The sequence below is a fragment of the Helianthus annuus genome, chromosome 15, assembly GCF_002127325.2.
Source record: "Helianthus annuus cultivar XRQ/B chromosome 15, HanXRQr2.0-SUNRISE, whole genome shotgun sequence".
Classification (NCBI taxonomy): Eukaryota; Viridiplantae; Streptophyta; class Magnoliopsida; order Asterales; family Asteraceae; genus Helianthus; species Helianthus annuus.
Genome location: NC_035447.2, coordinates 17477030 through 17540607, shown reverse-complemented (window position 1 = coordinate 17540607; position 63578 = coordinate 17477030). Strand labels below are relative to the sequence as shown.

Sequence of the window (63578 nt, the reverse complement as noted above, 5' to 3'; positions counted from 1 at the left end):
TAGTGTAATGTCTTGGACAAGTATGAAAGTGAAGTATAGGGTTTTGTATGTTATAGACCTTTTAATGTATAAATACCCATAACGGGTCGAATAATTCATAAGTGAATAATAAGCCGATAGTGTAAGTTAAGAATTTCCTTAATCCGGATATGGGATTTTAAGTTCATATGATAGAACGTGAATTTACAAGCATGTAGGAAGAAACGGGAGGTTAAACGGGTAAACGGTTCAAAAGTTATGCGCGTTTTAGTGCGTACGGACGACGAAACGGAGCTGCAGAAAAATGCAAAATCTAGAGGGCGTCGCCGACGGGCATGGGGGCGTCGCCGACGGGCTCTAGAAAATCAGCTTTTGTGCTGACGGGTTAATTACCTGTCTACGGGTTTTTGGGCTACGGGTAAATGCAAGGCCCGTCGCCGACGGCCCTAGGGGCGTCGGTGACGGCCTTCCCAAGTCCCAAAAGCTGAAATCTTGTTATTTAAGTTAATTTATGTACCGTGGGCTTCGGTTTGATATCCGTGGACTACGGCGGACTTTCCAAACATGATTTTGAAGGTTCCTTGGATGTTTATGGGCTATAAAGCTAAGTCTAAGACCCACGTTAATAATGTATGATTATGTAAGAGGTACGCGTGATCTAGTACGTGTTCGTTAAAGTATGTACATATGTAGATAAGCAAGTTTGTGTGCTTGTATGTAATTGTATACGTATGTAGAAGTTATGTAAGCATGTATGTAGGTATACACGTATGTATGTTTATAACTCCAAGTGTACGTATGTAGTAGGATATGTAGTTATGCTTAATGATATGTATGAGTGTATGTACGTATGTCTAGTTGTAGGAAGGATATGTAAGTATGTAGTTGTGTATGTAGGTATGTATAAGGGTATGTATGAGTGTATGTACGCATGTAGATGTATATGTATGTGGGTATGTAAGTACATATATGTGTATGATTTTGACACATTGAGGATTAACGTTATTAATGGTGTACCTTGAGAATGATAAGTAATGCAGGTACATTCATGAAGCCTCGCCAGGAAATGGATACGCAGATGAAATGCTTGAAGTTTGATAAAGAACGAGATGTGAAGTGTATACGAATGATCTTGTTTATACATTGTGTGCTAATGTTTTTGAATGTATGTGGTGAATGCAGGTTGTGCGGGTCACGGAGGATCATCAAGGAATAAAGATCGAAGACCGAGTCACTTAAGGGATTGTACGGGGTTGTCTAAGGATGTAAATTTGTTGTACATAAGCTATGATTTATTCTATAATAGAGTCAGTTTGTTGTATTCGATATAAAAGAGTTATTTTAAAAGTGAACTTTCAAGTAAGACGTAAGGTTTATAGTGAAAGAATGTTTATGGCACGAACTTCCGCTGCGACTTTCGCTAATTACGTGTTAGGGTGTTACACTTTGGCTCCCCTGTTTGCTGATGCCCTCCCTTCCACCTATGTTCCTAAGTGGAAAATAACTCATTCTTCGGTGATAGGGACCCCTGAAATTGCCAGGGATTTTTTGAGTCATGTTGTTCCTCCCTCCCATAGGTTTATGAATTCCGCTTTGAGGGATGACCTTTTTGAGGATCAGAATAGCATGTCACTCTGTGAGAGCTTTTTCAGGGGCGCCGGCATGTTGCAGCGGGTTGATGATTTGAGGAAGGAGAATGAAGAACTCAAGGGTGAGCTCAAGACTTCCCAATCTGTTGCTGCTGAGCTTCGATCTCAAGTGGTTCAGGCTGAGCGAAAACCGCAAGAAGAGAAGATATATAGCCTTTCTCCCCCCTCCTTTTTTTTATTTTCCAGCTGCTTTTGCATTCTTTATGATGTCTTTTGCTCAGGGGGCTGGAGCTATGTTGGAGCGAAGGGAGCGAGCCTGGGAGAGGGAGATGGCGGTGTTGGTAGAGGAGAAAGAGGAGTTGGCTGTGGAGCTGAAACATCTGAAGGAGGTTGGTTCCATTTCTCAGGAGCAACTGAACACTATGTATGCCGATTATGGGATAACTTCTGATGACAACCAGCGACTGGCCAAGGAGAAGCATTGGTTGATTACTGAAGGCTTCGGGGCCTTTCTTACTGTTGTTTCCCAATCGGAAGAGTTCAAGAGTGGCCTTGAGGAGGTGTATAGGGCGTACTGGGACGTTGGGTACCAGACATGGCTGAAGGATGAGTATGCCTACTCTGCTCAGGGTCTGGGCAGGAAGGAAACTCCGCTTTATGGTTCCAAAGCTAAGAAGCAGTTGGCTAAATTGGACAAGGAGTTTGGGAGTAAGACCCCGACCCTCCTTGAGAAGATCCTGGAGCATCCCATGATATCCATCGATGAATTGAAAGCCCTGTTTGCCCCCGCCGGTCCCTCGTCTCCGAAATCTTTGTCTGGGGGTGACTCCCCGTAATTCCTGAACATTATCCCACTTCGATATGGTTGTAATTGTTATAAATATACTATTATTTATTATGGTTATCAACACCTAAAATAGATTAGTCTTATTCTCCAAGTTACATCTCCTATATATACCATTGTATATCTTGTACTATATACATCCAATCAATAATATCAATCTCTTTCTCTCTATTTGTCTCTCTTATTCTTTTGTTAATAGGCTAGTTTCACAACACGTTATCAGCACGATTTCGCTCGTTGTTTTCCTTATATCGTTTCTTTTTAGTCTACAAATCCCTCTTGGGTTTTGTTGCTTTATGACAACAGAAAACATTGGGACATTGGCCACCGACATCACAAACTAGTTGCATTAGCATTGCACTGCTTCCGTGACCTCACACGATTGTTTCAATCGGCAAAGATATCCTGACATCCCTGTTTCGATGCGCAAGCACGACTATCTTTCGAAATCAGGTACTATACGGAACCATTAATCTTTGTCTATACATGCATGTTTATGTTTTAAAAATATTGCGGAACTGTGTATAATCTTGTTATCATCCCCGGCGACTAGAGCTCGTAACCAAAATCTATAAATGAAGAAGATGATTTAAATAATTGTATTTTTATATTAATCTATTAAAACGTTAATTAACGAAACGTTCCGTACTTCAGTTAATGTGTGGGGGAGATGTAAACAAAAACTCTTTAATATTGGGTTGAAGAACAAAGGGTTGGACTTTATTTTAATTAAATTTTCCTATATACAGTGACGACTATTCTTTTTGTTATTATTTTGTTTTAGTCACAAACTGTATTCGCCTTGATGAAATATTGTTTGTATTTTTTTTTTTTTTGATAAAACAATATATTTAATAAAAAAATAATAAAGGATATTTAGATATTTGCGACCACAAGTTTCCGTATGAAAATAATTTATTTATAGGAAAGGATTCAATTTGTATTGAGGAAATCACTAGTATATGTTAATATATGTTCTCTGTAGAAAAGATATTATTTTGACTATCCTTTATGATTTATTTTGATTACAAATATTATTTATTAATTGACATAAGAGGATAAGGATGAACTTTCGTTCATATATAAAATATAAATGTTATAGTTTATTAAATTAAACCAAAGAGATTATTTTTAACTGATAACTACAATCGGTTTCAATTTGTGTTGTTTTGATATCTATTGTATTGATATGATATATTAAATGTGTGGTCAGGATTGTGATAATATTTGCATATACAAATAAACTATATTTGTTTAACGCATGTAAATTTATTGATTTCGTTTGATTTCTATGACTTCGTTATATTAAACAAATTAACAGTGATTTTTAATTTAGAAAGAGGGTTATAGACTGTTGAGTAGTTTTCTTATAAAGAATATAGAATTCAATATAGTTGTTTAACTTATGTTATTACACAAAAAGTTTATAATTTGCAAAGAAAATTGCATTCTAATATAGATGTATGCTTTTGATGTTTTTAGTTGTCTTTTTACTATTAACTAAGACATATAATTTCATGTAATCGTTTATTATATAAGTTTTATCCTTTATGAAACAACAAAAACAAAGTCACGTGCTTAATACACATACGATCCCATAAACCAGAAGTTTATGTATCATGATTATTTACTTAATTGGCATGACCGGTTTGATCACACCGAGTCAATGATGATGTGAAATTCTTGAAGAACAAGAAGATTCTTCTTGATAATTAAACATGTAATGTTTACTCTTAAGGGAAATTACATATTTGCCAAATAAAGTAGGGTGTGTTTCCCTAAATATTCTGGAAATTGTTAGAGGATATGAACATCCCAACATGATACCATTTACTGTTTTAAATCGATGCATCGTCTAAATCGTTATCAAATCCACAACCTTAAGTTTGTGTGATTGTGGCTTAGCTAATGTGATAGCAAGCATATTATCCAGATTGGTATATTTATTTTGGTAATAATAGTGAATTCAATTCCCAATTTATTAATGATTATTGGAATAAAAGGTGATATTCATATAGCTTATGTTTATACAAGAATTGCTTTGTTGAGACGGTCACTAAACATTCACAATTGATTGCAAAACAAATGGTCATAAGAGCAACAATTCATTTGGGTACATGTGATTTTACATGTACAACTTTAATTCACATCAAGCCAAAAAAAAATTATATACTTTCTCCCCAAATAGTTGGTTTATGGTCAGGAACCAAAGATGTCTCATCAAAGATTTTGGCTATGCAGTATATATTGAAATTATCCACCACTATGCACAAAGATGGGACCTTAAAAGGTGGTTGGGAATATATGATAAATTAAGTGATATCCATCTTAATGGATTAACATTCCCAACATCAGGGGGAGATAAAAAGCAGTTGGAAAATAAATGAGTTGGTATGAATTATCATTGATCCTCAAAAACTAAAAGTGTGAACCAGAAGTTCAAAGAATAACTCATGTACAAAGATTAGTGGATCTATTACCAGACACATTCACTACCTTTAAAAGGTGATTATGTCACATATACCAGCTGCTAATGCTCCAATTAAGATGAGTTCCTAGAAGGATAACCACATGTTTGTAATGAGTCTATTGCACGTCTGAAGCGTGGTAGACTAGTCGATTCCAATAATAAAATTCCTCGAAAGTTGGAGCAAAAGATGGTCAAGTCGGGGTTATATTTAAAAGGTCTCATGAAGAGATGGTAGACATGATGGTTCAAGAAGAACCTCAGGTACCTGAAACTAAAGAGATCTCGATAAGTTGTATCATATCTAAGATATGTATGGAATCAAAATAAAATCGACGTCGTTATATTTTTGTATATAATATAGTGCTTGTAATGATGAAATGATGAGGATCAAGATTTAAGATCTGCCTATGAACAAATACAAAGAAATAATTGGCCAAAACGAAAATACGCAAATGAGGCAGAGTTGAATTCTCTATTGAAATGGAAAGTTTCTAGGCCAGTAGTCCATACAACAAATGTTGTAAAACATATTAGAAAGAAACAAGTCTTTTATGCGAATCAATAAATGAAAAGTAAATGGTATAAGGAAAAATTGGTGGCACAAGGATTTCGCAAAGACCTGATTATGAGGAATCGGATTCTCCAGTGGTGGATACAATAGCTTTCCAATATTTAATTAGTCTGGTAATAATATTAAAGAGAGAATTGAAATGCGTCTTATGAAAAATATTTATCACTTGATACTGAAAGTTTACATGAAAGTCCCTGGAGGATTTAAGTTATCAAAATCATGTAAATAAAGTTCTCGAGAACAATATGATCGTTTTATACATATTCATATTTGAATACGACTGAACTCCTGATGAATTACCTAAAGGTGAATTGAAACATCTTAACGATGTAATTCTTGTGCACCAATAATGATACATAAAAAACTTGTACATGATGATTATGATATCTCAATAAATAGTGTACACGCATTGTACAATATCGATTTTGGAGATAAAAGCAACTAAGCAAGTGTTCATGACATTTTTGCATATAATATAGATATCTATGTGTTAAATGGGCAAATTTATGTAGCAAAACTTCTGAAGAGTGAAAGCACATGCATATTTGGATAAGATGGAATGAATTCCCTCATGGATTGATAATGCCAGAAGTATTGATGTCGAAACCTCAAGAACATACTAGATGAAGTTGACAAAATATGTATGGACTAAAATAGTCAGCTCGAGTGTTGTACAACTCGAGATATTCGCCTAAAGAGGGATATAAGTTTGATTAAATTAGCCATATTTTATCAACATTCTACTTTTAAAAGTTCACTATAATCGTAGTTTACAGTAATGACGTCTAGGCATCATCGAGAGGAACTGTCGAGCTTTTAGAGGGAGAATTTTTGAAAGACATTGGCATGGTCTAATTATTACTCGAACTACAGTTCGAGTATGTATGTAATTATATTTTATCAATCCCTCAAGTACATCTAGAAGATGATGTTGGGATATTTTTAGTATGGACATAGTTGAACCTTAAAGTATGTTAAAGGTTCTTAAGTCACTTGTTATAAGAAATGCCTATCATTATCACCTACCAAAGTAGAGATTCTCATTCTAGAAGTACCATCGTTAAATGCATATGTGCATTAATATGTTTTGCTAGCTATGTATGGTTATAATATCTTTCACTTGAGCTTGTTGTCATGATATAACATTTGTCAAGCGAAGAGACATTGGAACGAGTTCAAAGAAATATTTCAGGTATAAACGATATTTGATTATATTTTACTAACCCATCAAAACAAGCTTGGTTAGTCTTGTAGATGCAGGAATGTAACAAAAGACAATCGTGGACATATGATATTTCTTGAAAGGAGGCACCTAAAGTCTCGTTGGAAGATTATACAACATTGCTTAACATAAATGACTGCACATTAAGGGATCGAGCGACAAATCATTGACTACAAAATATTTGATTAACTTTCAAGGCAGATGGACACACATTACTTAAAGGAGACATGTTAAAATGAGGGGGAGACTTATTCAAGTTGCACTCTTTTTCCCTTACTAAGTTTTGTCCCATTTGAGTTTTCTTAGTAAGGTTTTTTAACGAGGCAATAAACCTGATCTAGATGTATCAGGGGGAGAAAATATGCATTTCAGGCTGCACTCTTTTTCCCTTAGCTATGGTTTTGTCCCACTGGGTTTTCCTGGCAAGGTTTTTAACGAGGCAGTATCTCCAAGCATAAAAAGTTGATAACCAAGGGGGAGTGTTATAAATATACTATTATTTATTATGGTTATCAACACCTAAAATAAATTAGTCTTATTCTCCAAGTTACATCTCCTATATATACCATTGTATATCTTGTACTATATACATCCAATCAATAATATCAATCTCTTTCTCTCTATTATTCTCTCTTATTCTTTTGTTAATAGGCTAGTTTCACAACAGTAATCTGAATAATTACTTACCCTAGGATATTTTGAACTTTTTGGTGTTTGGAAGGAGAACCTTTGTGTAGGGGTTCTCCAAGTACTTAATCATATAACCTATGACTGTATGTTGCTATCTTGTTTTTTGCTTGTCTTCTGTTGTGTTTTTTCATTTTGCAGGAGCTTTTGCCAGGGATCAGGTCGGCACTTTCCTGAAGACTTTTTGGCTGTTTGCAAGAAACCGTGCTTTAGTCTGTTTGTTATGCTTGCTGGCTTGTATGTTAGTTGTTTTTGTCAAAGACAATAGGGCTTCCTATTGTACATTTATTTTGTAATAACAACTTTTCTTTGTAGTTTGTATACAAGAGTGTGTTGTGTCTTCGGTTTGCTTTTATAAACCAGGATTGTCTGTTCGAGGACAATCGCTGGACAAATCTTATAATGTGAGATTATGTTTTTGGCTTGTTTGTCCGTTTTCTTTGGGTTAGCTAGACCCTATTTTGCCCCACAGCCGGGCGTTTGGTATGTTTGGTATACCTTGTACACATGTGTTTGTTTGTTTGTTAGGCTTATAGTTCTACTAGGCACGTTTGCCTTGATATAACACATGTTATTCTGCCAAAAGGGGGACAAGTGAGTTGCCCGTTTTTGTCATTCATTTCTTGGGGACCAAGTTTCCCAGTACAAATTGTTACAAAAGGTTTAATTTTGGGGGTAAGCCCCTGACTATCAGTTAATCATTACAAAAGTGGCTCCCTGGCCGTTTTCCTAAAAGATTGTCTTCCGATTCATATGTGGTACTTCCTGAGCTGCATGAGGTTCCATGTTCTTGGGACCTCTTTGCCCTGAAGTGTCTCTAGCTTGCAACTTCCTTTGCCGTTTGCCCACGTGACCCGGTAGGGTCCTTCCCAGTTTGGCCCTAGTTTCCTGGTGCTCTCCTGTAGGCTGGCTTCATTTGCTCTTAGGACCAGGTCCCCTGGGACGAGGTTAAACTTCTTCATCTTGGCATTGTAGTAACTTTCAAGCTGCTTTTTGTACTTAGCCTCCCTGACTGCTGCCACTTCTCTCCTCTCTTCAAGCAAATTCAGGTTCACCCGGAGATCTTCTTCGTTTTCTGCCTCCTTGAGCTTCATTCTGGCAGTTGGGGACCCTATCTCAGCAGGGATGACTGCTTTCGTCCCGTAAGTTAAGCTGAAAGGGGTTTCCCCGTTGCAGTCCTTAGGGGTGGTCCTGTATGCCCATAGCACAAATGGCAATTCCTACAGCCATCCTTTTTGTTTCCTTCCGAGTCTTCCTTTCATTCTCTTGATAACGCTTTGATTTGCTCTTTCCACTACTCTATTGCTTTGGGCGTGGGTGATCGAGGTAAACACTTGATGTATGTGCATCTGCTCGCACCATAGCGTGAAGGGTTTTCCAGCAAATTGGACACCATTGTCGCTCACCAGTTCCTTCGGGACCCCATATCTGCAGATGATGTTGTCCAGTACAAATCGTCTCATCTGCTCCCCAGTTATTTTTGCCAGTGGTCTTGCCTCTATCCACTTGGTAAAATAATCAATGGTGACCACCACGTACTTGACTCCTCCTGGGCCCTCTGGGAATGGCCCGATTATGTCGATGGCCCACTTCTGGAAGGGCCAGGACGTTGAGACGGGTATCATCGGGTGTTTGTGGCGGTGCATCATAGGTGCGTGAACATGACAATTGTCACATCTCTTGATCTCCTCTGATGCTGTATCATACATTCGAGGCCAATAGAATCCCACATTCATTGCCTTCGCCACTACTGTCCTTGGCCCCGAATGCATTCCACAAATCCCCTCATATATTTCCCTGATCACATATTTGGCCTTCATTGTCAACGCACTTCAGGGATGGACCCAGGTATGATCTTCGGTAAAGTTCTCCATCAATCAATTCATATTGTAAGGCTTTGACTCTTACCTTCCTGGCTGCCCAGTCTCCCTCGTGTAAGGTTCCGTCTCTGAGGAAACTTATAATTGGTGTCATCCATGTTTCTTGCGTGTTCTTGATTGTAGCTATCTCGGTTGTGTCAAGAGAGGGGGAAGTCAGGACTTCCACTTTGACTTCTCTTGCTAGGTGATCAAATGCCACAGAGGCCAGCTTGCCGAGGGCATCAGATTTTCTGTTTCTCCGGGGGGGGATGTATTCTAGCTTAAAGGTCTTGAACGCTTCGGCAGTTTCTTTCACCTTTGCCACATATTGAGCCATTGTGTTGTCTTTATCCTCATATTCCCCTTGATATTGTTTGACCACCAGCTGCGGGTCAGTACTAGCTTCTACACTTTTTGCTTTCATCTTTTTAGCTAGCCTCATCCCTGCTAAAAGGGCTTCGTATTCTGCAGTGTTGTTGGTATTCTCAAAGTCCAGCCTGATGCCATAGGTTAGCTCAACCCCCCAGCTCCGTTTCTATCGGTTTGAAGGCATTGAGTGTAAAAGAGTTAAAAGAAAGTTGGAAAACCATCTTTCAATCCTTTTCACCGTGAAATGTTCAGATCTATGGAAGATCTTTGCTTGTTTATGTGGAAATCGGCTAGATCCAAGTGATTCTTGGTGGATTGAAGCCAAAACATGAAGTTCTTCAAGAACACCATGATGACATCATCCTAGAACACTTGAATCTTGATGATTTCACGGTTAGAAATCAAGATTTGAAAGATAGAAAGGTGTAGGAGTGTGTATAGATCAAGAAAGTACAAGATTTAAGATGAAATCTTACCGGAATCGGAACGAATCTAAGAAAAGGAGGGGAGCACGAGTTGGTCGGTTAGAGCTTTCCAAAAGTGGTAAAGATGACAATGACAGGGGTATTTATAGGCTTCCAAAAGAGGAAAGGGCTGGCCGATCGGTCAGGCATCCCGATCGGACAGCATGTCCGATCGGCTGGGCCGTTCGATCAGCTGAGAGCCTGATCGTTCAGTTGTCTGATTCGAGCGTTCGGTGCGACGATTTTTGATATTTCGATTTCGATTACGACTGATGAGAATACGATAGAGTTTCCTATTCAAATTACTTTTAATCCAAACCACTATATCTAACATACAATCACCTATGTCTCGCGCTGTCTTTTCGCCACAAATTATCATAATTCGCTTTCGATTGAGTTCGACTGAGTTTCGAGTTTCGATTGATTACCACACATAACATAAAGTAAACATGCACAAGTAACACATAAGGCACACACACACACGTATAATAACACCAAAGTTGCATAATTCGAGTTTCGAGTTCGATGATGATTTGATTAGCTTGATTATTGATTAATTGACTTTATCGCATTGTTACTTCCTACTATTCACAGTCGTTTAGCGTTTCGCGTCGATGAACATTCGATTACTTTGATTAATAACACTTACTCCACATAATACACTAACGAAAACATAAAATGGACTAGCTACAGTCAAAGGAGTCAATCTTGACTTTGACTTTGACTTTCGGTAACATGGGGTGTTACATGCCTCTTCCTTGGGGTCTGTATAGGGAGTATGAGGGCCTCGTTCTATCATGCACCATTCTATCAAAAGCTGGCTTTCTTGAGTATGGTGTACCTTTTTCGGCAGGTTTTGCAGCTGGGTTGATTTTTCGGGGTGAGGTGTCCATCTCCTTAGCCTTGCGAACTGTGTCTTTGCCCCTAACAAAGGCTCTGACTCTGTCCATTAGATTGTCAAATGAGTGTGGGAACTCCTCCCACAGTTTCTCGCATAGTTGTGCATGCTTTAACCCGTTGATGAAGTTGCTGATCTTCATGACCTCCGGGACGTCCTTGATGTTCATGCTCTCCTTGACAAACCTCTCCATATATTGATCTATTCGCTCATTGTCCCTCTGTCTTATGTGCAAGATTTCGTTTGGGTTCTTGACCACTTTTCTTTGTTGACCAAAGTTCCTCAGAAACTTTTCACTTAGCTCTTCATAGCTGTCGATCCCCCCGGGGGGAAGGCTGTCAAACCAAAGCCTGGCTCCCTCCGTCAGGGTCTGCACAAACATGTGGCACCAAATCAGCATGGGCCACCGTCCCAACTGTCCTGCACCCCTGAAGGCATGGAGATGGTCCTCAGGGTCTCTTGTCCCGTCATAACGGTCAAAGTTTGGAGGTAGCTTCGTCTTAGGGGGCATGGGTGCCTCCGCAATCCTCCTGGTGAACTTTGAGATTTCGGCTAAGTCCCTTGGGAGGTAGGGTTGATCCAGACTATCATCTATTTGGTTTTCCTTTTCTTTTTCTTTTCCTTTTTGTTTCTTCCATGCAATCAGATCTTCTCTCTCTTCCGAGGTCATCTGTCTGAGGGCCGTCATGAAAGTTTCAAGTGGGTCATTTCCACTACCTTTGTTTTGTGGATCCACCCCTTCCTGGTTGGAAGGTGTGTAGAAGGACAGTCTAGGCCTGAGACTTTCAAGCTTGTCTTGTCTTTCTAAATCCTCGAGGCAGTTTTCTAGCTTATCCTTGTGTATGGCAACAAAATCTGGAGTAATGGCCTCCTCCCTTTCCAGAATTTCCACTTGGTTTTCGTTTTCTTCTTCATGAGTTACATCTTCCACTATGACCCTATCATGGTCGTTCTGTACCGTCTGGATGGTACGTGAACTGGGTGGAGTAGTCATGTTGCCGCTCGTGAAACGGGTTATCTTCAACGTCAGAGTTCAGTGTGGAAACACCAGTCAGACTGTTGTCCCACGGATGGCGCCAATGTCGAATACCCAAATCCCTGGTGACATTCAAAGGGGTCTTCGCTGACATCAAGATATCCCGGCTTTCGTCGCTACAAAAAAGTAAACCGTTAGCCTCGTCACGGAGTGCCCGGGGGGGGGGGGGATCCGTGACCAAGCTCCGGCGTGAGAATAAGTAAACTTGTCGGAGAGTTTGAGGAGCTTATTCCGATGAGTGTGATCACCAGAATGTTCCTCTAGGGTGTGAATCCAATAATGTATGTGTGTGTTTAATGTATAAGAATATTGGTCGGAATAAATGAGAGAGGAGTAAATGAGAGAGCTTTAAATGTGATACCTTGAATCTGCTTTGTGATCGTCCTCTTTCTCCCTTATATAACCCCGAGTCCTTATCTCCCATGTGAGATATTTTGTTAAGATGATCCAACGGATTCCGAGAGTCTTTGGGGGGCTCAGACACGTGTCTGACCCCCAACGGTTAGATGGCAACCTCATTTAATGCTTTCGGATGGGAAGTACAATTTCCAGCCAAAGATCCTTTTCTAATCGGGCATTAAATGTAGCTTGTGTCCTCTGATTCTAGTTTCCCGGCCATTTTGCAAAAGGAGAGCCTTAGTGGGCAAGGTAAGCCACTGTTGGGCTTATATCTTGTTGGGCCCACGCGATAGTAGCCCAAGATGGGTAAATGGGGCAACCCCTAGGCCCGTCGTCAATGTTGATTGATTCTGGTTCCACACACAATTTCATTGATGAGGAACTGGCAGATAAGCTTAGCTATCCTATGAAAGAAATTGAGGATATGAGGGTTTGTGTAGCAAATGGGAAGGCATTAGATTGTGTAAAGATGTGTCCTAATTTTCAGTGGGCTATGCAAGGGTTATGGTACAAGGTTGATGTTCTAGTATTGCCGTTACATAATTATGATATGGTGTTGGGAGTTCAATGGTTAGTAACATCCGGGGACATTTTTTGGAATTTTAAGGATCTTAGAATGAAGTATCAAGTAGATGGCTCTAGGCATGAGCTTAAAGGGTATGAAAGTAATGGTGTAAACCTGTGTCCAGCTGAGAAACTGCAGTCATTACCGGAACAAGATGGGAAAGTAGTTTCTACATAATTGTTGAGCTTGCAAGTGAGTAGAGGTCAAGAACCTTTTCAATACTCCACTAAAGTGTTGAATAATCAGGACAGTATGATCATTGAGGAACTGTTGCATCAGTATGATGATGTGTTTCAAACCCCTAAAGGTTTACCACCTCATAAGGATTGTGATCATAAAATTATACTTCAAAATGAAAATGTAGCGATCAATCAGAGACCCTATACATACCAAGCTATCCAAAGGGATGTCATAGAGCAAACTGTTAAGGAAATGATGGATGCGGGTGTCATAATGTCATACCCCAACCGATGGCGGAATCATCGGGGCGCGGCACGAAGCGAATCAGATTTTTCAAGAGAATCCATAACGACTAATTTAGTGACAATATTTAACAAGTTCAATATCCCATACTATTAAACAAATATTTCAACAAATAGTCAAAACAGATATCATGTCTCTCAAACAAAACCAATCTGACAACTTAGATTTTAAGACAAAACAGTTCAACCTGATTCACCTTGTTTTTCCCCGACCCTCGACCCACCAAAGTAGCCATCAAATTTTATGCAGAAACCTGTACACCGGATCAGTGATATCCGCAACTACTAAACTGGCCGAAAATGGAGCGATGGAAATAGTACTCCAAAACCTCGCTAATTTCCCTTTCAACAAACTGTACTGATGCTGTTTCACAAAAACACCCCGTAGACTAGTGAAAAATTCGGGTGACTGTACCTCCTCAAGGGTATATAACTATGTAGTAACTACGAACTGAGGTATGGTCATCTCATAAACCTTCCTACCCAAAGAAAATGATACCGCATCATGTTGCTGCCCATAGTTACCCTGGCTGTACTGAAAAGTGGCGTGAAACTTCAGAGTTAGCTCTTTATACGGACAAGCATCACAGTCTAATGCGACCCTGAACTTATTTCCCAATAAAAACTCTATATTGTCCCTTTGACCAATGTGATCCAACAACTCCCAATTTATCCTTCGGAACAGTAGCAGATCCACCTGAATCAAATCACTCAATCTCTGAGCCTCCCTCGCATCAAGCTCAAACTGCAACAATGGGTTATCCCTAAGCCTCGTGCTCCTACCATGAGGGATAACCTCGCCCGTATGATATCGAATTGTTTTCCAAAATCCGGCGTATACTGCTGTTCAGCCGGGTCCCCTTGCTGATGCGGAACAGGACCCCTTCTCTTTTTCCTAGCTCTACTTGACGATCCTGCACCTGACATACCTGCAAAACAATTCAATCCAGTAAAGCAAAGAGAGGAAAACCATTAGAAACTAATTTTTTTATTTTTAGGTTTTAAATTTTTTAGAGTTTTCGATTTTTTAGGGAAACGACCGTATAGCATTTCATTCGCGGTCGCTACCGAAAAAACAGAATTTACAAAACACATTTGGGTGACCGTTTGGAACAATACCAATTTTAAACCGAACCTCGCCCGAATGGAGATTGAGTACGGGCGAATGGTCTTTAATCCATTAAAGCATAACATTACCCACAGACAACCTATGACTTTAAACAAACAGAAAAAGATATGACCGACACAAAACTAGACACGAACTAGACCGACTCATAATGCTAGACTCAATGTACACTACCTCCTCCCGACACTTTAATTGTCCTCATCCAATACCCAAGTGCCTAAACTATCCAACATTGAGTCCCGAATCAATCAAACCTCAGAATTTTAATGTGTCAATATTTAGTTCGGATTGAAAAGTTTCCCCTTGGTTCAAAAGGTTTTACCGGGTTAAAATTATGTTCAAAGCTCATGTTTTTACCATCAACAACCAAACCGAACCCCAAACTCAATGTCTAAATACACCCTACCCGAGTCATCCGTAAAATATAACCATTACAACCCCAAACCAACCCATCCGCAACCTGCATTTAGCATTACTAACCAACGCATCCCAACCGCAACCTCCAAACATACCCAGAAACAACCTAACACTAGACCCAAATGAGAACCGACACCTAAACATGCAACCGGACTACTACAAACTAAGTTACGAAGACTCAATGTACAAAAATTACAGAAAAACATACCTTGGAGTCGATCTAAACAGTAGGAAACTAAGAATTTCGGTTGAAACTTCAAAACCCCGGGAAAGTGCTTGTTAGATGGCGAAAGATCAGAAATTTATGGTGGGTTTTGGTTGTGGGATGATATGGTAAGGTTAGGATGGTAGTAGGAGGTTAATGGTGGTGATTTCGGGTGGAGTTTGGTGGATTTTGTTGGTAGCCGCCGTGAGTAGAAGTGAAAAGCTAATATGCAGCTAATTTGGGGAAAGGAAACTGATATGCGCGTTTTTTTAACCCTCTCGCGGGCCGCAATAGAGTTAGCCAAGAGCGTCGCACCCCGCAACGCTATAATATTTGAACCGGGCCACCTATATGGGTCTGACGGGCCGCGAATGATTTCATAAAACCTCTCGCGGGTGGCGAGAGTCCCATATCAACAGAAAGTTTCGTTTTTTGTTGGCTTTTATGCCTTAGAAGAAATTTTAAACTTTCCCAAATCTCCCCAAATGCTTTCCAAACCACTTTAGAACATGGAAACTTACCTGAAACTCGAATTCTTCGTAAGTTTCTGCTCCGTGACGGTCATGAATTCCTGCAAAAGACGCAACGACACAAAAACACAAAACAAAAACTATGAAAAACAACCATTAGTGACCCGAAAAGTACGAAACGAAGACCAAAACTAAATATTCAAACTTCACACATGAATTTTCACTCAAGGCTCTATGTGGTGGTGCTAGGTGGGACTTCGAGAGGGGTTTCCTCCTTCTCAGTGGAATCAATCGGCCTTCCTAGATAATGTTTCAACCTATGGCCATTCACTTTCCAAGTACTTTGCCATGTCCACTTCGATTTCAACTTTCCGACAAATAACTTCAACCAAGAATTATACAGGAGAACCTTGTCTCCTACCCTAAACTCCTTCAAACTCTTCAACTTCCTATCATGGAACACTTTCGTTTTTTCCTTAATGCTCCAAGACCGTGCATACGCCGCATCCCTCAGTTCTTCCAACTCGTGAATTTGGAAGTATCGTTTCCTAGCCGCTTCGGTAAGATCTTAATTTACGGTTTTAAAAGCCCAAAGCGCATGATACTCTAATTCTACGGGAAATTGACAAGCTTTGCCATACACGATCATGAAAGGATTGGTTACTAAAGGTGTTTTGTAGGCGGTTCGAAACGCCCACAATGCATCATCAAGCTTATCTGACCAATCCTTCTTACTCTTCCCTACTGTTTTCTCCAAAATCCTCTTCACCCCTCGGTTTTCATTTTTTACTTGACCGATAGTTTGAGGGTGGTACGCGGTAGAAAAACGATGAGTGACCCGTAGCGTGCTAACGCCTTTTCCATTACGGCGTTGCAAAAGTGAGTGCCACAGTCACTTATGATAGCTCTCGCTGTACCAAAACGTGTGAACAATGTGACACTCTAGTTTTTCCTGAACAAATACCTTGTAATAGCCTTATGTGTATACGTTATTAAATGAAAAGTTGCGTGTTATCTTGATGATGCTATGTGATCTTTGTGCTAAGTGTGTTGTATGATAAATATATATTAGATATATGTGGGAGTTACAAGTGGGCCGAGACCCCACGGATCCGACTCGAGACCACTCTTGGTCTCGAGTAAACACTAGTTAGCGGGCCGGTTGGGCCAAGCAATCGAGAGACCCATTCGGGAGCCCTCAACCCACTCGAGCCGGGTATAAAACCCATGAGGGTGACCAACCTTTACCATTTTTGCAAACACTCTCCCTCACTCACCCTCTCTCCCTCACTAAAACCCTAAACCCTAGCAAACCAAGATCACCTCCTCACCTTCTCATCTCTCTCGGATCCAACCATAGCACCAAGACTCCCGGATTTATACTCGGAATCATAACTCGGAAGTTGAATCCTTGCTCCTTCATACCCACAACTTCAACCGGTTAGTGCATTTAAGTGTTTACTATGATTCTTGAGTATTAATGATAAGTGTTTGCCATGTGTTAGCTAGAAATGCCATTGGTGATGATGATGAACATGTTTTATCTAGTAAAAGTCGAACCATGTGATTGATTGCTATTGATAGTGTTTTGACCGAATGATATGCATGATTTCTTGATCTTATGGGTTCTTGTTTGTTAATGGAACATGTTAGACTTAGGAACCGAGAATGATGATATCAATTAGGTCCGATTATGTTAAGAGGTTTGGTGATAAATGTGTGTTCTTTTATCCTAGCATTTTATATGAGGAATTTTATGATTATGTGTTTTAAAATGGTATGAACATATGAAGAACAACATGAATGTCATGAAACTATTTGAATATACTTGTTTTGATCTGTTTTGATGATAATTTAGACAAGAAAACATGTTGGTGGAATATTACTGGATAGTACATGGCTGCATGATATTGCAATTCTATTGGATAGTACACATGACAGGTTCTAGAAGGATTCAGGTGCACGTAACAATGGTTGCGAGTCGGAACCCTTGGTTGCGACTCGAGACCACAGCATGATTTGTCGAGATCTCCCGGTTGCGACTCGCAAGCAGCTCATGATGAACCGAAACCAAGGTTGCGAGTCGGAATCCCTGGTTGCGACTCGGAACCAAAGCATGATGAGCCGAAACCGTGGTTGCGAGTCGGAATTCTTAGTTGCGACTCGTAACCATGCATTCTCGAGTCGAAACCGTCCTTATCTCGACTGGGCTGTTATTGGGCCAAAAGCTTGTTGGATTATCTGCTAACTGGACTACTTGTGCATCTGTTACTGTTTAGGCCCAATACCCCAACTGTTTGATTGTATGCATCCTAAGTATGGCTATACGTGTTCGCTATACGTAATTACTTGTACCCCAACTTGACCTATATTTGGTAACCATGCTAGGACGTGGTGACCAACGTGATTGACCGGGTATTTAATCTACCGAGCAACCCAAGGTGAGTTCACAACCTAAAGCATGCGTTCCCGGTGGTTTGGGAAACGGAACTACAAACAACACTATCCCCCTTATGAGGGACACAACTTACTTTTCTTCCCTTGTTATTGGGAACCTTTAGTTAATTACTGTTTATACGGATTGCAACTAACGGCACTAAACGAAACTCTATCACTCAAGTCCCTACTACATAATACCGATTAGTCGCCGGGGCCAGGCGAACGGGTTATTAGTTGATAGCGCTATTTAGGTTTTACCAACCTCACACCGTGCCATGGTATGGGATCGGTCGTGAACTAATGTACTCAGGCATCCGTCAATGATGATAGAACATTGACATCGGGGCATCCTGCGAAAACGCAAACGGTTACCTAGTGTTCGGTATTGGAAAAACAGTTTAGTCGCTAACTTTTGGGGTAGCTCCCCATGGCATGTATAAACGAGTAAATTAACTGGTGAAACAAGTTTTTTGGTAATTAAAACTGGACAACTAGTGAACTCACTCAGCATTATTGTTGACACCCTACTGCATGCTTTGCAGGTAACCAGTGACTGAGGAGCTGCTGCTTGGGAATGTGTAGTGTTCGTCAAAACCCGTGTGTTGGGTTTTAATTATCTTGAACCTTGAACCATCTTTTGGTTTATGCTTCCGCTGTTTTTGTTTAAACTATTTATCGAACTTAAACTACGATGTTGCTAACTACTTTGGATAGCAATTATCTTACTATTAACCAATGCTTAGTATAATTGGTGGCTGGATCCTGGTAAGTCACGCCCTCAAGCGGATGTTACTCCGTAGGTGGAATTTGGGGGGTGTGACAGATTGGTATCAGAGCCATTGGTTATAGTGAACTTGGTTTTAAAAAGGGGAAAATCTTTTTGAGAAAAACCAGACTATAACCCGTGACTCGTAACGACACTACACTCCAAGTGCAAGGCTCGACTTATCTGACCTCATAGCTCGGACCCATATTTACTTGCTTGTTTGTCTTATGCTTTCTGCTTTACTATACGTACTAGTTTGCCTGATTAGATAGATACGCCTCCCCTCTTCTATCTCATTCTCGCTATGTTACGACACCACACTCATACTATGTTTTCTGGTTATGAAGACAATGAGTGGACGCGGACGAGGAAACGTCAACATGACTCAGGCTCAGTTCACTAACCTGATCAACACGGTGGCTGCAGCTTTCGCAGCTCACCCAGGAGGTAAGCTCTTGTTTTAGGATGTTTAGATCCTACCGCCACATCGCCTTTTCACCTCTAAACCTATTCGTACCGCTCCCACACAGGTCAGCATGCGCCTGTGCAACCACGTGTCTGTACCTTCAAGACCTTCATGGATTGCAAGCCTCTTCCATTCAATGGTACTGAGGGTGCCATAGGTCTTCTGCACTGGATCGGGAAAGTCGAAGCTGTTTTTGCTGTCTGCGAGTGTCCCCCAGCTAATTGGGTAAAGTTTGCTACTGGTACCCTGGAGGGAAGCGCGCTTTCGTGGTGGAAGGCGCAAATTCAAATGCTTGGTTTGGAGACTGCTAACGCTACTGCATGGGAAGATTTCAAGGATATGATCAAGGAAGAGTATTGTCACAGGGATGACATCCACAAACTCGAGGACAAGTACTATGAACTCAAGATGGTTGGGTCAGAGATTGAGACCTACACCAAGCTGTCCAACGACTATGCTGCTCTTTGCCCAAACATGTCCCGACCCATGTACCGAAGGATCGAATTGTACATCAAAGGCTTAGTCCCAGAGATCAGGAGCCATGTAACCTCAGCCAACCTCACTACCATACAGCCTGTGGTTCGTCTTGCCCACAAACTCACCAACCAGGCTGTGGAGGAGGGCAGGTTGCCCAAAAGGATCAGTGCTGCGGAAGGAACTTCTAGTGATGGCAAACGAAAGTGGGATGGAAATCAGGGCAAAGATGCTAACTCTACTCAGGCCCCAGCTCAGCAGAGGAAAACTGACAACAACAAGGGCACTCAGCAACAGGGTGGCTACCGGGGAAGCTATCCTAAGTGCAACAAGTGTAACAGGCACCACAATGGGGCATGTAATAAGGGTCAATGTTAGCGATGCCACAAGATGGGGCACGAAGCCAAGGATTGTAGAAGTCAGTTCCCAGCAAGGCAGAATCAGCAACAACCCCAACAGCAACAGCAGCAGGGAAACAACCGAGCATGTTTTAAATGCGGGGCAACAGGGCACATGCGAAAGGATTGCCCTGAACTGAATCAGAATCGCAACAACAACCAGGGAGCTGGGAACAATGAGCAAAACAACAATGCTGGGAATGGTGCAAGGGGAAGAGCTTTTGTGATTGGAGCTGGAGAAGCAAGGAACGACCCCAACGTCGTGGCGGGTAAGTTCCTACTTGATGATCGTTATGTTTCTGTGTTATTTGATTCCGGTGCCGATGCCAGTTATGTATCCCTTCGCATTAGTAAGAAACTTAAGCACCCGCCTGCATTATTAAGTTCTAAGCACATCGTCGAGATAGCTAATGGTAAGAACATCGAGGCCACGCACGTGATCCACGACTGCACACTAGAATTGTCTAGTCACACGTTTAGTATCGATCTTTTCCCTGTCAAACTTGGAAGCTTCGACGTCGTCATCGGTATGGATTGGTTATCCAAACATCGCGCTGAGATCCTCTGTCAAGAGAAAGCGGTTCGCATTCCTCGTCGTTCTGGCCAACCCCTCATCGTGCAAGGCAGCAAAGGTGGAGAAGTCACAGGCATTATCTCGCTTTTAAAAGCCCAGAAGTGTTTACAAAAAGGGCACACCGCTATCCTAGCACTTGTCACCGACACTCACGAAAGAGAAAAGAGGATTGAAGATTTTCCTGTAGTACGTGACTATCCCGAGGTATTTCCTGAGGAACTACCTGGACTCCCTCCCCACCGTCAGGTCGAATTTCAAATCGAGCTAGCTCCCGGAGCAGCACCCATAGCTCGTGCGCCTTACCGTCTAGCCCCTGCAGAACTGAAGGAACTCTCTACGCAACTACAGGAACTATTGGATAAAGGATTTATCCGTCCCAGTTCATCACCCTGGGGAGCACCAGTACTCTTCGTTAAGAAGAAGGATGGCACGTTCCGAATGTGCATCGACTATCGTGAGTTGAACAAGGTTACCATCAAGAATCGTTACCCTCTCCCGCGCATCGACGACCTATTCGATCAGTTGCAAGGCTCGAGCTACTATTCTAAGATTGACCTGCGATCAGGCTATCATCAGCTGAGAGTTCGTAATGAAGACATCTCTAAGACTGCGTTCAGGACTCGTTATGGTCATTACGAGTTCCTCGTTATGCCTTTTGGAATGACAAACGCACCTGCGGTTTTCATGGATCTCATGAACCGAGTGTGCAAGCCTTACCTCGACAAATTCGTGATTGTGTTTATCGACGACATTCTGATCTACTCGAAAAGTCAAGAAGAGCATGAACGACACCTACGCCTTATCCTCGAACTCTTACGCAATGAGCAATTGTACGCCAAATTCTCGAAGTGTGACTTCTGGCTCCGAGAAGTCCATTTCCTTGGGCATGTGGTCAACAAGGACGGTATTCACGTCGACCCCGCTAAGATCGACTCGATAAAGAATTGGCCTACACCCAAGACTCCAACCGAAGTTCGCCAATTCTTGGGATTGGCAGGATACTACCGCAGATTCATCAAGGGATTCTCAAAGATTGCACAACCCCTCACGACTCTTACCCAGAAAGGCATTGTTTACAAGTGGAATGAAGCTCAGGAGTCGGCCTTTCAAAGGCTAAAGGATAACCTCTGTAGCGCTCCTATTCTCTCGTTGCCTGAAGGCACTGACGACTTTGTGGTCTACTGCGATGCGTCTATCCATGGGCTCGGTTGCGTGTTGATGCAACGCGAGAAAGTTATTGCCTACGCCTCTCGACAACTCAAGACGCATGAAAGAAACTACACTACGCATGATTTGGAACTGGGAGCAGTGATCTTTGCCCTTAAGATATGGAGACATTACCTGTACGGTACCAAGTGCACTATTTACACCGATCACAGGAGTCTCGAGCATATCTTTAGGCAAAAGGAATTGAATATGCGACAGCGTCGATGGGTCGAACTTTTAAATGACTACGAATGCGCAATCAAGTACCACCCGGGCAAGGCCAATGTCGTGGCAGACGCCCTCAGCCGAAAGGACACTATACCAAAGCGCGTGCGAGCATTGCAACTTACCATCCAGTCTAACCTCCCTACCCAGATCCACAATGCTCAAGTCGAAGCATTGAAACCGGAAAACATCAGGGCTGAGTCTCTGCGAGGATCGAGACAGCGATTAGAACAGAAGGAAGATGGCGCTTACTATGTAACAGGGCGCATTTGGGTTCCACTCTATGGAGACTTGCGTGAACTCGTGATGGACGAAGCCCACAAGTCCCGCTACTTAGTACATCCTGGTTCGGACAAGATGTACCACGACTTGAGGGCTACATATTGGTGGCCTGGCATGAAGGCCCACATAGCAACATATGTCAGCAAATGTTTGACTTGCGCAAGAGTCAAGACAGAGTACCAGAAGCCAGCAGGCCTACTTCAACAACCAGAAATCCCGAAATGGAAATGGGAGCAAATTTCCATGGATTTTGTTACAGGGCTACCTAGATCTCAACGCGGAAATGACACTATTTGGGTAATAGTAGATCGATTGACCAAGTCCGCGCACTTTCTGGCTATTAAAGAAACAGACAAGTTTTCTACCTTGGCGGAGATTTACTTAAAGGAAGTATTTTCGAGGCACGGGGTGCCAACCTCAATTATTTTCGTTCGAGACGCTCGTTTTACTTCGGAATTGTGGCAAGCTATGCACAAATCCTTTGGCTCACGTTTGGACATGAGCACCGCTTATCACCCGCAAACGGATGGACAGTCCGAACGCACCATCCAAACCCTAGAAGACATGCTTAGAGCATGTGTGATCGATTTTGGCAAGAATTGGGAGAAGCATCTACCGCTAGTAGAGTTCTCCTACAACAACAGCTACCACACTAGTATTCAGGCAGCACCTTTTGAGGCATTATACGGTCGTAAATGCCGGTCACCTCTCTGCTGGGCGGAAGTCGGTGATAATCAAATCACAGGCCCAGAGATGGTGGTAGATACAACAGAAAAGATTGCCCAGATCAGACAACGCATGGCGGTAGCTCGTGACCGTCAGAAGAGTTACGCTGATAAGCGTAGGAAACCATTGGAATTCCAGGTCGGTGACCGGGTTCTACTTAAAATCTCACCCTGGAAGGGTGTGGTTCGCTTTGGTAAACGGGGCAAGCTTAATCCGCGATATATCGGACCATTCGAAATTACCGAGAAAATCGGTAAGGTTGTTTATAGATTGAACCTGCCTGAAGAACTGAGTGCGGTACACAACGTTTTTCACATATCTAATCTGAAGAAGTGTCTATCAGATGAAACGCTCGTAATTCCTTTCAAGGAACTAACTATTGATGAACAGCTACACTTCACTGAGGAACCGATTGAGATCACGGATCGAGAAATCAAAATCCTCAAACGTAGCCAGATACCTCTTGTACGAGTCCGTTGGAACTCGCGACGTGGCCCAGAGTTTACCTGGGAGCGGGAAGACCAGATGAAGCACAAGTATCCCCAGTTGTTCCCAAACGAAAACCCCAGCACTGAAGCTACAACCGAATTTCGGGACGAAATTCCAAACTAACGGGGGGATGATGTGACACCCCGTTGAAACGTTCTCACTTACACTAGCTTGACAGTGACTGCCTTAACTTTCGGGACGAAAGTTCTTAAAACTTGGGGATAATGTGACACTCTAGTTTTTCCTGAACAAATACCTTGTAATAGCCTTATGTGTATACGTTATTAAATGAAAAGTTGCGTGTTATCTTGATGATGCTATGTGATCTTTGTGCTAAGTGTGTTGTATGATAAATATATATTAGATATATGTGGGAGTTACAAGTGGGCCGAGACCCCACGGATCCGACTCGAGACCACTCTTGGTCTCGAGTAAACACTAGTTAGCGGGCCGGTTGGGCCAAGCAATCGAGAGACCCATTCGGGAGCCCTCAACCCACTCGAGCCGGGTATAAAACCCATGAGGGTGACCAACCTTTACCATTTTTGCAAACACTCTCCCTCACTCACCCTCTCTCCCTCACTAAAACCCTAAACCCTAGCAAACCAAGATCACCTCCTCACCTTCTCATCTCTCTCGGATCCAACCATAGCACCAAGACTCCCGGATTTATACTCGGAATCATAACTCGGAAGTTGAATCCTTGCTCCTTCATACCCACAACTTCAACCGGTTAGTGCATTTAAGTGTTTACTATGATTCTTGAGTATTAATGATAAGTGTTTGCCATGTGTTAGCTAGAAATGCCATTGGTGATGATGATGAACATGTTTTATCTAGTAAAAGTCGAACCATGTGATTGATTGCTATTGATAGTGTTTTGACCGAATGATATGCATGATTTCTTGATCTTATGGGTTCTTGTTTGTTAATGGAACATGTTAGACTTAGGAACCGAGAATGATGATATCAATTAGGCCCGATTATGTTAAGAGGTTTGGTGATAAATGTGTGTTCTTTTATCCTAGCATTTCATATGAGGAATTTTATGATTATGTGTTTTAAAATGGTATGAACATATGAAGAACAACATGAATGTCATGAAACTATTTGAATATACTTGTTTTGATCTGTTTTGATGATAATTTAGACAAGAAAACATGTTGGTGGAATATTACTGGATAGTACATGGCTGCATGATATTGCAATTCTATTGGATAGTACACATGACAGGTTCTAGAAGGATTCAGGTGCACGTAACAATGGTTGCGAGTCGGAACCCTTGGTTGCGACTCGAGACCACAGCATGATTTGTCGAGATCTCCCGGTTGCGACTCGCAAGCAGCTCATGATGAACCGAAACCAAGGTTGCGAGTCGGAATCCCTGGTTGCGACTCGGAACCAAAGCATGATGAGCCGAAACCGTGGTTGCGAGTCGGAATTCTTAGTTGCGACTCGTAACCATGCATTCTCGAGTCGAAACCGTCCTTATCTCGACTGGGCTGTTATTGGGCCAAAAGCTTGTTGGATTATCTGCTAACTGGACTACTTGTGCATCTGTTACTGTTTAGGCCCAATACCCCAACTGTTTGATTGTATGCATCCTAAGTATGGCTATACGTGTTCGCTATACGTAATTACTTGTACCCCAACTTGACCTATATTTGGTAACCATGCTAGGACGTGGTGACCAACGTGATTGACCGGGTATTTAATCTACCGAGCAACCCAAGGTGAGTTCACAACCTAAAGCATGCGTTCCCGGTGGTTTGGGAAACGGAACTACAAACAACACTATCCCCCTTATGAGGGACACAACTTACTTTTCTTCCCTTGTTATTGGGAACCTTTAGTTAATTACTGTTTATACGGATTGCAACTAACGGCACTAAACGAAACTCTATCACTCAAGTCCCTCCTACATAATACCGATTAGTCGCCGGGGCCAGGCGAACGGGTTATTAGTTGATAGCGCTATTTAGGTTTTACCAACCTCACACCGTGCCATGGTATGGGATCGGTCGTGAACTAATGTACTCAGGCATCCGTCAATGATGATAGAACATTGACATCGGGGCATCCTGCGGAAACGCAAACGGTTACCTAGTGTTCGGTATTGGAAAAACAGTTTAGTCGCTAACTTTTGGGGTAGCTCCCCATGGCATGTATAAACGAGTAAATTAACTGGTGAAACAAGTTTTTTGGTAATTAAAACTGGACAACTAGTGAACTCACTCAGCATTATTGTTGACACCCTACTGCATGCTTTGCAGGTAACCAGTGACTGAGGAGCTGCTGCTTGGGAATGTGTAGTGTTCGTCAAAACCCGTGTGTTGAGTTTTAATTATCTTGAACCTTGAACCATCTTTTGGTTTATGCTTCCGCTGTTTTTGTTTAAACTATTTATCGAACTTAAACTACGATGTTGCTAACTACTTTGGATAGCAATTATCTTACTATTAACCAATGCTTAGTATAATTGGTGGCTGGATCCTGGTCAGTCACGCCCTCAAGCGGATGTTACTCCGCAGGTGGAATTTGGGGGGTGTGACAAACAACTTTTTAAGGAATCTCACCACCACTTGGGTATCATTCGTAGGTAAAGCTTGAGCCTCAACCCACTTAGAAACATAATCGATTGCCACGAGGATGTACCTATTCCCGCTAGAGATGGGGAAAGGTCCCATGAAGTCGATACCCCACACATCAAAGATTTCAAGAATTTGGATTGGATTTTGGGGCATCTCGTCCTTGGATGAGATATTGTCGGTATGTTGGCATGCATCGCATCTCCTAACAAACTCTAGAGCATCCTTAACTACCGAAGGCCAATAGAACCCGTAATCAAACACATTTTGGGAGGTGACGTGTGGACCATGATGACCTCCCGTTAATCCCTCATGAACATGCCTAAGGATCTCTAACCCTTCCTCTCTCGTCACACATCTCCTAAGGATCCTATCTCCTCCTATCCTAAAGAGAAACTGATCATCCCATATATACCTCCTAACATCCCTAAAGAACTTCTTCTTTTGTTGGGTAGTCATACCCTTCAACACAACCCCATCGGCAAGGTAATTTGCCAAATCGGTAAACCATGGCATACCTTCCTTCTCCACATCAACAAACTCAACCGATTCGTGAGGGAATCTATCACCTATTGCCTCCTCACGAATCTCCTCTCTACCCGGATCCTCTAACCGTGAAAGATGATCGGCCGCTACATTCTCCGCTCCTTTCTTATCCTTAATTTCTATGTCAAACTCGGATAGTAGGAGAATCCATCGTATGAGACGGGGCTTAGCGACTTTCTTTTGGAAAATGAAAACGCAAAGCAGGTCGGTGAAAATGATGGTTTTCGACAATACGAGGTATGAACAGAACTTACCAAATGCGAACACTACGGCTAAGAGTTCCACGGCTAAGAGTTCCTTCTCTGTGGTGGTATAATTCTCTTGAGCATCATTGAGAGTTTTGCTCGCATAGTACATCGAGTGGAAATGATTTTCACGTCTTTGCCCCAAAACCGCATCGAGTGCGTAATCACTCGCGTCACACATGAGCTCAAAGGACAAGCTCCGGTCGGGAGAGACACATATATAACCATATCTTTAACCATCATCAAACATCATGTTATCAACTCATTAAATAAATCAGAATCGAACCAAATCAAGCAATTTAACTAACTATGTGAGGTATGAAGAATCATCATCCATTTCATCTCAGTTATTGCACAATTTCTATATGAAAAAAAAACAGAACACACCTGCTGAAACAAATAAAAGCAAAGAACATAGAATGGAACAGATGTTACCCATGTATAATGACTTCTAAATCGTCAAATCAATAGTACTGAGAACTCTCTTCGGAATTGTAAACCCCGCCGGACCAAGAAACAGAGATTAACAATATCACCGGACGAAATTCCTCCTTTCACTGGACCAAGAACTCTCTTCGGAATTGCAAGCTGGGGATGGGGAGTAATGGGGTTTTATTGGAAGTCAGATGGAGGAATAGGGTAGGATTTTAATGTAGATTAGTTGTAACATGTCAATGCAAAATTAATGGGGTAGGAGGCATGAGTTAATGTTGAATTGAAAGAAGCCGATTATGAAGATCTGTTGAAAGCGATTATGAAGATCTGTTGAAAGTGAATTGAAGATCTGTTGACGGAGGCATCATGCTAAATTGAAGCCGATTATGAAGAAGCCAATCATGAGTTAATGCTGGCGGCAGATGTTTGGAGGGACAGAGTTTATAAATGCTGAATTGAAGATATGTTGAAAGTGAGTTTAATGCTGTTGAAGATGGCGGCAGATGCTTGGAGGGGCATGTGAAGGGTGTAATGGTCATAAAATCTCCAAAAGTCCTTTTGCTATTTGAGAAGTTACAAATCTTGACTTCTCAAATTTGCCTTCTTACAATACAAACTATAAGTTATTTTAAAAGGGGATTTGCCAAACACTATAGTGATAACTTATTAACTTAACTTATATAAGTTAATAAAGGGGTGTTTGGTGTTCCGTTTTCAAAATAGATTATGCGTTTTCAAATTAGATTTTGCGTTTTCAAATTAGATTTTGCGTTTTCAAAACTGCGTTTTAAAAAAGCATATAGGTACATGTTTCTCCAAAACTGCGTTTTGAAGGCAGATAATCACTTTTTCATCCAAACACATTTTTAGATTATTTATGTTTGGGTAAATTACCTTTTGAGTCCCTGTGTTTAAGTAGTTTTAATTAATTGAGTCCAAAAGCAAAAAGTTTAACGACATGAGTCCCTATAAACATTTTTTTTAACCATTCGAGTCCTTTTGAGTCCAAATTGTAACCTTTTGAGTTCAATTTTTTGGACTCAAATCGTTATAAAATGAACAAAATTGAACTCAAAACGTTATAAAATAAATGGTTAGGGACTCAGGACGTTAAACTTTTTGATTTTAAACTCAAATGGTTAAAACCACTAAAACACAGGGACTCAAAAAGTAATTTACTCTTTATCTTTATGTTTTACAAACACAATAATTAAATAATCAATTCAAAACTTAACTCCAAACACACTTAAGTCAAAAGGAGGAAAAAAGGAATCCCAAAAAAGAGGAAAAAAGGAATCCCAAACACCCCTTAATTAGTATAATTAGTATGTAGCTTACAACTTACATGGTGCTGTTGCAGCAAGTTTTGATCGCGTCGTCAACAAGCTTCAACTGAGAGCTAGCGAGCGAATCATGGGGGTTTCTAAAGAGCAGGTGGAATCGACACTTAGGTCCAAACTGTCTCCCTCTCATATTGTAAGTTAATCTCAAACACATGAACCTTCTTCTGCAACATGTTCATTAATAATCACAAACTACTTATGTCAAATCACTCGAATTCCCAACTTAAATCACCTTAAAATTGCCCTAGATCCTGTCATATTTCTCAGATCATTAATGGATTTTGTTTAAAACAATTTCATATAATGATCAGAAAAAAACCCTAGGAATTTTTTTTTTTAAATGATCGAATCGAACAAAGTTGTAATATGGGTGGCATGGAAAAATCTGATTTTGATTGTTAATTTTTTTTTTTAATATTTAGGGTTAATTTAACCATATTGGCCTAAAAAGATTGAAACTTGAGATGAAGCCCTAACTTATTATCTGATTTGGGTTTTTTTTCAAAACTCAGTTTGAAAACCTCAATCCAAATATTATAAACAGTGACCAAACTGTGATTTACCTTACCTTTTTGTTTATGCCACCATCAAAAAATGCTCATTAAAAGGTTTTAGATTTGGATTGCTTGACTGTCAAGTTGTTTTGTGTATTAAGTTTGATTTTATCCAACTGTTGTTACCTCCTTTGATCGATATATGTTTTTTTTTTTTTTTTTAATTTCAGGAAGTAATCGATACATCTGGAGGGTAAGTTTCCTATATATCATTTTTCACGCGATTTGGGTTATGGGTTTGTCACGCAATTTGGGTTCAAAATTTGTCACACAATTTGGGTTCAGGGTGTCTCACGCAGTTTGGGTCAATTTGGGTTTAGGGTTTGTCACACAATTTAGGTGTAAGGATTTTTCACACAAGCCGGGTTTAGGGTTCATCACACAATTTGGATTCAGGGTTTTGGTCGATTTGGGTTTATGGTTTAGGGGTTGTCACACAATTTGGGTTTATGGTTTGGCACGCAATTTGCGTTTAGGATTTAGGTTTAGGGTTTTGTCACACGATTTGGGTTTAGGGGTTGTCTGTCACACAATTTGGGTGGGTTTTTTATGGCTATTTATGTTGTTAGGTGCGGTGCAAGTTTTAAAGTCGAGATTGTTTCTGAACAATTTGAAGGGAAGAGATTGTTGGACAGGCATAGGATGGTGAATGGAGCACTGGCAGAGGAGATGAAAGACATTCATGCTCTCTCCATCGCCAAAGCTCTCACTCCTGATCAGTGGAACAAGCAACAACAGTCCCAAACCTCTCAGCCTGTTGCTTAATACCTTGTTATTTGCTAGTTATAATGCTACTATGACAACAACAACAACAACAACAATAATAATCCTTTTGGATCCAACTGTTGTAACCTCTATTGCTTCAACCACTTGTGGTTAAGATTGGTTACTTGACTTATTTGGTGGTGTGAATTTGGTAGATTTTGTTTAGAGGTGGCAAAATTAGCGGTTTGGGTTACAACATGTTGAAATGAGTTGTTTTAGGGGCTGTTTGTTTACCTCTTAATGAGGCTCTTAATGGTTCTGACCTCTTACTAGTTCAGTACTTAATGGTTTAGGCTCTTTGTTTTGCGAGCAGATGTCTGAATGATTAGGACCTCTTACTGGTTCAGCACTTAATGGTTCAGACCTCTTGCTGATTCAACACTTAACCATTCAGAAGTTGTGAAACAGCCCCTTAGTCTCGTTGTTCGTTAGACAAAGCTTCTTTTTGTTTTGTCATTGATTATATATGGAATGAGATTTGTACACCTTTAACTAAGAGGTATTTTGATCAATTCCCTCCATAGATCTTTTTTAATTATAATTATAGTTATGATTATAATTAATACTAATACACATATCACCAACACCATCACCATGAGACATCACCAAGGCACCATCACCACCACCCCACTACCCAACCAATAAGAAACACCGCCACAACGTCATCACCCCACCACTACCGCACCACCTCCACCCCCTAACAACCAGCACCACATTTCTATTTGCATCCAAAAATGAGATTCTTCCTCTCCACAATCGCCGGAATCATCACGAGTTGATTTTACGGATCAATTTACACCAGAGGATAGCAGATAGGCGATGATTATGTTTTTTATTTGGAGCAAAATTGAAGTATTACAATCTAAGACCTAAATATATAGTAAGGACGCTGAGTATGTTTGCAAAACATCATATAGTTTCAAATTTATGTAATGTTAAGTGTTTGTGTGTGCGTGTGTAGTTTATGATAGCACATATGACTTCGGATTGTAGTCAATTATGCATTTGTAATCCACGTGTTTCAACTTTTTGGATCCTTGAATAAGAAATCAATGCTAAGTGTAATCAAATGGATTAATTTAGACTCTAGCATTAAGGTTACTGTATTAATATGTTATGGAGTGATTTAGTTTGCACGCTTGATCACTTGAGCATTCAAATAGTGATATCTAGATTGCCAATGACGATGGTGGCGTACATGTCTTCTCAAATGGAGATGGTGATGGAGATTGTTGGGGAAGGGCTGAGCGATAGTGGTGGTTAGGGCTGAGCAGTATACGATTCAGAACAGCCAGAACCGGGGAACCGAACCGGAACCGCTAGATCCAAACCGTATTTTTGTATATAGGGTCTGGTTCCGGTTCTTAAATTTGGGTAAAAATGGTTCCCGGTTCTGTTCTGGTTAAAACCACGGTTCCGGTTAAAGAACCACTAGAACCAGTTGGGATTATAAATATTTAAAACTCTATTTTATTAATGGGCTTTTCAACATCATACGACCATCCTAATTCTTATTCCCCCCTCTTATATTCATTCCATGATCTTATATTTCATCTTCTAATTCTTCTCCATCTCTCAACCCTAACCCTAATTTCTATCATACAAGTTCATCTACATCAACACCCTGCAAATACATGTAAGCTATTCTACATGACCTTTTTTTATGATTGCATATATTTTCTTTCTAGATGTTTGCTTTCTGATACATATAGTTTTTTGTATGTGAAAATAAAAACTGAACAAAAATAATCAAATCAATGTTGATCAAATTGTAAATGTGTATATAAATGGTGTATCGCTTGGTAAATACAGTAGATGCATTACTGATCAATCTATCCACGTGAACCAAATATAGTAGATGCATTATTCGTTTATTTTTTTTATTGCTAACACTTGGTTTCATTTAGAAGTTTATGAGAAGATTGAGAGGATGAAGATCGAATAAAGTTTGAAGATGTTTGTTTTAATTGTTAACACGATGGTTGTAATAGTTTTATTTAGAGTTTGTTTCATGGATTGAAATTTTTTATTGTTCCTTTGCTACTTTTATTTTGGTTGGTTTGAACTTTGAATGTTGCAACTCTTAGTTAATGTTTTAAATGGTTTGATTCGTTTTTATTGAATTGTTAATTTTACGATTTAATTGTCAACCGGTTCCCGCGAGAACCGTTTACACGAGAACCGTTTAACCGGTTCGGAACCGAACCGGAACCGTTATAATACGGTCCGGTTCCGGTTCTTAAATTTAGCAATTAACGGTTTCGGTTCGGTTCTGGCTTGGTTCGGTTCGGTCCGGTCCGGTTCTGAACCGTTGCACAACCCTAGTGGTGGTGTGTTGTGATGTTGGTTGATCTCCAAAACCCTAACAGAAAGATTGCGGGAGAAAGAGTGGGCAGACCAAAATACCCTTAAGTTATGGTGGAAACTAACCAAAACATCCTTAAGTTAACATCACATTTAAACGGGGTTAGCCAATTGGATGAAACCGGCAAGAAATTGCAAACCTCAAGGGTTCAATTATAAAAAAAAATTTAGATTAAACTGTAAATCTGCCCAAATGTGAAGGACGATTTTGGCATTTTAGTCTATTACACCTAACCAAATAATTTATATATTTTTAACTCACATCCATCTTGTTCAACGTTTACATCTCAAGTCTTTTTATATTAGACCCTATTTGGAGGGATAAATCATAACCGTCAAAAGTAAATCCTCTGAAAATGACCCTTCATATGATTGATTCTATGCTAAATTGTTATTAAGAAAAAAGCCTTAACATTTGGGCAGATTTACAATTTAATCTAAAAAAAAAAAAAAAACCGCCCCAGGGGTGTAGCTCAGTTGGCCAAGGCAGGGGGACGTTGCATCCATAAGCGCGAGTTCAGGGCCGGCCCAAGGGTAAGCCAAATGAGGCTTGGGCTTTGGGCCACCAAAACTCTAGGGCCTCCACAATTTGATGAAACTACAGTCCATTTATAAAAGATTTAAGGTGTGAGTTATCAACAGATTCATTGTTGGTAGTGTAGTGGTTTTGTTTTGTTTATGTATGGATGTTGTGGAGACCCGAGTTCGAATCCCTGGTTCAGCTATTTTTTTTCTTGTTTTAAAATTTTAACACAAATTTTCAAATAATTACACTTGGGCCCTTCAAGTTTAACTTTCAATTACATACATTTTTTTGGGAAAAAGGCCACAAGATTTACTTCGCCTTAGGCCACCAAAATGGTTGAGCCGGCCCTGCGCGAGTTCGATTCTGGGCTACTGTGTCTTGGCCTCTGAGTTAGCTCATGCCCTCTCGCCCCTAAACCTTAGTCTCTAACGCGGGGGGGGGGGGGGGGGGGGGGGGTTAGTGTGTCCGATAATACACGTTTCTGCATCCATTTAAAAAAACCGAATCGATAGAGAAACTGATAATTTTGTTTTATTTTTTATAACTAGGTTTTATGATTCGATTATGGTTAGGTGTATAAATAAAATCGTATTTATATATCGCTACGTTATACTCCTCACTTGTAATCTTTTACTCACAGTAGATAATACCCAACCCACTTGTAAAGTGCTTGACGTGAAACTTTTTAATTTTTTTTACACCGCTAGCCAATGAGGAAATAATTTTCATTAAATACATTGGAGAATCTACGACATATTTGACTATATTTTATTATGTTTAGTCATATTTTGTTATGTTTAATTGTTATCTATATTGTTGTCTGCCCCGCATGCGGTATGCGTATATAATGTATATATGTGTGGGCGCTCGGGGGCAAAAGTGAAAGTGCACTAATTCTAACGTTATTTTACTAATTTCGTGAAAATAACGTTAAAAGAGGTGGATGGTTAATCATGCATCATGTGATGGTATTGATAGCTGAAAGACAAGGGGGTACATGCACTAATCGGCATTTGTCTCAATTGGTGAGTGCTATGTGCCTTATGTCTAAAGCTTGATGCAAAACTATAATCGAGTAGGGGTCTCACTAGAAGCAGCCTTTGTATTCCTACGGATAGAGGTAAGATTGTCTACATCTTACCCTCCTTAGACCCTACCTTACTTTTGCTATTGGTGGGATTTACTGAGTATGATGATGATGATGTTACCTATATTGTTGAATATTTTTAGTTGTAGTAAAATATATTTATTTGTTAATAATAACAAAATTAAGCGAAAAATTGTAACGTGGTCATTGTAGTTAAAACATAATAATGATTAAACAAAATAGAATATTTTTAATTATAGTAAAATATATTTATTTGTTAATGATAACAAAATTGAACGAAAAATTGTCATGTGGTAATTTAGTTAAACATAATAACGATTAAACAAAATAGAAGTTACTTGTAGTAAATATATTAATTATAGTTATCCATATTACTTGTAGTTTTCCATATAATATTTTAATTTAATTAGTTACCCGTAAAGTATTTTAAATATAAAAATGGGATATAAATTAATATTATATTTAGGTAGCATAAGCAATTGCCATGTGACATTTATTGGAATGGTTTATTAGTGTTTAGATAAAAGATTAGATAATATTAAAATTAAAATTGAGAAAATTTATAATAAATAATAATAAAGATAACAAAATTATTTTTAAATAAAATAAAAGTAAAATTATAAGATCGAAGGAGAGATTGCCATGTATCATTAATTGGATTTTTTTTATTAATATTTAGATTTAGATTAGATATAAATACCATAAGGGGAACAGTAGTGCCTGACACCCCCTCATTGGTCATTGCTTTTTGTATTCTACTTTTAAACCTTTAACTTTGTTAATATATGTGTTTAGCTCATCTGTTTTAAAAATAAATTTTCTTTTTATTGGTTAGCTTTGTTTACATGCGTGTTTAGTCCCCCTGCTTTAACTTTAGGAGTATACATGTTTAATAATTCTACTTTATTACTTTTTGTAATTAATCGTGGTTTTTTTTGTTTTGTTTTAAAATCTTCAACTTCGCTAATATACGTGTTTAGCTTCTATATTTTTATAAAAGCTTTCTTTTTATTGGTTAACTTTGTTTATATGAGTGTTTAGTCCCTTTGATTAGTGTACATGTTTAGTTCCTCTACTTTTATTCCTCTTTTTATTCCTTTTAGAATTTCATTTTTTAGCCTTTTCACCTTGGGATTCGTTACCGCTTGCTATTGATGGACAAACGCTACTACTCCTGAACTTTAATAATGTTACTCTATGACGAGCGTATTTTTACCTATGTTTCGATGTAATTTTTATTAGGAGTAAACTGCAATTTTACCCCCTGGGGTTATATGCGATTAGCACTCTTACCCCCTCCCAGGAAAATTTTGTTGTCTTACCCCTCAGCTATTGAAAAACGCTGCAAAATTACCCCCTGAGGGGTGAAACTGTAACATTACCAAAAGGGTATTTTCGTAATCTTACCCATATTTATATAGCAAACTTCAATACCCTGTGCTTTACCTAAGATGACACGTTTAAACCCTCTTTTATTAAAGTGTCTTCTCCGGCGATATTCCAACCACTGGAGAAGCGTATTCCGACACTCCGGCAATATTCCGACCATCGGAGAAGCACCGTTCAACCACCAATTGTGAGAACCGGTTACGTCTCTTCTTTTTCCAACTAAACGGTATACTGATTCAATTCACAATATTTCTCAACAGAAAACTCAGATGAACAATCAATGGCACATGAATTCGTACAAAATATCTGCGGAAAACTCACCGAAATCAGATTCTGAAATGAGGATGATAAGGTGAAGGAATCAGATGTGATAATTTGCGATATGTTTGTAGGTGAAATAGTGAAGATCCGGAACTACTATCGTGTGGAGTTAAGTGCTCCGGTGGTCGGAACATCGCCGGAGAAGGCCATGAAACATCCAATTTGACAGCGTACTCAAAGTTGCAGCCATAGCATCTATGTGTATGCAACTAGAAGTGCCGCATCGCCCGTTCATGGGTGAAGTGGTTCAAGCCCTGAAACTTGAGTGCAATGTGTTTGATAAAATAAGACAACTTACACCATCTACAAGTTACAACCATGATTCTGAAATGATGGATTTGGATTTTGATTCAAAGATTGGATTTTCTGCCACGGATTTGAGGAGTACAACTTACACCAATTTGTGAAGATATCAAGTTAAGAATTTGTTCAAGATTGGTAATAATGGTGATGATTGATGTACAGATTAGATTTCTTGATATAAGGGCATTGTCACACCCCAACCGATGGCGGAAACATCGGGGAATGGCACTGAGCGAAACAGATTGTCCATGAATATCCATAACAACTATTAATTACCAGATATTTAAACGTCATGTCCCATACCACAACATATCCAAATAAAACAGTTATTACAAATAATTTTCTCAAAAACAAACACTGTTCCGACAACTCAGATTAAGCGTGACATAACTAGACCCCTAGCTTGATCCACCAAAACACAACATTCCTAGCATTCAAACACCTGTCACATACGTTAAAATAGAGGTCAATACACATAGTGTAAAGGTGAGCATACAAGTTTGATACTATAATAGAGTTCGAAATCGTTTGCGCATAACCAACATGTAACATGTAGCAAAGTGAAGGCTAGTAGGTTATCGACAATGAAATATGCACATACGTGACTGTGAGTTGTAGAATGCGCAACACATATCCCAACTGGGACACGTGAAGTAAAGCCCTTAACAACCCCGGTCCATGACAGGTGCTGAGTCCAAACTATAGTACTATCGTTGCTAATGTGATGCCCCAGGAAAACCGGGAAAACCATACAACTTAACTAGCTTCCTCAGTGAGTGCTTACCAAATTTCGGGACGAAATTTCTTTCAACTTGGGGATGATGTGACAACTTGAAACTTAGAACCTTTCGTTGTATCTTGATGTAACTTGCTTGAAACACTTTGTGACTAATTAACTTGTTATTCTAGTGATATAAGTGAACCTTATGTGATTATGTGTGTGCTTGAATGTATATATATGTATAAGTGGGCCGAGAACCAAGAACCCGACTCGAGACCATGCGGTCTCGAGTGAACAGTAACTGTTGGGCCGGTTGGGCCATTTAACCACACCCGAAACCCATTAGGGTGCACCTCCTTAGCTCACTAGTATATATATCACACTCCTAGCCATCTTTGCCATTTTCTTGGGCAAACCATACACACTCTCCTACACACACACTCTCCCTTTCCCTCACAAAAACCCTAAGTCTCAACATCCTTCTCCTCTCATCCTCTCGGATTCAAACCGGCAACACTAGGATCTTCGGTTCAAGCTTGGAATCGACATTTGGAGTTCACCTTTCCTATCCCCTAACCGGTTAGTGATTCATGCTATGCATTGTATTTCGGTTGATAATGATGTGTGATATTTCGGTTGATGATGATGATGTATGATGAAGTTGTTGATTACATGATTTCTTGATAATTTTTGTACATGTTTGTTTGATTTAATGAGTCCTTGTTAAATGATGCATGCTTAGGAGAACATGACTTTTGAAGAATAACATTTGAACAAGATAGTTTGAATCAAAGCTTAGGACTACTCATGATATCCGATTTTTATGTATAAGATTATAGAACAAATGTTTTGGTTGAAAAGATGAGTTTGATATCTAGTTTAAGTATTATAACTCTTGTCCGAAAAATGCAAAATGTGTTTGAATAAGGGTTGTATGTATTATGAATATTTGATGAACATGATGAATATGTGAAGAACAACATGAATGTGCTATGAATGTGTTATGAATATTTGAAATTGCTATGTTTGATCCATTGTGGTTAATTGTTAGACAAGAAAACATGTTTAAATGGATAGTACACAATTGTTGCATGAAATCAAAATCCCATTGGATAGTACAACTGTGCAGAATCAGCAGTTGCTGGGGGGTCGAGACCCCTGGTTCCGACTCGAGACCATGACCATGACAACTCGAGAACATAGATTGCGACACAGGTTGCGAGTCGAGAACTCCTAGTCTCGACTCGAGATCACACATGACCATCACACAAACATCATGACCCGAGACCATGCTTGCGAGTCCGGTTGCGACTCGAGACCAATACATGCATGACCCGAGACCTCCTCAGATTGCGACTCGAGACCCTGTAAGCTACACTCGAGACCGCACAGTCTCGACTAGAGACCGCACAGTCTCGACTCGAGACCACGCTTGTTGGACTTGCATAATTACGGGCCTAAGTTAGTGGGCCGGACTTATGGACTTCTTGTGCTACTGTTAAATGCGTGAATGTTACTGTGGAACTTGTTGCGAACTATTGATGAACTGCCATGCTAGACTTGTATGCCATGATTGTTAGTTGTGTGCAATACGTGAAGAACATACGTGCACTACTTGGATTGAACCTGACTTGAATGGTATCTATGTTAGGACATAGTTGACCACTTACAACTCGATTGACCTTTCTGTGTATCTGCCGAGCAAACCAAGGTGAGTTCACACCCTCTACAAAGCATGGGATTCCCTGGGTTGGGAATGGGGTTAAGGAACGTGGATTCCTCGTCCTCCGTGAGTAGGACAGCAACAGTTCAGGAATGTAATTCCTCGTCCTCACGGACAGACAACTCGTACTAGACCAAAACTCTATCACGAAGTCCCTCCTTTTATATCGACTTAATCGTCGGGCCAATGGCGAGCGGGTCATTAGTTAGATAGCGCTATTTAGGTCTGACAAACCTCACACCGTGCCACAGAGGACGGGCGTGAACTAATGGATCTGGGGCACGTCAATGATGATAGATATTGACAGTTTCAGGGCACATAAACATGACTACAGTCAGCAGTCGATATGGTAACGAGTCTAGTGTATACATGGGGTAGCCCCCACGGCCGAAATGCCAGATAACTAACACGGGGTAGCCCCCACGGCTGGAATGCCAGAGTAACCGGGAATAAACAAGTCACGCTTTCAACTATGGGGTAACCCCCACGGCAGGATGCCAGATAAAGGAAACTGTTTTCGAAACAACTTAAAACGAACACCCAACCGTGAACTCACTCAACTAGTTGTTGACTCGTTACTACATGCTTTGCAGGACCATAGGTACTTAGCTGGAGCTTGCATGGAAGAGAGTCGTTGTGGGACATGGATAGCTGCGTGCCATGTTAAACTTGAAAACAATTGAATTTATGTTTTAATTTTAAGACTTATGCTTCCGCTTGCAACTTAAACTATGTTTTAGATTGAACACCAATTATATTGGTTAGACTTTATAACTGCTTATATGCTTGTTCAATATGATTGGTGGCTGGATCCTGGTCAGTCACGCCTCCAAGCGGTAGTACTCCGCAGGTGGCTTTTGGGGGTGTGACAGATTGGTATCAGAGCCATTGGTTATAGTGAACTAGGTTTTAATAAAGGAGAAACGTTTTTGTTAAAACCAGACTATAACCGGTATAGTGCTCAACGGTCCACAACGACGCTTCACTCCACATGCAAGGCTCGACATTCTAGGTGATGTGATCTGTGTATATTGCCTACTTGTTAATTACATAGTACATTGCCCATGGTATGCTCGATTAGTATAACTACTGTTGCTTGAACACATGTGTGCTTACTCCCTTCTGCCATCGCACTTTCGCGAACCTCTCTCACTCATGTTTCCCTCTTGTATGAAGATCATGAGTGGACGCGTTAACATGACACAAGCCCAGTTGACGGCTCTGATTAACGAACGAGTTGCCGCAGCACTTGCAGCTGCATACGCAGGAGGTATATCCTGCAGTCCGAACTCATCCTAGGATCTTTAGAATCCTACTCTCGTGAACCAACCTTTGTGTTAAACTCTGTCTTTCTTTCACCTACCTTAGGTCAACATGCTCAGCCACCGGTGTGCACCTTTAAGACCTTTATGGACTGCCGACCGACTACTTTTAGCGGAACTGAAGGAGCAGTAGGTCTCCTCCACTGGTTTGAGAAACTAGAATCTGTGTTCGAAATGTGTGAATGCCCTGAAGCGCGCAGGGTGAAGTATGCTACCGGTACTCTCGAGGGTTTAGCCCTCACGTGGTGGAACGCTCAAGTCCAAATGCTAGGGTGGTTGCTGCCAACGCCACCCCATGGGAAACTTTCAAGGAAATGATCAAGGAGGAATACTGCAGTCGCGATGACATCCATAAGTTGGAAGACGAGTTCTACAACCTCAAGATGACGGGGTCAGAGATTGATGCGTATACTAAGAGATCGCATGAGCTTGCCTTATTGTGTCCTACTATGGTGGACCCTCCATATAAGCGAATTGAACTGTATCTCAAGGGCTTGGTGCCAGAAATCCAAAGTCATGTGACTTCAGCAAACCTGGCCACTATGCAGCAGGTCGTTCAGTTGGCTCACCGACTTACTGATCAGGCGGTGGAGCAGAACAAGTTACCAAAGCGTATAGGTGCTACAGTTACTTCTGGTTCCTCTAGTGACAACAAACGGAAATGGGATGGAACTTCAAGCAAGGGTTCAACTTCTGTGCAATCTCAGTCTCAGCAGAGAAAGACTGACGACCACAAGAGCCCCAGTCAGCAATCGTCTGGTGGTCAAAGTCATGGTGGGTACAAGGGGAATCACCCCAAATGCAATCGCTGCAACCTACACCACAGTGGGCCATGCACCAGGGGCAACTGTCATCGGTGCAACAAGCCTGGTCATGCTGCAAAGGATTGCAGGAGCTTATACCCCGCCAATCAGAATCGTCAGCAAGCTCAACAGAACCAGCGGCAGCAACAGGGTAACGACAAAGGGTGCTTTCAGTGTGGAGCTGAAGGCCACTTCAAGAAAGATTGTCCCCAACTGAACCAGAACCAGAACAACAACAACAATCAGGGGAATGGTAACAATGGGAACCACAACAACAATGGTGCCAGGGGGCGAGTGTTCGTGATTGGCCAAGGTGAAGCAAGGAATGACCCCAACGTGGTGACGGGTAAGTTCCTTCTCGACGACTTTTATGTTACAGTTTTATTTGATTCGGGTGCCGATACTAGCTATGTGTCACTAGAAGTTAGTCAAATGCTTAAGCGTGTCCCAACACCCCTGAGCAACAAGCACACTGTAGAGCTAGCTAATGGTAAGAGTTTGGAGGCCTCGCACGTAGTCAAAGGTTGCAAACTTGTCCTCGCTAACCAGACCTTCTCTATTGACCTTATTCCTATCGTCTTGGGTGGTTTCGACGTTGTCATTGGGATGGATTGGTTATCCCAACACCGAGCATAGATTCTTTGCAACGAGAAGATCGTTCGTATTCCTGGTTCCGGTAGTGAACCACTCATGATTCGTGGCGACAAGAGGAGTGCTGTTGAAAACGTCATCTCTCTCCTTAAGGCCCAGAAGTGCTTGCGAAAGGGCCACACTGCGGTTTTGGCTCTAGTTACTGACACCTCGGAGAAAGAGAAGAAGCTAGAAGATTTTCCAGTTGTACGTGACTATCCTGAGGTATTCCCTGAGGAATTACCTGGTCTTCCACCCCATCGCCAAGTCGAGTTTCAGATTGAGCTAGCTCCTGGAGCTGCGCCTATAGCTCGTGCACCTTATCGTTTAGCTCCATCTGAGTTGGAAGAACTCTCTATGCAACTACAAGAACTCTTGGATAAGGGTTTTATTCGTCCTAGTTCATCGCCCTGGGGAGCTCCAGTACTATTTGTGAAAAAGAAGGACGGTACCTTCAGAATGTGTATCGAATATCGTGAACTCAACAAGGTGACTGTCAAGAACCGTTATCCTCTACCACGTATTGACGACTTGTTCGATCAGTTGCAGGGGTCGAGCTACTATTCAAAGATCGATCTGAGATCGGGATATCACCAGCTGAGAGTTCGAGAAGAGGATGTCTCTAAGACAGCCTTTAGAACTCGTTATGGGCACTATGAGTTTTTGGTCATGCCGTTTGGGCTGACAAACGCACCCGCAGTTTTCATGGACTTGATGAACCGAGTGTGCAAGCCTTATCTGGACAAGATCGTTATAGTCTTCATCGACGACATCCTGATCTATTCTAAGAGTCAGGAGGAACACGAGCAGCATCTACGACTTATTCTGGAACTCCTTCGAACAGAACAGCTTTACGCAAAGTTCTCGAAATGCGACTTCTGGCTTCGAGAAGTCCATTTCCTAGGCCACGTGGTAAACAAGGATGGGATTCACGTTGATCCATCCAAGGTAGACTCTATTAAGAACTGGCCTGCACCTCGCATACCAAAGGAAATTCGCCAATTCTTGGGATTGGCAGGTTACTACAGGAGGTTCATTAAGGATTTTTCTAAGATCGCACAGCCTCTCACCTCGCTAACGCAGAAAGGCGTTGTTTATCGTTGGGGAAATGCACAGGAGTTAGCCTTTCAACATCTAAAGGATAGACTTTGTAGTGCACCTATCCTTTCACTGCCAGAGGGCACAGACGATTTTGTGGTTTACTGTGATGCATCAATTCAAGGTCTTGGTTGTGTGTTGATGCAACGAGATAAAGTCATAGCCTACGCCTCACGACAACTCAAAGTTCACGAGAAGAACTACACTACACACGATTTAGAGCTGGGAGCTGTTGTTTTCGCATTAAAGTTATGGCGACATTACCTGTACGGTACCAAGTGCGCCATCTACACCGACCACAGGAGCCTAGAGCACATATTCAAGCAGAAGGAACTGAATATGCGGCAACGACGATGGGTCGAGCTACTGAATGACTACGAGTGCTCCATCAGGTATCACCCGGGCAAGGCCAATGTAGTGGCTGACGCCCTCAGTCGAAAGGACACTGCGCCTAAGCGCGTGAGAGCTTTACAACTCACTATACATTCTAGTCTCCCTTCTCAAATACGAGCTGCTCAGATAGAAGCACTGAAACCAGAAAACGTTAGGGCTGAAGCCCTACGCGGGTCAAGACAACGTTTAGAACAGAAGGAAGACGGTGCTTACTACGTAACAGGACGCATTTGGGTCCCACTCTATGGCAACCTACGAGAACTTGTGATGGACGAAGCACACAAATCTCGCTACTCGGTACACCCTGGTTCGGATAAGATGTACCACGATATTAAAACTACGTATTGGTGGCCTAGCATGAAGGCCCACATAGCAACTTTCGTCAGCAAGTGTTTGACTTGTGCGCGAGTCAAGACAGAATATCAGAAACCCTCAGGCCTACTCCAGCAACCAGAGATACCACAATGGAAATGGGAGCAAATTTCCATGGATTTCGTTACTGGCCTACCTAGATCTCAGCGCGGAAACGATACTATTTGGGTGATCGTGGATCGACTCACAAAATCCGCACACTTCTTGGCGATTAAGGAAACGGATAAATTCTCCACTCTAGCGGAGATATACCTCAAGGAAGTTGTTTCGAGGCACGGGGTGCCCACCTCTATCATCTCTGATCGAGATGCACGTTTTACTTCAGAACTGTGGCAAGCAATGCACAAATCCTTTGGCTCACGTTTAGATATGAGCACAGCGTATCACCCTCAGACGGACGGGCAGTCCGAGCGCACTATCCAGACCTTAGAAGACATGCTTCATGCATGTGTAATCGACTTTGGCAGCAGCTGGGAGAAGCATCTGCCACTTGTGGAATTCTCGTACAATAACAGCTACCACACCAGCATTAAAGCTGCTCCGTTTGAGGCATTGTACGGACGTAAATGCCGGTCACCTCTTTGTTGGGCAGAGGTGGGGGATAGTCAAATCACTGGTCCGGAACATGTGGTGGACACTACCGAGCGGATTGCTCAAATACGACAATGCATGGCGGCCGCTCGAGACCGTCAGAAAGCCTACGCCGATAAGGGCAGGAAACCACTTGAGCTCCAGGTTGGGGAGCGGGTATTACTCAAAGTTTCACCCTGGAAGGGTGTGGTTCGTTTTGGTAAACGAGGCAAACTTAACCCACGATAAGTTGGACCTTTCGAAATCATTGAGAAAATAGGCAGGGTGGCCTACAGACTAAACCTACCAGCAGAACTCGGTGCAGTTCACAACGTTTTTCACGTGTCGAATCTGAAGAAGTGTCTGTCAGATGAGACCCACATAGTTCCTCTGAAGGAACTCACTATCGACGAGCAGTTACGATTCGTCGAGGAACCGGTTGAAATCACGGACCAGGATGTTAAGGTCCTCAAGAGCACTAGAATACCTCTCGTTCGAGTTCGTTGGAACTCACGTCGCGGCCCAGAGTTCACCTGGGAGCGCGAAGATCAGATGAAACAAAAGTATCCCCAACTGTTCGCAAACAGTACGACCACTGCTGAGGCTGAAGCTACGGAATTTCGGGACGAAATTCCAGATCAACGGGGGGAGGATGTGACGCCCCAGGAAAACCGGGAAAACCATACAACTTAACTAGCTTCCTCAGTGAGTGCTTACCAAATTTCGGGACGAAATTTCTTTCAACTTGGGGATGATGTGACAACTTGAAACTTAGAACCTTTCGTTGTATCTTGATGTAACTTGCTTGAAACACTTTGTGACTAATTAACTTGTTATTCTAGTGATATAAGTGAACCTTATGTGATTATGTGTGTGCTTGTATGTATATACATGTATAAGTGGGTCGAGAACCAAGAACCCAACTCGAGACCATGCGGTCTCGAGTGAACAGTAACTGTTGGGCCGGCTGGGCCATTTAACCACACCCGAAACCCATTAGGGTGCACCTCCTTAGCTCACTAGTATATATATCACACTCCTAGCCATCTTTGCCATTTTCTTGGGCAAACCATACACACTCTCCTACACACACACTCTCCCTTTCCCTCACAAAAACCCTAAGTCTCAACATCCTTCTACTCTCATCCTCTCGGATTCAAACCGGCAACACTAGGATTTTCGGTTCAAGCTTGGAATCGACATTTGGAGTTCACCTTTCCTATCCCCTAACCGGTTAGTGATTCATGCTATGCATTGTATTTCGGTTGATAATGATGTGTGATATTTCGGTTGATGATGATGATGTATGATGAAGTTGTTGATTACATGATTTCTTGATAAGTTTTGTACATGTTTGTTTGATTTAATGAGTCCTTGTTAAATGATGCATGCTTAGGAGAACATGACTTTTGAAGAATAACATTTGAACAAGATAGTTTGAATCAAAGCTTAGGACTACTCATGATCATCCGATTTTTATGTATAAGTTTATAGAACAAATGTTTTGGTTGAAAAGATGAGTTTGATATCTAGTTTAAGTATTATAACTCTTGTCCGAAAAATGCAAAATGTGTTTGAATAAGGGTTGTTTGTATTATGAATATTTGATGAACATGATGAATATGTGAAGAACAACATGAATGTGCTATGAATGTGTTATGAATATTTGAAATTTCTATGTTTGATCCATTGTGGTTAATTGTTAGACAAGAAAACATGTTTAAATGGATAGTACACAATTGTTGCATGAAATCAAAATCCCATTGGATAGTACAACTGTGCAGAATCAGCAGTTGCTGGGGGGTCGGGACCCCTGGTTCCGACTCGAGACCATGACCATGACAACTCGAGAACATAGATTGCGACACAGGTTGCGAGTCGAGAACTCCTAGTCTCGACTCGAGATCACAATGACCATCACACAAACATCATGACCCGAGACCATGCTTGCGAGTCCGGTTGCGACTCGAGACCAATACATGCATGACCCGAGACCTCCTCAGATTGCGACTCGAGACCCTGTAAGCTACACTCGAGACCGCACAGTCTCGACTCGAGACCACGCTTGTTGGACTTGCATAATTACGGGCCTAAGTTAGTGGGCCGGATTTATGGACTTCTTGTGCTACTGTTAAATGCGTGAATGTTACTGTGGAACTTGTTGCGAACTATTGATGAACTGCCATGCTAGACTTGTATGCCATGATTGTTACTTGTGTGCAATACGTAAAGAACATACGTGCACTACTTGGATTGAACCTGACTTGAATGGTATCTATGTTAGGACATAGTTGACCACTTACAACTCGATTGACCTTTCTGTGTATCTGCCGAGCAAACCAAGGTGAGTTCACACCCTCTACAAAGCATGGGATTCCCTGGGTTGGGAATGGGGTTAAGGAACGTGGATTCCTCGTCCTCCGTGAGTAGGACAGCAACGGTTCAGGAATGTAATTCCTCGTCCTCACGGACAGACAACTCGTACTAGACCAAAACTCTATCACGAAGTCCCTCCTTTTATATCGACTTAATCGCCGGGCCAATGGCGAGCGGGTCATTAGTTAGATAGCGCTATTTAGGTCTGACAAACCTCACACCGTGCCGCAGAGGACGGGCGTGAACTAATGGATCTGGTGCACGTCAATGATGATAGACATTGACAGTTTCAGGGCACATAAACATGACTACAGTCAGCAGTCGATATGGTTACGAGTCTAGTGTATACATGGGGTAGCCCCCACGGCCGAAATGCCAGATAACTAACACGGGGTAGCCCCCATGGCTGGAATGCCAGAGTAACCGGGAATAAACAAGTCACGCTTTCAACTATGGGGTAACCCCCACGGCAGGATGCCAGATAAAGGAAACTGTTTTCGAAACAACTTAAAACGAACACCCAACCGTGAACTCACTCAACTAGTTGTTGACTCGTTACTACATGCTTTGCAGGACCATAGGTACTTAGCTGGAGCTTGCATGGAAGAGAGTCGTTGTGGGACATGGATAGCTGCGTGCCATGTTAAACTTGAAAACAATTGAATTTATGTTTTAATTTTAAGACTTATGCTTCCGCTTGCAACTTAAACTATGTTTTGATTGAACACCAATTATATTGGTTAGACTTTATAACTGCTTATATGCTTGTTCAATATGATTGGTGGCTGGATCCTGGTCAGTCACGCCTCGAAGCGGTAGTACTCCGCATGTGGATTTTGGGGGTGTGACAGCTAAGGTGTCAGACAACAATCACTGTGTTAACATAACATACAAGCATTCATCGAATAACACGTAACATGCAATAACGGTCAGCGTATAAATAGTGTTTGCGTTGTGTGTCGATTGTGATTTGAATAAGTAACATATGTAACACCCAAAAGTGCGTAAAGCAAAAAGGGTTTGAGTATACTTACAGATCGTGTTTAACAAGTAAACACTCTCTTGGATTGAAGGGAACGTTGAGAGATTAGCCTGAACAGTTAACGATAGCATAAGCGGATGAACGGCGCGTAAAACGGTGCGAAGTGACCAAGTGACGAATGGTAATCCGATCGGATGACAATCCGATCTGTTGGTCATTCGATCGGATGTCAATCCGTTCAGATGGTCATCCGATCGGATGGCCATTCGGTCGGATTAACATTCGTTTGGGAAGGATGTGTTTGTGTATGATGGCTTTGAAGTTTTCGTTGTAGCATTTTGAAAACATAGAAGTATCTCTACCTTTCGGGTCGTCGATCGAACGGTCGTTCGATCGAATAGTGATCCGATTGACGAGACATTTTAGTTTGAGAACAAGTTCACAGTAGGATGGCCATTCGATCAGATGGTCTTCCGATTGGATGGTAATCCGTTAGAAACTGATGATCTTTGAAAATTGATAAAAAGGTTAAGTGTTGAAGTCCAAATGTCAACCGTTCGGATTGTCGTTCGATCGGATGGCAATCCGATCGGACGGCAATCCGTTCGACATTCAGATTGTTTTGAAAGTTTGAAAATTGTTATGTGTTGAGCCTCAAGTGCAATCCGATCGGAAGGCAATCCGTCCCAACGAATCTGATCGTCTTGAACTTGATTATTTTGAAAAGTTTGACAGTTTTGCGGTTTGCTCGAGACGGTATGACAGCGTGTTAAACAACGGAACCTCGCCAAATCCAAGTCGTTCGATCAAACAGGAATCACCCTAATCCAACCAGTTAACTATTCTTGACGGTTGTTCATGTTCATCCCGAAATCGGTTGTCTCGTTGATAGGATCCAGATCTCAACCGACACATCACTAGAGAAGAGTAGGAGGCCTGAATGAGCTCCGATTCTATCGGTTTTGAGTGCATTGAGTGTAAAAGATTTGAAAGAAAGTTGAAAAAGTATCATTAAATCCTTTTAACCTTGAAAATGTTTAGATCTATGCAAAAACAATGTTTAATCATGTGGTAATCCTTCAGATCTGAGTTGTTCTTGGTGGAATGAGGCCAAAACTTGAAGTTCATAAGAACTCCATGATGACATCATCCTAGAACACCTCAAACCCGCTGATTTCACGGTTAAAAGCGAAGATTCAAAGGTGAAAAAGATGAAGAAGTGCGTGTAGATCATAGAAGTACAAGATTTGAGTTGAAAACTTACAAGAATCGTGAGAAATCGAGAGAAAAGTGGACTTGAGTGTGACAACCCTCATAATTATAGGTATCCGTACAATTAATTAATATTAAATTTGTGCTTAAAGACTGTGCTTAATTACAACTGATGATATAAACTGCTTTATGATTTCTGTATCATACATACATGTGCATCACATTTCATACTGTCACACCATTTATTACATACAAATTTTAGTGACATACATGATGCACAAAGCACAGTTAGCACAGTTAGCGGATAACTCAGAAATATACTGACAGTGCCAGTACATAGACATACAATATTTTGAGGCCCAGTATGAGCCAAAGACAAGGTACTACACTAGTATGGAGTGTAAGGAAGTAAGGACCATAAAATTGCGTCACTAGGTGATAGTTTAAGTGCCGGAAAGTGCCTAAAACCACTCTAAGTGCAGAATTCTGCATTTATCATCAAAATTCAGCATTTTAACATGCTAGTAATGTGCAAAAATATGGTAAAATGGTTATGTATGCTTTCCTAAGTGTAGGGAATCGAAAGTGTCACAAAAGGTTACATAAAAGACACTATACAGTATAATTTGACACTTTAATGAACCGGTATCTAACCGAACCACCGGACATTACCCGGAACACTAAAATATTGCTAAAAGCATTGTTTTGCTTTTTCTGAGCTAGTTATGGTTCCCGAACACTTAAACACCCTACATAAAGCATCCTACACATTAAACACTAGATATTACACTTAAACTCCACTTATTTACCCACTTACCATATCAAGTTACAAATTATCCCCTCCCCCATGTAAGTAATCGGCCCATAGTGGCCCCACTTCAAGGATTTCACAAGATTACCTCAAATCCCCATATAATCTTGCCTAGATTTATTTAGATATGGTTTGTACTTATGGGGACATTTTGACCATTGGGTATTAGAATGGTGGATTATAAGTAACAAGTATCATCACCTTCATCACCACTCCACACTCTCTCTTCCCCCACATAAAAGCTCGGTCGAACATACCCCCCCATACACCACCATTTTCGATTTCCATTCCATCCAATCCAAGACAATTTCAAGGTGCTACAAGGTGTTTAAGGAAGTGCGGAACTCTTGGATCTTGAAGGACCACCTTTGTTTGCTTTTATCCACCACATCTTCATCTTGTTTCTTCCCTAGCTTCAAGCTAGTAGTAAGATTTCTTTTGATCTTTGTCTACTTCATATTTTTGGTGGTTAAAAGATATATCATGATGAAATAACAAGAACACTAAAAGACTTGAACTTGAATCTTGAAACATAAAGATGAAATATTGTTAGTATGATGTTGTTTTATATATGTTGATGATTGCTTGTTGATTTCTTGGTAATATGATGTTGATCATCATGTGAAACTTGTTAGATTATGATTAAAAACATGATCTAACAAGATAGGAGGTGATTATGTGTTTACCTAAAATGATCATCTTCTTATTAAGACATGAACTTGATGATGAAATGATTTTCTTGAAAAGTAATAAACAAAGTGGGTTAATAATCTTGCAAACCCAAGACTTGTGAATGATTTTTCTAAAAGAGCCAAGTTCAAAAAGATGATTTTTGAAAGATCATGGTTTTATTAAACCTACACTATTTTTAGTAACAAAATAAGTATAGAAATACTTTTAAAACAAGAAGATCCAATAAATACACATTTTTGCGAAATGAGTTTACAAGTTGTAAACACTTAAATTCTTTAAGAATGGGATTTTTAAGGAAATAAACACATTTTGGAGGGTAACTAAGGCTACTAAACACTTTACCAAGTTACTACGCGTTTTTATGAAAGATCAAGTTCATGTTACTATGTAAAGTGTATTGTTTTTACACTTGGTAAGTATAAGATGATTAGTGATTTGTTGTTGATTGTTTGGATGATTTTTGAAAAGAAAATGATATGCTAAATAGCATGGACACCTCCATTTACAAAGGAAACTATGGTGAAATTTTCTGAAAATTCCAACACTTAGAAAATATTTTCTAACAAGTGTTTACAAGTATGTTTTTAACTTTGTTTTTCAAAATAAACTTCGCCATAGGTTTTGTTACAAAAATACAAAGTATCGGAGGTTGATTTTTGTAAATAAAAATGGATAAATATATATTTAGAATATATATTTTATACTAAGTCACTTGTGTGGATACTTGTATGATTTGTGGAATAGTTATATTATTTTAGGGTAAAATAATATAACTTAACAATACCATGGAAATTACAACTCCAAAATAATACCAAAAATCACAAGGAATAAATATTTAAGTTACACACTGTTATTGTGGAACCAAACGCTAAAATGTAACTTATGAAATATTACGGAAAATACCGTTACAATATATTTTTGGTAAATATTATTTTGGAAACGAAAGAGGCAAAAATATGATTCTTGTACATATTACCAAGTATATCATATTTTCGACAAAGAGAAAATATATTATATTTTTGGGAGATAAAAATATATATTTTCCTAGTATATTTAGAAGATATATAATTTTTTGGGAAGAATATATATTTTCTTGGGAATACATTATTTTTGACAAATAAGTTATATATATTTTCTTAGTGGGACTTAAAAATATATTATTTCGGAACTACAATATACATGTATAAATACCCCCATCCTTGGGAAGGAAATACGGAGTTAAAACACTTGAGAAGTATTAATACGAAATATTGTCTAAACAATTATTCCAAACATTAAATATAATTTAAAGTTAAAATAATCATTATTTTAGCAAATAATTATAACTTGGAATAATATAAGAAACACAACTCAAAACGTTAAACTCTAAGCCAAGGCACGACCCATTCGTCTAATAGACGTTAGTACCCTGTAGGTAGTCGCGATTAGCTGCGGATATTTGAGTTGACGGTACAGAAGACGCACTACAGTGAGTTCATGTCCCTTTTTTCTTTTAACTGTTTTCAGTTTTATACTTCGGGGGTGAAATACATGTTACAATTATTACAAATGTTTATTACATGGTATGATTAGCTTAAGGAGGGTTTTACTACTAGATCATGTGAAGGGTGGGTACGACACTTATAGCCATTAATCCTCGTTATAGGACCGAGGGACATGAGTGATAGATCTAATTGGGTGTAGCGAGCCCACACCCATGGGGACCAGGGTGGCCCATAGTGGTGACTATGTCTTCCAGCCGGAGGCCCGGTACATATTTGCTAGGTTTAAGTCTTCCTGCACCATTTCACATGTACCATTGGCTTTGCAACCCATTGGTGATCTCTTTTTCCTTAATTGCTACATACCAGGGACTTTCATACATACAGACATACTTTTGAGGTTTATACACACAGACATACACATGAACTCGCTCAACTTTTGTTGATTTTTCAAACTACATGTATTTCAGGGAACTAGTGGATCTGGCGGGGTATGCATGTGTCAAGCTGCGTTTGAATAAAAGATGTTATCCAGGGTTGTTGAGTTTAGAGGGTGTATTCCTTTCCTGGACGGGATACTGATGCGTGTGTAGTGTAATATAATTTAGATATATAATTAAGCCCTTTTTACACCTTTAGCCAAGTTTTAAATTTATAAAACACGATATTCACTAACACTAAACACACATATGGGCAAGTGCACCCATCGTGGACGTAGTATAGTGTTGGTAAGATACCGAGGTCGTCCAAGGACACAAGAGCTTTTAATACCGGTTTATCCTCAACGTCTAATCAAATCAAAAGTTAGAAAAAATGTTTTTAACTAAGAAAATAAAAACTAACTAAATGCTGAAAAATAAAATAAAAATAAAAACAGATAGACAAGATGAATCACTTGGATCCGACTCGTGTATTAGTATAACCTTTGATTATTTTCGCACTTTTGCACTTGTTTAAGAGATTATCTTAGTTATTGTAGTAGGCCCCTCTTTTGAAGGCGACGTTACCCTCAACCCAGTAGTTTGAGTTAGCAAGGATACAATCCTAAAGGGTTGGATTATTGGAAGAAATTAAGTTATTAATGCAAATTATGGTAGGCCCCGCTTTTGGCGGTGACGTTACCCTCGGCTAAGTAGTCTGAGTCAGCAGGGATACAGTCCTAAATAGCCGGGTTATAGTATTAATAGTAGCTAACTTATGAGGGGGTCAAAGAGTTTGGATCCCCGCCATCCAATACCTATGGGCATTGAAGGAGATCCTACTAAATTTGACCCAGGTCCCTTGCAGGACCTCTAAACGCTTAACAAGGGCAAGACCCTTACCAAACCGTTCCCTTAACCCCCGACCAGGTAGCCAACATACCTCCATATAGACCGTGGAGATATGAATGGTGAAAATCTTTTATTTTATATAGACAGTAAAATAATGCCAAGACACCACGGACAAACGATAAGGAAAGATCACCTTCAACATAAGCAACTAGTTATTAAAGTCATTAATACAAAACCAAATAAAAAGTGCAAAAGATTAGAAATAAAAAGTATTATACTAAACACTTGTCTTCACCAAGTGATGTAAGAGACTTAGGCAAACATGGCCTTGATTGTCAAGAACTCTTACTATCAATCTTGGATCCCGAGACGACTCACATACTCTACGATGGACAATGGATGATGGTGGTGGATGATGGTGTTATGGTGGTGGTGGGTGGTGGATGAAGTGTGAGAGAGGTGGTGTGCCAAGGGATGGATTGGAATGAAACCAAGCACTCCTATTTATAGGCTGAACAGAAGGCTGGGCACGGCCCCGTGTCCGCTGGACACGCCCCCGTGCCCGTCTGACACTCTCTCTCCTCTTTAATTGTAATTCGCAATTACAATTAATGCACCTGCTGTACTTTCACCACGCCCCCGTGCTCACTGGACACGGCCCCGTGGTGGGCAATGGAAGCTTCTACAGGTTTGTCTTTTCTGCTGCTTCTTGGGCACGGCCCCGTGCTGGCTGAGCACGGGGCGTGTTCAGGCTTCTGTTTTCTCTTCTTTGCTTGGGAAGATGTCGTTGAGGGTTCGGGCAGTCTACTTTTATTCCTTTTCTTGTATTTATGCTAGAATTAGTTGTCTTTTTGCTTCTTTTGTGAATTTGAGCTCATTTCATCCTGAAAATACAAAAGGAAGACAGAAACACTCTTTTTCCAACATTAGTACTTAAAAAGGGTTAGTTTTATGCCTTAATTGATGTAATTTATATGTTGCATTTTACACACATCAGATACATAATTCTAAACTCAGGTTTTATTTAAGTACTTTTGTTGAGTCTTTGTGAACTCCGTTAAACATGTCATGGTTTGTAACTTAATTTGGTATTGATGTTTTCAGACAATGGTATTGTGGTATTTCTAAACTCTTTTAATGGATAGACATCTCGTATTTTTATCATACAACATTGTTATGATTGTTTGCTGTGATATTAAGAAGTCACACCAAATAACCACGCTTTCGCAAAAGTCAGGGTGTGACATTGAGCGCTGGTCGAATGAGTGAGAGTTTCACATCACAAGTGATGTCACAGGGGGTATTTATAGGTTGCCAGAAAAGGAAAGTGTGCAAGGGTGTCGGGTCGGATGGCACTTCGATCGGATAGCCATCCGATCGGATGGTCATCCGTTCGGATGACCATTCGATCGAATGGCCATTCAATCGAGTGGCTCCGACGAGTTGGTTTTCGGCATTTCGTTTCGTGCGTTGCGCGTTGCGCGTTGCGATGCGTTTAAGCGAGTATCGATTATGCGATGCGATAGATTAATAATAGTCACACAAATACTATATCTAACACACAATCATCCTAAATAACTTGCGTTTAGCGTTTGCGATTAGATTGTGTTACGATAGAGTTGCGATTGCATTTTCCAATAATCACCACCAAAACATAAATAAACATGCACAAGTAACACATAAATAGCACACACACGTAAAACAATATACAGAACCAATCAATCAAGTTGCGAATGCGATTGCGATGCGAGCAGCGATAAAGCGATAAACATCGATTAAACCTCGATATTAATAGATACTCCACATAATACAACTAAAGCAAATAAATAAAAGGATTCGATTACAAGTCAAGAAGCACAATTCAGTAGTTAAGCAAGGAGTGACAGATTGCAATTAGCAATCTTTTCTTCCTTTGAATTTGACTTTGACTTGTACTTTGACTTTCGTAACACGGGTTCTTACAGCCTCCCCTTCTTAAGGGAATTTCGTCCCGAAATTAGGCCTTAGCTGTAACAAACAACTGTGGGTACTTCGCCTTCATGTCGCTTTCGACTTCCCAGGTGAACTCTGCACCGCGTTTGCCTTCCCAGCGAACCTTCACAATGGGAATTTGTGAGCGCCTGAGCTTCTTGGTTTCTCGGTCCATGATTTCGACAGGCTTCTCCACGAAGTGTAATGTTTCGTCCACTTGTAGGTCCTCAAGTGACACTTGTAAATCCTGCTTGGCCAGACACTTTCTGAGGTTCAAAACATGGAAAGTCGGGTGGACGTTGCTAAGTTCCTCCGGTAGTTCGAGTCTGTAGGCCACTTTGCCGATCCTTTCCAGAATCTTAAAGGGTCCAACATATCGAGGCACGAGCTCTTCTTTCTTGCCGAATCTGATCACACCCTTCCAGGGTGATACCTTTAGGAGTACGTGATCGCCAACGTCAAATTCAAGGGGCTTGCAGCGTCTATTGGCGTAACTTTTCTGACGACTCCGAGCTTTCAGCAGATTGTCTCGAATTTGGAGGATCTTGTCAGTCGTTTCTTGCAACAGCTCAGGACTGGTTAATTGCGCGTCTCTGATCTCGTGCCATACAATAGGCGATCGACATTTTCTTCCGTATAATGCCTCAAATGGTGCCATTTGGATGCTAGAATGTAACTGTTATTGTACGAGAATTCGACTAAAGGTAAGTGCGCGTCCCAATTACCATCAAAATCTATGACACACGAGCGAAGCATGTCTTCAAGGGTACGAATCGTTCTTTCAGTCTGATTGTCGGCTTGGGGATGGAGAGCGGTACTTAGATTAAGAGTAGTACCGAGAGCAGATTGAAACGTTTCCCAAAGACGCGAGGTAAACCGACCATCACGGTCAGAGATGATGTCGCGAGGCGTCCTATGTCGACAAATGATTTCGTCGGTGTAGATTCGGACTAATTTTTCTACCTTAAAGTCTTCTTGTATCGGCAGAAAATGAGCAGATTTAGTCAAACGGTCAACGACAACCCAGATGCTGTCGTGACCTGATGGCGTGCGCGGGAGTTTAGTTATAAAATCAATAGCTATACTCTCCCATTTCCGCATCGGGATCTCGGGTTAGACGAGTAAGCAAAAGGGTCTTTGGTGCTCGGCCTTGACTTTCGAGCAAGTCAGGCACTTCGAAACATAGAGAGCGATATCTTTCTTCATGCCCGGCCACCGGTACTTGTAGCGAAGGTCCTGGTACATCTTATTGGCACCTGGATGAATAGAATATCGAGACTTGTGGGCTTCGTCTAGCAGAATCTGTCGTAAGTTGGTACGCTTAGGAATCCAAATTCGGTCTAGATAATGAAATATCCCATTCGATTTATTCTCTAGCTGGGCGCCATCATTAAGAATCCTTTCCTTCTTCAAAGTGCGTTCGGTAAAACAAGCATGCTGAGCGTCACGGATAAGAGTTTCGAGATGGTGCTGGGCGTGAACCTTATGAACGCTATGCAAATAGCTTCGTCGGCTTAGAGCGTCAGCAACCATATTTGCTTTGCCAGGATGATAACGGATCTCACAGTCGTAATCATTAAGAAGTTCGACCCATCGGCGTTGGCGCATATTCAGTTCCTTTTGGCTGAGGATGTGTTGTAGGCTCTTGTGGTCTGTGAAGACCGTACACTTGGTACCATACAGGTAGTGTCGCCAAATCTTCAACGCAAAAACAACTGCAGCTAGCACGAGATCGTGGGTTGTATAGTTCTTCTCGTGGATCTTGAGCTGACGAGACGCGTAAGCGATAACCTTGTCTCGTTGCATGAGAACACAACCAAGACCAAGGTTTGAGGCATCGCAATAGACAACGAAGTCATCGTTTATGTCGGGTAAAGTGAGGACGAGAGCATTGCAGAGCATATGCTTGAGAGTTCGAAAGGCAGTCTCTTATTCAGTTCCCCAAACAAAAGGCTTGTCTTTATGCGTGAGAGAAGTAAGCGGCACGACGATTTTAGAGAATCCTTCGATAAATCGGCGATAATAGCCCGCTAGTCCGAGAAAAGAACGGACTTCAGACGGGTTCTTAGGTGTAACCCAACTCTTAACAGCTTCGATCTTCGCGGGGTCGACACAGGTGTAAACGTGTTTGTTGAAGGTAAAACACAGGGTGTAAATGTGTTATTTACTTCTATTTTCTTATTATTATCAGGGGCAAAAAAGTCTTTTCACGTTTCAGGGGGTAATATTGCAGCGTTTTTCAATAGTTGAGGGGTAAGATAGCAAAATTTTCCTGGGAGGGGGTAAGAGTGCCAATCGCATATAACCCCAAGGGGTAAAATTGCAGTTTACTCTTTTATTAAAATTGTGTTATGAGTAGTATGTTCAAGCAACCGCAACGAGATCGTACATGTTATCAAACTGAAAAATATTTTGTTTACCACCCCGCAACGCGGGCGGGCATAAAACTAGTTAACCGAACAAAATCGACAATAAAACAAATGTTTGTATATTGTATTCTCTTGTAAATATTAAGCTACATACTTGTATGTCCGGCTTTTGTTTTTAATTATTTTTATAAACAGTAGTTTATTTTCATTTATAAATAAATGAATAAAATTGCTGATACTTTTACTTTATTTGATCAGATGTATAATTGTATTTCCAATGGATTTGGGAACTCTTGCGGATCCTTTTAGGTTAGCACGCTCAAATCTCAAATGAATAAGGACTATGATAAGAGTGGTAATTTCTGGATGGTGTAAGTGGGTTCCTTCCAAATGCAACATTCTTATTTGGAGGGCTGAGTTCGAACGTATCCCGACGAAAGTAGCGCTTATAAATTGGAATGTGGCTCTTGAGTCAGATGATTGCCCGATGTACAATGAAGGAACGCAATCCGCGGAGCATTTGTTCACCGCGTGTGAGTTGTCGTCCAGGGTATGGTTTTTGATCAGCAAATGGTTTAAATTGCCCCCTTTTTTTCCTATTCTCTGTTAGAGACATTCTGTCTCTTTTTGAGACTGCTAATGTGGATAAACGGAAAGCGGATTTCCTTCACGGGATTATGATAACGACATGTTGGTGTTTATGGAGAGCGAGAAATGAAAAGGTCTTTAATAATAAAGAGTCTGCGGCGGATCGTATCTTCGGCGATATCAGGTCTTTTGCTTTTATTTGGTTAAAACATAGGTCTAAGCACAAAGCGTTAGCGTGGAATGATTGGTGTAAATATCCCTTGTATATGATGGGCTTGTAATAGGTTTTTTGTTCGGTTGCTGCAGTTTTTCCCTGCCTTTTGGTAGGGGCTGCTTTTGTGTATGAAGTTAAAGTTTCAAAAACAAAAAAAAAAAAATTGTATTGCCAATAAGGTAGGGGTGGAGTGGTAAGGGAGAGACTTGGTGTTCTAAGAGACTCAAGTTCAATTTCTGCTCTCTCCATTATTTTCTGCAGCACCTGGTGATAATGGAGACTATGCTAGTTGGCGGAGATCGCTAGTTCGATCCTTGAACTGAGCGGGTTTTACTTCACCGCACTGTCGTGCCTTCGGGCGAGTGTTCACGGGCTCCGGCCCTAGGTGAGGGTTTTCCCCGGTTCGGAGGCGAGTGTATCCCATGTGGTGAATTTCGCTAGTAGCCCATTTGGAGGATTTGTTGGCTGTTAAAAAATAAAAGATGTATAATTGTATTTACTATGAAACTAGGTTAATCCACATGTCTAAAGCCGACATTTAAACGAATTAACCGACTCCTTAATAACCGGATTGATCGGTTATGAAAATCTGAATACCGAAACATTTGTTATAAATGAGGTTTTAGCCAATATCCAAACACAGTAGTCCTTTCATACTTTGTATTTATATTTAGGGAAGGTAAATCTTCAAAAGAGCCATTGACTTCGTGAAGGGGTATGGTCCATTGACTTGTGGATTATCAATAAGAAGCAAGGATACAAATAGCATCGGCTATGGCTCAATCGAATAACTAATAATGATGACTAGTGATTGTGACTTTATTATAACATGGAAATGGAAAACAAGATCAATAAATTCAAAACAAATGGGAATGGATGGGGTGATGGCGGCACCGGTTGACACACTACAAAAGAGCGATGGCACAGCTCCCAGTCTAGGTTGTTTTTTAAGTGGTGATGGCTAAGGTTTGGTTACTTGTGTGTGGCACGTTGGAGACACTATAGAGATTAGGCTAACTGTGATACAATGCAAGATGATTAAAGACTTTATTGATTGCATTTTATTCAATAAAGTTACAATATATAGACTAAAACGCTAAATACGATACTCTAGTGGTTTTGTTATGTAACCTTTAATATCCTTGGGGTAAACTCCTAAATAGGTGTTAGTGTTTCGCACCTTAGGTGTTCCTGTCAATAATCCAAAGATGTTGGTAGTTTGTAATATTTGATTTTGGGGCAGTTTAACAGGAGCTCGAGTGACGGAATATAAGACCACTCGTAGTGGGGGGTTTTGGGCGTTTTATCCCTGAAAAACGCCCCCACACGCCCATACGACCGTCCCCTGGGTGTTGTTGATCAAAAAAGTCCAGAACGTTGTTTTAAAAACGCTCTCGTTGGCACCCTTTTCAAAATCAGACCGTTGCAAATGGTCAAAAACAATTAATATTTATTTTTTTATTTAACTTTTAACCTATAAATACCCACTTTTTCACCACCTTTTTATAAACTTTCTCCACTTTTTCACCCACTTCTCTACTTTTCACCTTTTTTATAAACTTTCTCTACTCTTTCTTTTATTTATTAAATCATGAATTCATTCCGACCCCCATTCGGTGTGTCGTCGAGACCCGGTAACCCCAATACATATCGACTGAACACTACGCAACCGCAACCATGTACCGGAGACACAACCCGAACCATGGGTGGTTCGCAACTGTGTACCGGAGAAACAACCCGAACTATGGGCGGTTCGCAACCATCTACCCAAGATACCGATCCGGAGATAGAAATGGTACCGGAGACGCAACCGGAGCCCGTTGTCTAAACCCATCAACCATCTCATCGGCGACACGTTGATCCTAGCCCAAATGTGTCGGCAACAAATCCGTCAAAAATACGGACTCTAGATTAATAGTTTTTTTATTTGTTTTTTTCGGATTTTTTAGCATTGTAATTTTTTATTTCTTATTTTGGTTTTTGTTTATTTTAACAATGTAATTTTTTTTATTTAATGAATTTTATTAGTTTTAATTAAAAAAAATAATAATTGGCTAATCATTGATGAGGCATTATTGGGCATTATCCCACTACGTCTATTTGTAAAAACACCCATAATGCCCCATTTGCTAACTATGATGTCACGTGTCACACAATGCCTATGAGTAGAGGCATTATTCATACTCTCCACTACACATGATCTAATGGTATCTATTTGTTATTAGACCATGTGTAGTGGTTTGAGCAATAATGCCCTCACCTTTGGGCGTTTTCTGTCACGTGGTAGTCCAGTCAGCAATGGGGTATTTTTGGGCTCTTTTACAAAATAGGCGTAGTGGGATAATGCACAATAATGCCCCAACCAATCATTACACAATTATTGATTTTTTAAAATTAAAAACTAATAATACTTCATTAAATAAAAAAAATTTCAATATTAAAAATAAAAAAATAAAAAAGGGGTAAAGTTAAAAAAAATTACTAAAAAAATAAAATACATTAATTTTCGTCTTCGCTTTCTTCATTCTTGCCAACTTCGTCTTCCTCTTCCTCCGTTTCTTCTTCACCCTCAAGTGGGATATACCGAACCGACCATGCTTGTTGCAACAAATCAACCATTAACGCGGAATGGTAGGGTTCGTAACGCAATTCTCGTGCATTATTCACTCTTTCTTCCATTGACGCTTGCGAATGCTCCTCCTGAACGGCTTCCGGTACATAATTCTGGCATACCGCCTTTTCTTCGTCTTCCAAAATCATGTTGTGCATGATTATACAAGCGTACATAGCATCTCTCATTTTTTGCTTGGTCCATGCACGACAAGGATTTCTCAAATATTGTCATCGTTGTTTAAGAACCCAAAGCATCTCTCAATGTCTTTTCGTGAAGACTCTTGAACCTTTTTAAAGTGTGCTCTTTTTTCATCAATAAGATCACTAAACATCTTCACAACAATCGAATACCTAGGATAAATTCCGCCGCACAAATAATATCCATGAGGGTAATAGTTTCCGTTTGCGTAAAAAGACGCTTTTGGAGCTCTGCCAGAAATCCAGTCCTCTAACAACAGAGATTGTTCAAAAACATTTATATCATTGCATGACCCGACCATGCCAAAGTAAGCCGACCAAACTCAAAGTTCTTGTGAGGCAACCGCCTGAAGAATAACAGTAGGTCCCTTTTGGTCACCCCATGTGTGTTGACCTCGCCATGCGGTCGGGCAGTTATCCCAACGCCAATGCATGCAATCTAAGCTCCCGATCATACCCGACAAACCATGCTCACTAGAATGTACCTCGTAAATCTTTTGAAGGTCGTACCATGTGGGCGTTCTCAGATAACGCGCACCGTACAAATTTATAATACATTTAACAAACGTATACAACCATAAGCTAAAAAAATATTTTTAATGTTTATAGTAAAGTATAGGAATGTACCGCGACAAAAATGCTCCAAGGTGTCTCGCGTTGTTTTCTCGGCCATTTTTAAATACTCGTCGTTGATGCCGGTCGTGTTTCCATAAGCAAGGACTCGTAGCGCCGACGTACACTTTTGAATACCGGTGAATCCAAGTGTCCTTTTCGCATCCGCTTTTTGTTTAAAATAATCGAAGTTGTTTTCAAAGTCGTCGACGATGCATAGAAACAAACGCTTACTCATTCGGAAACGACGCTTAAAAACTTCTGGGTTTGGAAATGTTGGCGCTTTATCGAAATAATCTTTCATCAACCGATCGTTTGTCGGACGTCGGTCTCGTTCAATATAATCTCTGGTTTTAATTTCACGTTCAGGCCGGCGACAATGCTTCACATATCGCACCGCTAGTTGACAAGCACTCGTAACTGCCTTTTGCTCGACCTCCTCATCGGTGGATTCACATCATCCGCTAAAAACTCTCTATAGTAATAATTTGCGATGGACGAGGAACTAGGGGAACCCATTTTTTTTTTATAAAAATGGTTTAATATTTGAGATTGTAGAGGTTTTTTTTTTTTGTAAAATAGAAGTATTGTATAGGTTTTTTGTTTGTAAAAATGTAGAAGTGTGTATATATATATATGTGAGAAATGAAAAAAGAAAAAAAATAAATAAATTTATAGCCGTTGCTTTATGACCGTTGCACCGGTCTCATTGGTCAAAATTTCGCCCCTCCAACATGATTTTAAACACGTCAAAACAAAAAAATCGATCAAACATACCCAAACACGCCATAGGGGGCGGCTGTATGGCGTGATTGAGGCTTATTTTTGAAAAAAGTACTTAAAAAACAAAAAGTTAGAGCCAATAATTGATGGGCCTGAACATCTTCGAATTGAATCCGATATTAAATCCATTTTCCCTTCCAATAAAAAAAAAAAAAAAAAAAAACTAAGGGTAGAAACGTAAAAACCTTGAACTTGAAGGGGTAAATGTAATGGCGGCTAGGGTTTATGCACAGTGTAGCGCCCCCCTTCTCTTTAAATTCACCCACAAAACTCCACTCCTCACCTTAACCTAAACTTCTACTACTGCGGTATACTCGTCTCTGAAACTTAGAAAGACATCATATGATCTGTTCTGTTCATATATGGTGTTTTCTAAGTTTTAGAACCGGCAATACTCGTAAATCGGATTCAATCTACACACTGGAGCCAAGTTCCTGCTTCATATCTGATGTAATTTCATCGCCTCTGAAGCTCAAAAACATGTCGTCGACTACATCGGTTCTTAATCGTCTTGTTACATGATATGTTTTTGAGTTTCGAGGCTATGATGTTGGTCAATAATCATTCTTCTTTCCAGATCTAACGGTACAGCTTACTTATATTATTTCTGAAGTGTATATTTTTGTTTTTTTGCAGGTTATTAGTTTTATTATGTTATGTTTTTGGTAGATCTGTATGTATGTTATAGATCTGTATGGTGTTTATGGTTTGATTTGTTAGATCTTCATGTTTGTTTGTTAATCTGTTGTTGTAGGTTTCATTAACTGAAACTGCTGGTCACGTGGTATAGACGGAGAAACTGAAGTGTGTTGGTGTTTAAGCTGATTTAATAAGTAATTTTTATATAACTTTATTTTTAAACGGAGAAATAATAAAAGAAAACTTTTTATGATATTGATCTGCTTGACAATGGACCATATTTCCAAATGACAGGCTGAACTTCACTGAATTAGAACATATGGACAATCATCATCACTTAACTTAGTGTCAATATAAATAAAACAAATGCTGGGAACAAATGATCATTTCATTTGTCGTAATTTTTAGAAGAGCGTATAAAATTATAAATTGCAACTAAAAATGATGAAAAAAAGAATAGATGGTGTTAAGAAACAGGCTGATAATATCCCTGAAATCAAGCTAGGTAGTATATGAGTGATTTTATGTTTTCAAGTTTCAACTAGGTAGTATATGACAATTAATTATAACTAGAATTAGTATTGCGGCGGCGTTCATACATGTGCGCCGGCGTGGAGTGTGGCGTGGTTCTTACATATGCGCCGGGAGGACAAAGCATTCGCTAACTTCGTATAACTAGATCTATAAAAACACATGCTTGTAGAAAAACTGCAAAACATGCTAAAAACATGACCCATTTGTTACACATGCCTATTATATAATTGTTGTTTGAAGTGAAGCAACTCGTCCTATGATGTTAAGTACTCTGCAGCGGAAAAAAGCAAGAAGAAAGCAACATAATCTCCGCATAACTAAAACAAAAGAAAACGGCTTAACGATATTCAAAAAAGCAATGGTACGTTAATTTACAGCAACAATAGAGCTTAACATAACTAAACAAAGCAATGGG

The 63578-nt window shown here is 40.5% G+C and overlaps 1 protein-coding gene and 2 long non-coding RNA genes across 4 annotated transcripts in view; 2 read left to right on the top strand and 1 right to left on the bottom strand.

Annotated features, from left to right (window-relative positions):
- Nucleotides 1–27395: 27395 nt before the first annotated feature.
- LOC118487394 lies at nucleotides 27396–29582 on the bottom strand. Of its 2 annotated transcripts, none has more exons than XR_004881740.1 (3): nucleotides 29423–29582; nucleotides 28857–29018; nucleotides 27396–28114 (listed from the first exon to the last, which is right to left on the bottom strand). It is a non-coding gene; the product is annotated as an uncharacterized LOC118487394 (long non-coding RNA). The 2 variants fall into 2 exon arrangements; XR_004881739.1 differs by having other exon boundaries at nucleotides 27396–28111.
- On the top strand, nucleotides 28835–30660 carry LOC110910918 (protein BOLA2). The gene is made up of 3 exons (XM_022155491.2): nucleotides 28835–28987; nucleotides 29579–29601; nucleotides 29978–30660. The coding sequence occupies exons 1-3, from the start codon at nucleotides 28925–28927 to the stop codon at nucleotides 30171–30173; spliced, it is 282 nt and encodes a 93-aa protein (XP_022011183.1). The 5' UTR covers nucleotides 28835–28924; the 3' UTR covers nucleotides 30174–30660.
- Nucleotides 30661–62248: 31588 nt separating this feature from the next.
- The window catches only part of LOC110910919, a 2401-nt gene continuing 1071 nt past the window's right edge, over nucleotides 62249–63578 (top strand). Inside the window, exons 1-2 of the long non-coding RNA XR_002576582.2 lie at nucleotides 62249–62575; nucleotides 62745–63524. This is a non-coding gene — a long non-coding RNA (uncharacterized LOC110910919). The remainder of the gene's footprint in view (nucleotides 62576–62744; nucleotides 63525–63578) is intronic.

Coding starts and splice junctions, on each gene's coding strand:
- LOC110910918 (XM_022155491.2), top strand. CDS start 28,925: ATGGGGGTTTCTAAAGAGCAGGTGGAATCGACACTTAGGTCCAAACTG. Junction 28,988..29,578: donor AACTGTCTCCCTCTCATATT/GTAAGTTAATCT, acceptor TTTTAATTTCAG/GAAGTAATCGATACATCTGG. Junction 29,602..29,977: donor GTAATCGATACATCTGGAGG/GTAAGTTTCCTA, acceptor TTATGTTGTTAG/GTGCGGTGCAAGTTTTAAAG.